Raw genomic sequence first — 70250 nt, 5'->3', positions numbered from 1 at the left:
GCTTGCCTTCTGGATGACGTCATGGACGTCCTCGGCAGTGACAGGCCACCTGTGGGTTGGTCTCAGCTTTAAAGCAGCTGTTCTCCCCTGGCCCCCGCAGCCGTGGTGAGTGTGACAACACCGGGAAGGCCATGCCAGGGCCCTGGACCCAAGTCTCGCCCTAGTGGAGCAGCCACGGGTCTAGACAGCACCAGTTACCAGAGAGAGGCAAGTATTCAAGGGATGCTTCACAAATTATCTTCCTCAGACCCCAACCCCCCCACCCCCACCCCGTGGCCCTGATCCACAGATTCTTGGGGGAGAAACTACGAGTTGACGGCAGGGTGGTGAAGGGCTTTCTTCCAGAAAGAAGAGGAGAGCAGCGGTCTTTTCTTGGCCGTGGCGACTCATGTCAGGTAAAAATCCCTGTCAGTGTCCCCAGTCCAATCTCGGCCCTGGGTTCGCGATTGGAGGAGGAGCCGACTGGAACCGAGGTTCGCGAGGCTGAGCCTGGGGCTGTTTCAGAATGCCAGAGGAGGTGTAGTGGGGCTTGGCATCTGCCAAAGGTGCTGAGCCCACCACCACCAAATTCACCAAGAGGAGGGAAGGAGGGAAAGGCGCCTGGGAAGCGACTCCGCAGCCCGTCACCTGAGTGCTCCTGGAGGGGTGCTCTACCAGCTCAAGTCGTGGGGTCGTCTAGTTCTCGCACGCGCCCGGGGGCGACGCCGAAACCCTACTTGCCGTTTGTCTGGCTCGGAACGTCGCCCCGTCGGAGGTGTCAGAGCTGCAGCCTCTGGAATGCGCGCAGTCCGCCCCACCCCCACCCCCACCCGATTTCCCAAGCCCACTGCCGCCGCCTGGTCTCCCCCTCCACAAGTCCTTCAGATTCCGAATGCCGCCGACCTGTTGCATGCCAAAAAAGTGGCGGAGTTGGATGTTCCAGGCCTCTCCTCCCTGCCTTGGCCATCACCGCCTGCCGCAAGATCTGAGCGCCAGGAGTTCCGGGGCTCTGCCTGCAGACGCCAAGAGAGGCCCAGTGCCGAAAAAGAAAATGTGAGAAGTGCCGGGAGGCACTGGATAACCATCCAGTGCAAAAGGCTCTTCGTATCCGCTGTGATTGCGGCAAAGAATCCCACTAACCCGGGGAGGGAAAAGGAGAGGTGCGGGGATTGCGTCCGAGAGGGAGTTGGGTCCGCCAAAAAAGCGCATCTGGTGCCAACGCGTCCCAGTCTCGCCTTTCACCCTGGCGGAGGGGTGCCTGCACTCCAGGTCCCTACCTTGGGGTTAGAATCTGGCTGCGGAAGGCCTCCAGATCCCCTCCACTGCTAGTCTGAGACCCCAGCTTCAGCACCAGAGGCTGGACAGCGCCCTGGCCCGATTGCGCCTGGGTTCCCGCGCACAGCTCCGCTGCCCTAAGTCGCTCGGATCTCACGCGGAGGCGACCAGGAGGTGAGACAGGGTTCACCGAGAAAGCAAGGGAGGGCCTCCTCTTCTCCATTTCTCCAGGAGTTTGCGGATCAGATGTTAGGAATAAGTTCTATCTCCCTTCCACTAAGAGTAGCTGGAAAGACTTGGTGCCAAATGCCGGCAAGGTATGGAAGAGAAAAGAGGCGCGCCTGTAAGTGGTGAGTTTAGGGGCAAGCAGGAGACTGTGTTCTACCGGGAATCCCAGGCGTCCAAGTCGTGTTGTCTCTGTCGCGTCCCCTCCCCCATTTCCCTCTTTCTCTCCTTCTTCACAATCTCCATACGCCTTAACGCCGGTGAATGAAGGGAGAAGATATTTAAGCCGAGTAAAATCACCTTTTATCAGGGTTGCAATATTTGGGTGTAGATGAAATCTCTCCAAATTGAACATTGAGGTCCGCATTTTTAGCCAAATGAGCCGCATTTTTGTATGAGGAGCTGAAAGACAGTTTTACCAGAAAGGAAAAAGCCGAGGAGGGTAAGACATTATCACAAAAGGGCTAACAGAGGTAGGGGAGGAGGAGGGGGAGAGAGGACCCCCTTCTCCCGCACTAGAGTGTGGTTACCAGGCAACTAGCCCAGCCTTCCGTTGCCTTGGTTACAGTGAGCCAGAGGGGCTTTTGCCATTGATTATCCAAGAGCACCTTTATTCTTAAAAATATCTGCTGGGGGTCTTCTGCCTTTCCTGGTCTGGATGTGAGTCAAGGCGGCTTCCGCAAAATCCCAGGGGTTAAAAGGAAATCTTGAGAGGTGAATTTTTCCTTTTAAGTCAAGGTGTGTGGCAAAGCATCTACCTTTCCACTCCTACAGTCCTTCCCACCCTCTTCCCCACCCCCTTCAGAGAGGTAATCATATCCTACCCTGTCCTCTTCCTGGGATTTACAATTAGGGCTTTTTTTTTTTTTTTTTTTTAATGTGGTCCTTTAGCTGGAAGGGCTGATTTCCCCCAATCCCCTGCACGTTTTTCTGCATTTAAAATGAGAAAGACACATTTGCTCTTCATGGATGAACTGGAGGGAGAAAGGAGACTGTCTAGCAGTGTTCTGGTAGGGAGATAGGTTCTCTCCTTGGTTTGGCAGTGGATCCTCCCTTCCTGAACACTCCTCTCATACTGGAGGGGTTGAATTCTAAATCACCTCCTCCCACAGACCACACAGAAAACAGACAGGCAGAATTGGGATCCCTTAGCAAAAGCCACTAGCATCACCAGCATCTGATTCCTCAAAATTCTCTTCTCTTTTCTTCCTCTTCCACTTTGCCTTCATAATTAGCAAATACGGCACTTCAAGCTTTGAATCCTCTGTTCTTTTCCATTTCTCTTGATTGACAAATATTGATTGCACTTTTTACCTGTCAGACTTCTCAGCCTGTGTTCATTTGTAGTATCTGGGTAGAAAATAATTTTACCCATAAATTTCCAAACTCAGCTGTACCAGTCTCAAAATGATTTAAAAGGAAATCACTAGTAAGTTAATAGAACAACTCGTATTCTGTGCACTATTTCATCTAGAATACTTCTTCAGAGCCATGACCTTTCTCTTTAAAACAGAACCTTGTTTTAAACTGAGCTGTCTCTTGACAACACAGGCATGGAGGAAATCTCTGTTCCAGGCAGTAACCATCATCTTTATCTTTGCTGCCCTGCATCTCAAACACACATATCTTTCCTTTCCTCTTTACCTTCTCCTTCACTCATTGCTAATGTAAAATTTTTAAAATAATCATTATAATTTCAGATTAAGTTAAAGGCCAAAATTACCCTCCGTGGGCTGGCTAGATATAGTTTTGGGACATTTACATTGAAATGCTTTGCCCTCACATGTTACTATAGAAACTTCTTTTTAGTCCATACTAGACAGCTGGTCTGCTTTTCATACTTTTCTTCCTAAAGAATCGCCTTCCTTTATGAATTCTGTGGGGTACCTATCATTGATCACATCAATAATGTTCCATAGCAACAGTAGCTTTTGTATTTAATTATTTTCTTTATGGACAAAGGGTCTTTCCTTTCAGGAAGAGAACTGAGATCTTATTGGCCAGAAAGGAAGAAGCATTCTTTCACTGGTTGGTGTGTATTGCTTTGTTAACCAATGGGAGGATGCCATTTATCCTCTTCTGACTAGCTAAGTGAGCAGGGTAACTAGAAAGATTGAATCTTCCTTAGTTCCACCCAGCAGCAAAGGATGGAACTCAGGGTTCTGAGACCCAGGATCTGCTATGTGCTTTGGCTAATCCAGATTGCATTTGACTGGCAAAGATGAATTTTGCTACCTAGTTATTTGTAGCATACTTGAACACATCTGGATTACACATTATTCTATGAATTTCCTTTTCATTTAAAAATATATTATTATCACCTCTACAAGTCCATGCAGATTATTGGTATCAGCACACCAATGGTCCAGGGATCTTTGTGATTTCCCTTAGAAGTAGGGATTTGATGAAAACTTGCGGGGATGAGGATGGGAAGCTAGAAGAGGGAAGAACTTTATTGCTAATGATACACATATATCTCAGCTTTTGGATTCATTTTGTCCAACTTCAGTGTCCATGGCAGTTTTATTTGTTTTTCTCTTTTAATTCTTCACAACTGCCCTTCTGGCCTGCATTTTCAGTGACAAATGGAAAAGCTGGATGGATGGAAACAATGACCATCTAATTTGGTGTAAGAGAAGACCCATAACTTCCCAGGAAGGCTGTGGCAGGTAGGTGGTAGTGATCCCTGACACTGGAGATTACCCCAGTCCATTGTGGCACCAGAGTCAGGCAGGTCAATTTTTAAATTTCTCCCTCCAGCAAGTAGTCCTCTTTAGGGATGCTGGTATTGGTCTCCACTTCTCTAAAAGGAAGGGGTATCACCGTTCCTTTCCTTCCAAGACAGAAACCATCTGACAACAGCCTGAGAAACTGTAAGGTAAGTACAGACTCCCTTGGTCAGTCTTTTCTTGTTCTTGGCTGAAGGGATTGCTGGGAATGGACAGATGCTTGACCATGACAGTGTTATCAAGAGGCACCTCTTTGAGAGACGCCATCTGTGCCAGGGTTTGAGTAGGACCATGACTAGATAAGAAGCCCTTCAATATTAGGGGTTGTCATGTATATCTTGGATTCTATGGAGCTTAGTCATGCTTAAGGTAGGGGCTCAGCAAATATTTGAACTAAATCCTATAGGCTAATGTTAGGACAAGTCCCTTAACTTGCTTTTTATGACAATGGCAGCTCTAACCCTACACCCTCCCCTGCTCCTCTCTTCCAAAAGCTTCATATTCCCTACCTCTCTTCAGAAAAGATAAATGAAAGCTCATTTAATTGTTACTATGGTTACATGGAGTGGCCACACTGAGGATCCCTATCACCCCTTACTGTCAGAAGGAAAAAGAGAGGAGGGGTTTGAGGATCTTTGTGGAGGAGGAAACCATGGAAACAAGCGTTGCTAAGGGGATGGCTCTAAATTCCAAGGAAAGAAACTAGGTGTGGGGAGAGGGATTTTGTGGGCTCAAGGGCAGGTCATTTTTTTCAGGGTACATATCTCAGATTAGAGCAGACTCCTTCACTTCTTGTATCTTCCTCCAACCCACATACAACCCAGAGTTAAAAACAACTGGGGTCCCTGTCAGGCTCAAGTCCATCTTCATTGGTACTGCAAGGGAAAAACAAATATGACAATGGATTTATTGTATTCACACCTCATAATTATATTCTATCTCTGAACTCTCCCTCTTTGCCAGTTTCAATTACTATGAACCATGCCCTCTGCTAGGCACAGGGATTTAATCATCAGAAAAAGAGTCCCTGGCCTCCTGGTAAGTTGATAGCAGGACAGCCACTTGATGGCTTTGGTGTCAGTGTTGCTCACAGGGTTGCTCACATGTGCTGGACTGGACAGTCCTGCATGGCAGCATCAAGAAGGCGGAGTTAGCATCTTGATGGGGCATGGAGAGAGGAGGTCCCAACAGCCTCCTGGGGAGGGTGACCCCTTCTCTTGCAACCTCACAGAAGAACATCTCAGCGTTCTCTGTGGCCCACCTGTCCACAGGTGACAGCTGGAAGGGGCTGGGCCGCCACACTGGGTGCTGCCAGGCTGCTCCACATCCCTCTAACCTCCAGTTCCTCTGAGCCAACCCTTCCCCACTCTGGGTGGAGGGAACAAGCCCAAGGATGGAGGGTTGAGCTACAGAGGAAGAGTTTGTAATTAAAAAGAGAAAGAATTAAAAGCAGCACCAATAGGGAAGGGTAATTATCCTTCAGCTGCTGCAGAAATGCAATTAGGGCCGCGCTCCCTGAGCCGCCAGGATATTGTGGCTTTGGCTAATTAAGAAGCGGATATGCCCTGCCAGCGCAATTAGAGGCCCACCGGGCAGAGAGGCCCTTGCCTCTCCTCCTTCAGGGCCCAGGCCTGGGGAAATTAAGCCAGGAGCCCACGGCTGGGCCTGGCTGGGGTGGGGGCGGGGCGCAGGGTCAGGGCTCCACCCTCTCCCGGGCCGCAGCGTTTACCCTCTTCCTCTCCTCTCTGTTCTGCTAGGTCCAGTACCCTACCCCTACTTCGTTCTGAGTTGTGGCTCGGTAAGCACTGGGAGGAGTGTCACCCTGGGACTTGACTGTGGACTGGGGGGAGGGGGTGGGAGGGAGGAGGACCTGGTAGAGAGGAGTCGGCAAAACCTGGAGCTCTTCCTTTTTCCTTTCTCCGTGATAGAACAGTACTTCATGATTACTGAAGAAAGGAGAGAAAGGAGCCACCCACCCACCTCCTCCTGTTAAAAATAAGATCCCCTTATCATTCAGAAAGTATGTTCACTATAGAAAATTGAAGACTCGGAAGAAAAGAAAATAAGGCAACAACATTTCCCCCGCCCCCCTGCACCTCCCTCCCCACCAAACCGAGCAAAGGCTCCGCAGAATTCTGGGGTGGGGAGAGGTGGTGGGAGGAGCTGGGCTTGGCAGTGGGGGCAGGGACACAAGTTGGCCTCTGGGGAGTGTTGACCGCTTAGAGGCAGGAGGACCCGAGGACACCGAACACCTGGCAGAATGGGCCATGGACAGCCAGCCCCATCTGGAAGACTAGTGATTTTGTTGTTGTCTCACTGCGCTCAACAACAAGTCCCAGTCTGCCGCATGGTGCCGGCCACTGCAGCCGGGCCAGGCGTCCCGCGTGTCTCTCCTTCCTGCGTTCTTCCTGTGCCTTCTGTCTCCTAGAAGGCACCTCCAGAAACCATTGTTAACACTCCTGAAGAGCACACCTCAGGCAGACTCCTCCAGAAACCAGGATAGACTATAGTGTGGGGGGGGGGGAGTGTGGAGGTGGGAGCAGTGGACAGGGTGGGGCACATGATTGAGAATGCCCCCCAGTTACTCACTGCTCTTCTTCCAACAGCTGTTTTTTTGGCCGGGCTCCCACAGTATACAGTACCTCCCTACCCAGGGCTCCAGAGGAAAGAGCCAGGAGTGTGCAGGCACAAAGGGGCTTGTGCCCAGCACCAGGGTGCCTACCAGGCTTGGTGCCCTGGCAGCCACTGGGAGAATACACCTGACCCTGGCCGTCCTGAACCAGCCTTGTCTACCCCAGGGCAGAGACAGTGGGACTTGTAGGTATAGAACTTCTTGGCCTCAGAAGCTGCTTCTGTGCCACTGAGCCCAGTGGTGTCACCAGGGGAAAACTGGGGTGAGGAGGCCCAGCCCTTCTACCAAGTCATCAAAAGCAGTGATAGATCGAAAAAGCCATTTCCCAGCCTTTTTCCATGCCTCCATGTGGGGGGGCACCTTGCCCATGGACCAAGTCCCAGTGATAAGACCCTCAGTGGGAACAGATTTTTCAAGCAACATGCTCAAATTCCCTCCCAAGTCCTTTCTAAGTATGCTTCTGATAGGGATGGAGTAGGATAGTTACACAGGTAGTTATTTAAGTCCAAGTAGGGGACCATGGATAGAGAGGGAAACCTAGGGGATTTTGGGAGATCACTGTAAGTTAATGATCACTGAAGACATCCATCAGAATGAAGCATGTTTGCTTAACTATAAAACCATAAATAAAAGCATGAGATATGCCTCATGTCATTAAGTGAAAGATAAAACAAGGCCTGCATTCAAGTTCAGCAAGACAATGATCCTTAAGACCAAGCACAGGAATTTAAGGAAAAGATGACATTCCCAAGTAGGAGAGCCTCTTTATACAGAACCCTGAGATGATTTAACATATTTAACATACATTACTACCCTTCTGCTGATTAGAATAAGTACCATCACAGTCCTAGTTTGACCTCATAGGGTTGAATACTCTTATGGGATATGAAAGAGGAGCTAATGATGTAAGCCTGACATCTACTCCTCTACTTGAAGGATAAGGAAGAAGGTGGTCTTTTCCCCTCCCCACTTTCCTTGGATTATAAAACCGTAGCCCACAGAATCCTTGAGACAGAGCTTCTTTGCCTGCCTGGTTGTATCCCTCACAAGCGTCCTATCTTAATAAATCTATTTCTTGCCTATCACTTTGTCTCTTGTGGAATTCCTCTGTGCCGAGACACAAAGAACCTGAATTTCAGTAAGTCTTGACACAAGGTGAATGATTCTAATTAAAAAAAGCCATGGGTTCAAGTCCCAATCTGGCTTCTTGGTGGGTTCAAGTCATAAGAGTTGTTGGTTTCATTTCCACCCTCCTCAAATCCAGAGAAGGAGGAACTCCTGGGGCCCTTGGGCCAGAGAAGGGAAGTTTTGGCCAGCAGCCTCAGGAGGCAAAAAAAACCTGGGAAAGTCTTTTTTTTTGTTTGTTTTGTTTAGGACATTAAAACATCTTACCAATTTAAGTTGAGTTGGGAATTGTACTCCTTTAGGGGACCCTAAATATGCAACCAATTGCTGAGCTCACCCTGCCTCTGCCACTTGGTGGCTGTGTGACCTTTGGCAGGCGTTTAACTTCTCTGAACCAATCAGCCCTTCATTTTCACTCAGAGGCTGTCAGTGTCAGCTGCTCCTTCAGTTCCTCCAACCTGGCTCTCTTCTTCCCCATTTCCTGCCTCTTAAATTTCCTTTACTCCATCCTTGCCTGAAGCCAGTGGGCAGCCAGTCCTATTAGAAATCTCATTCACACTTGAGAAGGCTGCAAATTGGTGTCACTCAGCAGGTGCCTGCCCTTCACTGGAGGAAAGGGTCCTGGATTGGGCAGGAGAGGGCAGTGCTGGGGGGATAGGAGAGAAGGGGAGGGGAGTCAGTGCTCTTCCAGGCAGTTCTCAGTATCCAGAGCTGCTATGGAGATAGACAGGGCAGAGATCCTGCCTCAGTGAAACAAACACCTGGAGAGGTAGTGAGGTGCACTCCTGATTGAGAGATGGACAAGATCACCCACGGTGATATGCAGCAGAACAGAAGAATCGAGGCACGCCCTGAGGGTTGGGAGGGAGTCTTTTTTTTGAACTCCAACCCACCCCAGTTTCAATTCTGGTTGGTTCCTAGCTGTGTAACCTTGAGGCAGTGCCTTAGGATCTCTGGGCCTCAGCTTCCATAATTGTAAAAAGGGATTCCTCCCATCTACCTTGCTAAATTGTTATGATAATTAATCCAAAGTGTCATAATATATAACGGCATATGTAAACACTAACTCGTAATCTCTTGTGCCTCCTCTCTCATAGTTTTTGTCTTCCCTGTTCTGGGGCACCCTCAGGTCCCTTACCCTGAAGTAGGAATGTATATCTATTAGGCTCCATTATCAGGTAGAAGTTTTATCCCGCTTAAATGTTTATCCTTCCCTTCCCCAGATCAGTGTCTTGTCCAGTTCAGGAGGCTCAATATATATTTAAGGAAAAACTGTAGACCAACTCTCCCCCTCCCCCATCCTCCACCCCCACACTTCCCTGATTTATTTATTTATTAGGTCCATACCTGTGGCATATGGAAATTCCCAGGCTAGGGGTCAAATTGGAGCTGCAGCTGCTGGCCTACACCACAGCCACAGCAATGCTACACCTACACCGCAGCTTGCAGCAATGCCGGATCCTTAACCCACTGAAAGGGTACAAGGCTCAAACCTGCATCCTCATGGAGATGAGCTGGGTTCTTAACCCATTGAGCCACAACAAAATTTGCACTTTTCCCAGTTTTAAAAGTGCAGAAACCAAGACTTAGGTCGTATGACTTACCTCAAGTCACTCACCAAAACAGACAGCTTACTACTTCTTAAGGTAACTTTCTAGAAGTCTCAGAGCACAAAACGGCTGGTAATCCAAGGGTCTGGCATCTGGGGTCCCTTAGCTCAACTGCATCATGTTAACACAGCCAGCAGCTTTTCCAAGGATGAGCAGGGAGGCAGCGCTCTCTGCTGGATTCCTTAGTAGCTGCGCCTTAGTGCCCATTCTCAGGCTTGACTGCAAACTAAAATCACCTGGTGAGCTTTAAAAATTACTGTGTTCAGGTCACACTGCAGACTAGTTACATCAGAATTTCAGGGTGTGGCCCAAGTGTCAGTATTTTTAAACCTCCTCAGACGATTCCAATGTTCAGCCAAGACTGAGGAATAACTACAGATTAACTTTATGTGTGAAGAAACTAGTCTAGAATGGAAAAATTAACAGTGGAGAATAAAATATCCCTGTGTAAAATCTTGCCAGTTTTCCATTAAAAAAATTAGTCATGTGAGACTTGGTATGGGTCTGAAAATCCTGGAAAATCTCAGGAGTTGGGAAAAGGTATAAATGTACCATCACTGTCATTGGACCAATCTGTGTCAAGGTAGGTCCAAAGTCACTGTTGGATCAAGAGTGGGAATAATAATAATAATAGAGGGGAAATTTCCTTGAATAAAATGAGTAAATTGTTTACATTGGCTCCCAGATTTGTGTCAGCTTATACCCTCTAACACACTGGATTTTAAACTCGCCTGTGCATGAGGAAGCTGTTAATCAGCTTTTTCAGTTTGTTAAAACACAGATTACTGGGCCCCATCCACCCCTGAATTTCTGAGGCAGTAGGTCCAACAAATTTCCAGGCGACACCTAGGCTGCTGGTTTAGGACCAGCACTTAGGGAACCGCTGCTACAAAAAATGACCAGGTCAATACCCACCTTCATGTCTGTGCCTGGTCCAGCAGTGTGGGAATCCTGTAGCACCCTGAATAGTCCTCAAAGCAGGCATGCAAGGAAGGAAGAATGGTGCTTTGAATGTGGCATAATGATTTTAAGTGCAAAATACATGTCAAGTCCTATGTCTCAAGGATAGACAAGGTGGAGGGGGAAAGAGCAGGGTCCCTAGGGGCAAGGCTTTGGTCATGCCCCAGCTCAAAGGGGTCTGCTATAGAGTAGCCTCGGTCTTATAGAAGGAGATAATTTTACTCCAGGAGTGGGAGAGTGAGGTCCCTAAATGTTGGTGTTGGAGGTACTGCCATTCACAATCAAGATGCCAGTATTGGGTCATCCATATCGCACACTTGTGGAACTTCAAATTTTTTGCTTGATAATATTTTTATCATAAGTATCAGCAGTTACAGAGTGTGTTGTAAATATTATCTTTTTAAAAAATGTGTCTGTAAATGAGTACGATGGAGTCTAAATACCATAGCAGTTTGTTATCAACATTTTTAAAGAACATGGAAAGTACTTTCTTTTTTTTTACTTTACTTTTAATTTTTTTTTTTTTAATACATGGAAAGAAGTTCCCATTGTGGCTCAGCAGTAATGAACCCGACCAGTATATCCACGAAGATATGGATTTGATCTCTGGCCTCACTCAGTGAGTTAAAGATATGGCATTGCTGTGAGCTGTGGTATAGGTTGCAGACCGTGGCTTGGATCTAGCATTGCTGTGGTTGCGGTGTAGACTGGCAGCTGCAGCTCGGATTCGATCCCTAGCCTGGGAACTTCCATATACTGCAGGCGCAGCCCTAAAAACAAACGAACAAAAAAGTACTTGGAAAAACTCTGACAATGTTAAATTTTACCTGAGCCCTGTGCTCCTGGAAAACAGCAACGGTGAAGAAATTCCCCCTATCCTTTCGTGTTCCATAAACAATTTACTGCAAAGAAACACTCCATCCCAAAAGACTGAGATAAGCCTCCTGGACTCCCCCATTATTCACCTTTGAGAGGCTTGGCACACTCCGAATTCTCATTCTTTGCCTTGTTGGTGATTAGCTGAACCGATGGGGCCGCGGATCAGTTGGAATAAAATGCTTGTTAACCAAACATTGGTTAAGCTTCTTTTCTTCCCCAGGTGCCTGAACTGTGGCCATCCTCAGCCAGAGCCAGTTTACAATCTCTCCTTAACCCCTCCAGGGAACAGGCTGGCCTTACGGTAAGACAATCTCCATATCTAATACCCAGTCTACTAATCTAATAGGATCTGGTCACTCCTGCTTCCAAATCCTGTTCTTTCTAGCCCCATTTACTCCTCCCTATAAAAGAAAATCTTTTTTGCCTAACCTTTGGGAGCAAGCAGAACATTTTCACTATTGCAGTAAATCCCCCCCTCCAATCCTTTCAAATAAAGTCTCTCCTTTACTAAATCTGGATTTTTTTGTTTACATTACATGCAACATTCTTTTTTTCTTCTGGAACTTATATTTCCATTCAACTTCTGCCACAGAGTTTTATCCTAGCATAATCTATTTTCATGCTTGGCAATATTTTCTGGAGAACCTGACTATACTGTCACAACATTAACTATATAAATTTGAACTTGTTAACTCTGGAGAAACATTCTGTCACCCCTAAGGTTCTAAGAGTTACTTTTTTTCCTTCTGGATTGAGATCTTGTTGCAATTGTTTGCATTACAAGTGAGCAAATGATAAATATACAGCATTTTATTATATGAGCAATAATCTTTACACATAAAAGTAAATTTTTATTAGAAATAAAAGATAGATTGAGTCAGTTATTTTTCCATGACGTTTATGTATCCAGGGAAGAATCTTTTTTTTTTTTTGCAAGAATGAGAAAGAGTTGAGTCTCCTGTTTTGTTTTTATGGGTATAAGCACTGATACACATTGTTCACATAAAAAGTAGATAAAAATGGAAGGAGGTTTATTCTGGCAATGTCTTTTTTTTTTTTTTTTTTCTTTTTATGGCCTCACCTACAGCATATGGAAGTTCCCAGGCTAGGGGTTGAATGGGAGCTGTAGCTGCCAGCCTACACTACAGTCACAGCAATGCCGGATGCTCAACCCTCTGAGAGAAGTCAGGGATCCAACCCGCATCCTCATGGATACTAGTCGGCTTCGTTTCCTCTGAGCCACGAGGGGAACTCCTGAACTGCTTATTGATGCTCTTCTTATCGCTTACGTTGCACCAAGCTACTTGTTGACCTCCGTTACTGATACAGACATTGAGCAACTAGCACCCCCAGTGATTGCCCTTATTCTGTGTATCCCAATGCCGAGCCTATAGTAGGAACTTATTACTTGTAAGTATTGCAGAAGGGTAAATGAAAAAATAAGCGCTGAAGGACCAAACTTAACTTTTAAACATCTTTCTTCAGTGCCCATCGTGTATAATATTTCACCGAATCCCTTGGATACCTGAGGAGGAAGGGGATTTTATATTGCCATTCTGCAAATGTGGGTGTGTACTCTGGAAGTCATTCTGCCTTTAGTGGCACGGAGCTCGTAGCAGCCCATATCCCGACCCAAGGAACAGAAAAGATTGGGCCTAGAATCACAGATGGGGATGGACACTGGCGACGATGCCTTCTCTGGTTAAAATTCCCCTCGGGGCTGTGCCAGTCTGGGGCACAAACCGCGCCCCTTTAGGAGTCCCCGCCCCTATGAGCCCAAGGCCCAACCTTCAGCAAGCGAAGCTCCCGGCCAATTAGAAGAGGTCATAGGCGGGCACTGCAGTTGAGCGAACCAATAGGCGGGCGGCCGGAGCAGGGCTTGTCTGGGCATGTGGGAGCTGCCGGCTGCGTGGACGCCACGTGCGGGCGTGGGGAGACTCGCGGGGCTTCAGGTGATCTGGGGGTGGGGTACTCTGCTGGGGATCGCGGGGTCGGGTAGGCTGGCGCGCCTTTTCCTCTGAGGCGGGACCCCGCGCTGTGCGTCCGCTCCCCGCCCGCGGCCTGGGACGTCTGGTCGGGCCGACCCTGCTCCCAGGGCTCCCAGGAAGCAGGCCGGGCCTGGGCGCCGTCTGGCCCTCCTCCCGCCCTACTCGGGGGTCTTGGGTCTGAGGGGGCGGCGCTGGGTGAAGGGTTCAGTCTGGTGGGAGTCGGCCTGGCCGCCGCGACCAAGGAGTGACCAGCGCCACAGTCCTTCCGTGGGTGAGGCCGGGCCTCCCACGGGTCACTTCTCGGAGATCGCGGGCCGCTGGGGGGAGGTCGTGCGGGGCTCTCCTCGGACTTCTCTTGTCTCATGTACTTTTTGGTAGCACAGGAGATCTTACCAAGTCAGCTTTTCTCAAATTTGGGCGAGTGTTAGTATCGCGGCGAGGGGGTGGGGCCCGTGCGCTTTAAAATACAGATTCCCGGGCCCCGCTTCCCAAAATGACAGTTAAGAGGGCCCGCGGGTAGGCCTGGAAATCAGCCTGGTAAAAAGACGTCTCGTTTCTGGTAATGAAGTGCTTTGGGAAAGTCCCCAACCGAGTCCAATACCCGGTTTGATAAAGCCTCGTTTTATGTTAAGAGACTGACTTGGTCCAGTTCATATAGCTCGTTAGTGCCAGACCTAACTGGGACTAGAACTGCCTGCCTTCCTGATCAACCAGCAGGTTGGGGGCCCCTAGGCCACTGGCCATTCTGACTTAACAATTCCTTTGGGGCCTTTGCCCAAAGGCCTTTTGGCTGCTGACACAAAGCCCTGGTTCAGGGCAGAAGAGAGCTCTGCCCTCACTGAAAAAAACACTTGTGATTTGAAGGAAACTTTTCCTCAGGCCCCCGAACCTCCCCTGAGGCCCAGGGTAAGAAAGGCCTGGGGTGATGATTAATTGTTGATTTTGACATGTCAGCTAGGCCAGGGCATGTAGAACAGGACTGCTTTCATCTCTTGAAATACAAGGCCATGGAGTCCTTTTTTCTCAGGATCCTTATTTCTGGCTTCTTTGAAACGTCGCCAGCAGGGTCAGGGAGGCCACCTGCTCCCGACCTGCAGGGCCCTTAGCCTGCCCTCCAAGTGGAAGGGCCCTCCTCCCCTACAGGGTTAGTTGCTAGTGGGTCTTCTCCACATTGCTGGGCTGAGGCAAATTGAGGTTCTGTATTGGGCAGCCTTCATCTGTGACTTGTCGATCCCTGTGACTTGTCGATATGAAGTTGATTAATTTAGAGCCCTTTTGAAAAGGAAAAGGCTTCTTGGGGAAGAGATAAGCAAGCAGATGGAGAGTGAGTCAGGATGGGTCACCAAGCTGCCTCCTGGCCCAGGTATCACCAACTAGCAGTTCATCTCCCTCTCATTTCTCTTCATCTTTGCTGCTATTGCTCAGATTCTTATCTTCTATAAGGCAGTTGTTATCCTGTCCCCCTCTGCCTAAAACTCTAGGGAGACTGATGGTTCCTCTCTGCTTCTGGATTAAACCCAAGCTTTTACCCTTCTCCAGGAACAGTTCTCACTGTCCCCATGGCACCTCATACCTCCTGGTTTCCAGTCGCTGCACCAGACCCCTTGCCTTTCCACAGTGGATGTACTTTGCTTCCTAGAATTTGTGTCTACATTTGTCTCTGTCTGGATGCCCTTCCCTTCCTGGGCTGCCTGGTAGACCTTTCTGAAACCCTTCAAAGCGTCCCCTCCACCACTTGGCCTCCTCTAACCCAGCCTCTCTGCTTGTTAAATACCTGTCCTGGTGAGTCAAGCACACGGCCTAGCCTGTCCTTGCATCCTGAGCACACCCTTGTAAGTTGCTGATTACCTCTTTCCCAGCCAGACCGGAGTTCCTTGAAGATAAGGTCATCTGCAGGGCTATAGCCCCTGCACATAGCAGGCCTAGTGTCAGTTCTGTTAACAGACTTGCTCAGAGGGTCTGGTCCATACCACGTCCCGAGCTGGCTGTAGGGGAAGAGAGACAGGCACAGCTCTATCCCTACCTTCAGAGCACTTTGAGGTGGACTGAATTAGCTGTTGACTTTGAAGAGTGTAGGAAATTTCTACTTGTGCTGTCAGAGCACAGAGAAGTGAACTTTGCTTCCTAGCTTGGCTGTAAATGTCTGGCATCAGGGCTACTGTGCCATACTTTAGTGACCTCCCCAGAGGCCTCTGGGGTCCCTCACTTGACCAGCAGAGACCAGTATGAGGGCACCAGCTTAGGGTAGGAAAAGCCACCAGAGTGTGATGCGCTTCCGAGAGCGGGGACAGTAGGTTGAGTGGTGAAAAGTGGAGAGGGGCAATTGCCCCAACCAGGCTCTCCTTGTGCCTTACACCCAGTGGCATCAGGGTGTTGGAGGGCCCCCTCTTCCTTAGTCCTGGGGTACTCCTTTCAGGCCTTTGCCCCAGTCGTGGCCACTGATTCCTCTCCCCTGCACCCGTAGGGCCACGGTTCCACTTTCTTAATCTCTTCAGCCGTTGGCCTGTTCTGCTTCCCCGGCATGCCTCGCACAGCCCTTCACACACTTTCTGCTCCATTCTTGTCTCTGCAGTGAGACTAGATTCTTGGAGCCCAGAGTCCATTTTTGGAACTCTGCCCAGCACTTGCCACAGTTGGGACCCCAGAGGCCTCAGGCTGGCATTAGCCTGTGCAATCCAGAGGGTTGTTCCAGAAGGGCTTCTTGGAGAATGGAGGAAGGTTAGGAAGGAGCAGTGGGGAGGGGGCGGGAGGAAGGTTGGAAAGGGACAGGGAGTCCAGGCCAAGGCAGGTCTGGCTTGGGAAGAGCTGGTTACCAGCCAAGAGCAGGAGTCTCCACCATTCTGGGGGGAAAGGGAGCAGGTACTTATTGAGCCCCTACTGTGTATAATATATGCAGATCCCAGCACATGGATTGTGCCATTTCCTCTTCCCACGGGAAAGCTATTAGGGCCATTTTACATGCAAAGAACCTGAAGCTCAGCTGTTAGCTAACTTATAGAGAGCTGAGTTAGCCCCTGCTCTGCCTACTTCAAAGTCCTGGTTTTCTGGTCTCTTTGGGTGCACTGACTCAGCACAGCAAACAAGATGAAGCTTTCCAGGCTACATTCTTCACCATTCGGAAGATGCCGGGATGCCGGCCTTTTAGCACGGGATTTGCAAACCCATGTGAACATCAAACATTTCTTGCTGCAGTAGTGGGCCACAGCATCTCTTCTCAATGCAACATTCAGGGATGAGAGCTTGTGGGAGGTACCATGAAAATCTGCAGCACTATAGATCAGGGCTTTCCTTTTCTCTTGCTCTCTCTTTTAAGTTGAGCCTGTTTACCAGCACACAAGTGCCTATAGGCTTCAATGATTAAACTACATGTCCAACTATATATATATATATTTTTTTTTTTAACTTTTTTTTTTGGGGGGGTGCTACCCTGTGGCACATGGAGTTCCTGGGCCAGGGATCAGATCCGAACCTCAGTTGCAACCTAAGTGGCAGCTTTGACGATGCCTGTGCTGGGCTGAGGATGGAAACTGCCTCCCAGCACTCCAGAGATGCTGCTAGTTCTGTTGTGCCACAGTGGGAATTCCTCCAACTATTTTTAAATGTTTGTAGACAGTGTTGTGATGAGTGAATTAGAAGGTCATTTACTACATTATGTCATTTTGGTTAACACATACCAAAAACAACTATTGTGGGCTTCCTATGAAATATTTTCTCCAGGTCTGCTGTGGGTCTGTGCCCATACATTTCATAAAATCTCTCGTTTCCTTTAACTGGAACTTCATACATACACACACCATTTCTGTAACCTTTATTTTCCCATAACCATACCTCTCTACAAGTTTCTGATGCCTACAATATTGGAGGTTAGTTACAGCTTGGAGGTTGAGAGCATGGATTCTGGATTCACATCAGCCTGTGCCTATTATTAATTAATTGGGCAAGTTATTTAACCTCTATGCCTCAGTTTTTGTACCTGTAATATGAGGATACTGATACTTTGTTTGAGTTGTTTGGAAGATTGAGTAATTCTGTGTAAAGTACTTAGAACAGTGATTCTGTATGTGCCATTAACTGTGTGAGTGCAATTATTACGAAAATAGGTCTTTGACTCCTTCTGGAATCCTGAGACCAAGGGCTGTGGGGCAGTCTAGCCAGCAACAGGGCACTGCAGGAGGGCGGTCAGGGCTGGCATACTCCTCACTCAGCGCCTCTGCCCTCTCTCTTCTCTCCCCAGGCTGCTGCCCTGTTGGCACATTACCTCCTAGGCCTCCCTTGCCCTGAGGGGTGAGCTGATTGGGATGGTACCCCGGGAAGCTCCTGAGTCCACCCAGTGCCTGTGCCCTTCCCTGGGGAGCTCCAATGCCAAGGATGTGCTTCGGAGGAAGCACAAGAGGAAGAGCCGACAGCACCAGAGGTTCATGGCCCGGAAGGCCTTGCTGCAGGAGCAGGGGCTGCTGAGTGCACCCCCAGAACCAGGATCCTCTCCACTGCCCATGCTCTTGGATGCTCCGCCAGGCACAGAAGCTTCCAGCAGTGTGAGGCAGCGTCCAAAGGCTGAATCTGGAGGTGCCCCCTGCAGCAGAAAGCCCACCCCCAGGGAATCTGCGGGGCCCTTGCCAAGCAAGTGCGTGGCTATCGACTGTGAGATGGTGGGCACGGGCCCCCGGGGGCGGGTGAGTGAGTTGGCCCGCTGCTCCGTGGTGAGTTACTATGGCGATGTCCTCTACGACAAGTACATCCGGCCTGAGATGCCCATCGTGGACTACCGCACTCGCTGGAGCGGCATCACTCGGCAGCACATGCGCAAAGCCATCCCCTTCCAGGTGGCCCAGAAAGAGGTGAGGGCAGGGCTGGGGCTTTGGGTTAGTGTGATGGGCTGCAGCAGTGCTTTGCTACTATAGGTGAGAAGGGACCTTGAGAAAGTTACTTAACTTCTCCAAACAATGGCTTCCTTCACAGAACAGGGTGGATAGAGGGCTTGCCCTAGAGCATGGAAGGAGTGCTGGGGTATTCCTTGTGACAGTGTTTGTGAACAGGTTGTGCTAACTGTAAGATGCAAAGCAGCTTACATGCCACATTTTTTCTTTTGTAAAAGTATTACATATCTGTATAAAATGTGTAGGGCCCATAGTGCTGTCACCTGCGGGTATTAATTTGTTTCGTTTTTGTTTTTTGTTTTTTCATTGTTTTGAAAAAAGTAGTGTTGTGACCACAACCACTAGGAATTCCCAAATGTCCTTGGAACATAGGAAACACTCAGATCTTTCGTGTGTGTGTGTGTGTGTGTGTGTGTGTGTGTCTTTTTAGGGCCGCACCCATGGCATATGGAAGTTCCCAGGCTAGGGATCGAATCCGAGCTGTAGCTGCCAGCCTACAGCAGAGCCACAGCAATGCCAGATCTGAGCCATGTCTGCTACCTACACCATAGCTCACAGCAATGCCGGATCCTTAACCCAGTGAGCGAGGCCAGGGATCGAATTTGTATGCTATGTTTACTGATCGAGTTTGTTACTATTGAGCCACAATGGGGACTCCCTAAGGAAACATTTAGATCTCAATCCACAATCTTGGATCCTTGTCCCCACCTCCCTCTGCAGAGATTCTGATCCCACAGGTCTCTAGGTAGGCCCTGGGACAGCTCTGATGTGTCTATCCCTAAAAACCAACATGCTATGCAACTTGCACGACAAAAACCTCAGAGCTGATGGGAAAAATGGGGTTAGGGACACAATGCTCAAAATAAAAAGCAAGAAATCTAATAATAGTGGCAGCACAGTTTTGCCCAGGGTCACTGGCTAAGAAATGCATAAATAAACCAGTAGTATGGCACTTTGCCTTGAAAAGGCCTGGGGTACTGGGGGAAGTGGATGTCAGGAGGGTGGGCTTGCGCTGTGGGAAGGAGGGAAGGAGTTAACTGGAAGTCAGGAGGTGGGAACACACAGGTGCAGATGGTAGGCAGGTAAGCTGAGCTGGCTGGTAGCTATGGGGGGCGTGGGCACTTTGTGGATTCCCCAGTGGCTCAGCTCAGCTGGGTGTGGTGTTGGCATTCACTTAGTGTTTCCCAAGGGCGAAGTTTGCATTATTCTCAAATCATGTCCTAACATATCAACTATAACCTCCTTGGAACACTTTGTAATTTTTTTCTTTCTTTTTTTTTTTTTTAAGGGCCACACCTGCAGCATATGAAAGTTCCCAGGTTAGGGGTCCAACTGGAGCTACAGCTGCCAGCCCATATCACAGCCACAGCAACACAGGATCCTAGCCAAGTCTGCCACCTACACCACAGTTCATGGCAATGCTGGATCCTTAATGCACTGAGTCAGGCTGGAGATCAAACCCACATCCTCATGGACTTGTTGTTAACCACTGAGCCACAACAGGAACTCCTGCAATTTCAAACCAAGTGTTGTAACAGAACTATGTAACATTTCTGGTTTATTCTTGGGATTAGGTAAATTTAGTGAATATTGATATAAGTCACTTTGTGCCTTTTTCACATAAGGTACAACCTAAGGATTTTTTCTCTTTTATAAATTTTTTCTCTTCTATTTAAAAGATTTTTATTTTATTTTATTTATTTTGTCTTTTTGCCTCTTTCTAGGGCCACTTCCCTTGGCATATGGAGGTTCCCAGGCTAGGGGTCTAATCAGAGCTGTAGCTTACGGCCTACGCCAGAGCCACAGCAATGCGGGATCTGAGCCGCGTCTGCGACCTACACTACAGCTCATGGCAACGCCAGATTCTTAACCCACTGAGCAACCCAGGGATCAAACCTCCAACCTCATGGTTCCTAGTTGGATTCGTTCATCACTGCGCCACAACGGGAACACCTATTTAAAAGATTTTTATAGCCACGTGTGCAGCATATGGAAATTCCCAGGTCAGGATTAAATCCGAGCCCCAGCTGTGACCTACACAGCAGCTGTGGCAATGCTGGATCCTTTAACCCACTGCACTGGGCTGGGGTCGTACTTGTGCTTCTGCAGCAACCTGAGCCATTGCAGTCAGTTTCTTAACCCACTGTGCCATAGCGGGAACTCTGCATTACTTTCAAAAGGTCTAATTTTTCAAGCTGACTGATCAGGAATAGAAGCAGCAGGAAGGCGGGCCTGTGGTGAACCCTCTAGCTCCTAGGTACTTCCCTTGGCCTGCAAGAGCAGGGCTGATTTTGATCTGCCCAGACTCTGAGCCCGTGTGGAGTGTGCTGGATACCATCTCACCATGTGGGGGTGTGTGGGTGTGACTAATGTGGTATGGCCCCTCGCTTCCACTAAAGTCTAAATGCACCATATCCACATGTAGGGAAAGCTGAGTTTAGCGATAAACTACACGGTGGAGGCCTGCGTCCTCCCCAGGGCCTGAAGAGGGCAGAAGGCAGGAGAGGCACACATTGTGCAGAAGGTCAGAGCTGAGCATGAGAGCAGGTTTGGAGGGTGAGAAGTAAGAATCCTGAAGAGAGGGGCAAAGGGGCAGAACCCTGAATATGGGGACTATTCTGTCAATACTAGAAAAGCTGCCATTGATATGGTCTCCATTGTCAGGCAGTTCCGTGACTTTAGCCACTGAGTCTCCACTGATCACCTCTGTGTGCTAAGCTGCCATTGAGTTTCACTAGTCCAGGCAGGCATGGTCCCTGTGTATTAGAGTGAGTGTACAGTGGAGGGCAGCCAGGCAGACTTGAGCTGGGGCTGACTGTGTACTTAGAAAATGTGCTGGGAGTGCCCATCGTGGCTCAGCAGTTAGCAAATCTGACTAGGAACCATGAGGTTGCGGGTTTGATCCCTGGCCTTGCTCAGTGGGTTAAGGATCCGGCATTGCCATGTGCTGTGGTGTAGGTTGCAGACATGGCTCGGATCTCGTGTTGCTGTTGCTGTGGTGTAAGCCAGTGGCTACAGCTCCGATTTGATCCCTGGCCTGAGAACCTCCATATGCCGTGGGAGCAGCCCAAGAAAATGGCAAAAAACCAGAAAAAAAGAAAAAAAGAAAATGTTCTGAATCCCCTGAACGAAAGAACAGCAGGGGTCCTGATAGTGGGGGAGCTGAGACCCCACCAAGAGAAGAGTTGGCGGAAGAGTTGCATGGGGCAGCAAGGCTGGCAAGGTCTTCAGGATGGAGACAGAAGAGCCTGTCCCAGCAGGCAGGAGCGCCTTACCCATCCAAGAGTTCCTTTGATGCTCTCAACCACCCACAAGTGTTCTTGGCAGCTTTCCTGTTTTGCAGGTGTGGGGAGGCTTCAGCAACCCCCGGTTACAGGAAGTGCTGAGTAGATGGTCTGGGTTCAGACTGGATGACTGTGGAGCCCTTGGTCTCCCCTCTGTGCTATATCCCTCCAGAGGGGTCCCTGCACCCACTGCTCCAGGGGTCAGGATGTGCCTCATGCCTTCCTGACCCTGGGGCCTTCCTGACTCCTTCTCTGCTCACAGATCCTCAAGCTCCTGAAGGGCAAGGTGGTGGTGGGGCATGCCCTGCACAATGACTTCCAGGCTCTCAAGTACGTCCACCCTCGGGGCCAGACCCGGGATACCACTTACGTCCCCAACCTCCTCAGCCAGCCTGGCCTCCACACCCGGACCCGGGTCTCTCTTAAGGACCTGGCCCTGCAGCTGCTGCACAAGAAAATCCAGGTGCGTGCTGTGGGCGGGATTGTGGGAGGGAGAGGGCCTGTCCTCTGGGCTAGGCGGGCCATGGACAGGCAGTGCCTCTAGCATCCTAGCTGTTTCCCGCCTCCCCCCGGTCCTGGGGCTTCCTCATGGACACAAATGAAGCCCTCTTTGCTCTCCACATCCTCCTCTAGTGCGTTGTAGCACCAGCCACATCCTCCCAGGTTGCTCTCAGATCTGTCTCCCATCCAGTTCTTGGCTCCGTCCCCGTGTCTGCACATAGAGCCCCATCTCCTGCAACCAAAGGTGGAGTATTTGGTTAGGGGCCGCTGGTGACTCTTGCTCCTGCTGTGCTTCACATTCATTACCTCATCTGCTCCTCAAGCCTGTGAAACAGGGATTTTTACCAGGCTTTCTATCTGAGGACACAGAGAAGCTAGATGGCTTGTGGCATGCCTGGGATTCCAGTGCCCTTCTGTCTAATTGGAGCCCAGACCTTTACTGTGCCAGGCTGACACCCCCATCCTGAGTACTCATGCCTGGGCTTGGACACAGACCCCCGAGCACTGGGCCTCCCGCTGGGTCTACAGGTGGTGATTTGTGGGCTCTCATCCGCAGGTGGGCCAGCACGGGCACTCATCCGTGGAAGATGCTGTGACGGCCATGGAGCTCTACCGGCTGGTGGAAGTACAGTGGGAACAGCAGGAGGCCAGCAGCCCCCGGAGCCACCCTGAGGACAGAGAACCTGACAGCAGCACGGACATGGAGCAGTATATGGAGGACCAGTACTGGCCTGAAGACCTGGCCCCAGGCACCAGCAGCGGATCAGGGGAGGCGCAGGGCAGAAGGGAGTGAGGGAGAAGAGGCTCCCGTGGGGAGGAGGCCCAGGGGAACACTAGAGGCTTCAGCCAGCAGTGCCCAGGGTCTGAGGAGCTGGGACGACCTGTCCTCTTGAGCTCTGCCTTCAGAGGCACAGCCTTTTCCCCCTGACTTCTGTGGTTTTGCTAATGGCACTTGATTGACACCAAGTAAATCTCAGGTGGGTGGGCTGCTAGAGTCCAGCAGGTGTAGAGAATATGCCAGCAGATAGCACCAGGCTGCCACTGGCCTTCCCCACCCCATGCTGCGCTCTCCCTCTCTGGGGGTGGTGGATGGGGTGTCAGTAGCCAGGAGTTCACTTGTCTCAACTCTGACCTGGGGTAAAGCTCTCTTCCCATCTTCCCATCTACCTCTGCCTCCAGAGTCACTTTCAGGTTCAGAGTAAATACACCCTGAATCTGTAGAGTTGAGGCCACTCAAGGGACATTTCCTTTCTCAGCTGGAGCTCTGGCTGCAGCTGTTGCAGGAACTGCTAGGCTACAGAGGAATAGCAGAGCCAACAGGCTTGTGGGGAGCTGGGCCCTCCCATGCTGCTACCAGAAGTCAGCAGACACTAATCTGGGAGGAGGGAAAGCACATGAGCTTTGGATGGAGACTAGCATATTTATTTTGACCCAAATCAGGCGTTCTTCCTGCCCACCCAGCACTAAGCTCTCTTAACAAAAATCTGAGAAACAGGACAGCAGTGTGAGTTCTGGGACCCCTGTGCAGAATTGCCCACAAGGACTATTATTTATTGAGAGCAAGGCCACAGGTCTGTAAGAGAGCAGAATATGTGCCCACTGGTGCTGGGTGGGCAGTGAGGGCTGTACAGCTGTGCCTTCCTGCACAGTGGGTGCCCCCATTCATTGGCGGTTGGCTTTTCTCCAAATTTCTAAAATGATTCTGTTGGTATTTCATCCCTCACCCCTCTTTCCATGTTTCCTATGGGACAGTTTTGGGGTGTTGGGGTAACCAAGAGCTCAGGTAACACAGGACCTTTGAGCCCCATCTTGCTACTTAATAGCTTTGAGACTTGGGCAAGTATGTGACTCCACCCTGGAGTCTCTTCCCTCATGTGTAAGATGGGGGTAACAGTACAACCTGCCTCAGAGGGTTGGTAGAGGTGAAGCCCTGAGTGCTTAGCATGGCGCCTGGCACATGGTGAGCTGAGGTCAGCGCAAGCTGCTGGTTTTGTTTAAGGATCAGTATCATCCTCTTCTGGGTAACACCTGAGCATGCCCATGGGTCGTGTGGCTCTGATCCAGACAGAACTGTCCTCATGGCTGTCCCAGGAGGTGTGGCATGGCCCAGAGAGGACAAAACCTGGGTTCCCTGTTCTGTGAGCAAAGTGGCAGGGTCAGGAAAGGAGGGACACTTTCTGAGACCACACAGCTATCAACTCAGGGCTGCAGATTGTTCTGGGAGCTGGCTGAGTCACTCACTGACCATTGCTGGCCTGGCACCAGGACTTTGTCCTGATTCCTTAAAAGTCTGGCTGATGCTACGCTCACAGCTAAACGGTAGCTTCAGTTCTTTGGTCTGTGGGTTGAGGGAGGATGGAGCTGTTAGCACTGGGGAAATGTAATGGGGTTAAAGTCAGCTTTGTTGTAAAATCCTTCTGGAATAAAACTCAATTGGGAAAGTAGATGAAGTGGCCTTTTCTTTGAATTCTCCATCTAGGGTGAGAGGGTGGCTTGATGAAGGATTTGGGGGGCACAAGGGGATTGAGTCTTGCTGAGTGCTGTCACTTTTGAGGTGCACAGCTTTCACAATGCTTTGGGATGTGGCAAGAAAATATTAGAGCTACAGACTTTATATATATATATATAATATGTTATATATATAAAATATATATATTATATATAAAAACATGTTATATATATAATATGTTATATATATAAAACATGATATATATATATATATTTATTTTTTATTTATTTATTTTTTTTTTGGCTGTGCCTGTGGCATGTGGAAGTTCCCTAGCCAGGGATGACCAGGGCTGCTACAGTGACAGCAATGGATCCTTAACCTATTGTGCCACAAGGCAACTCCCTATTTCTTAAAAATTTTATAACTGTCCTATTATCGAGCACAGGTTTATTAAGCTTGTTTCTTTTTGAAGCTATGTACCCCCTTTTATCTTAACCTTTTTTTTTTTAGTTTAAAATATACAACGTAAAATTGACCGTCTTAACTATTTTTAAGTGCAAAGATGAATATATTCACATTGTAGTGGAGCCCATCTCCAGAACTCTTTTATCATGAAAAACTGAAGCTCTAAACTCAATAAACAATGACCCCTCATTCTCTCCTCCCTTCAGCTCTTGGCAACTACTGTTCTACTTTCAGTTTTTATGAATTTGACTAGGCGCCTCATGTAAACAGGATCCTATTGTATTTACCATTTTATATCTGACTTATTTCACATAATGTCCTCAGGGTTCATCTCTGTTGTGGTATGTGTCAGAATTTTCTTCCATTTTAAGGCGAAATAATATTCACTTGGTTGTACATGCTGCATTTTGTTTATCCATCCATCAACAGACACTTGGATTACTTCCCCTCCTGGTTATTGTAAGTATTCCTGTATCTCTCTAGGACCCTCCCTTCAATTCTTTTGGGTATACACCCAGAAGTGATTTCACTGGATCATGGTATTTCTGTTTAATATTTTGAGGAAATCGCTATACTCTTACACAGTGGCAGTGCCATTTTACATTCCTATCAACCGTGCGCAATGGTTCCAGTTTCTCTGTATCCTTACCAGCACTTGTTATTTGTGGTCCTTTTGATAATAGCCATTCTGACATGTGAGAGGTGATACCTTGTCATGATTCTGATTTGCCTACCTTTTTCTGATGATTAATGTTGAGCATCTTTTTCACACGTCTATTGGTTTATGTCTCGTTTTGTTTTTTTGGCTGTGGCGAGCAGTGGCTTGATGTGGGACCTCAGTTCCCAGACTAGGGATTAAACCTGGGCTGCAGTGGTGAAAGTGCAGAATCCTAACCACTAGACCACAAGGGACCTCCTGTATTTACTTTAAAATCATTCATTTTATGTTTTATGCTCACTTTTTATGTGTTTTAAAAAGTGTATTCCGGAGTTCCCGTCATGACGCAGTGGTTAACGAATCCTACTAGGAACCATGAGGTTCCTTAACCCACTGAACGGTCCCTGGCCTCGTTCAGTGGGTTAAGGATCTGGTGTTGCCATGAGCTGTGGTGTAGGTTTCGGGCACGGCTCGGATCCCGAGTTGCTGTGGCTCTGGCGTAGGCCAGTGGCTACAGCTCCGATTGGACCCCTAGCCTGGGAACCTCCATAAGCCGTGGGAGCAGCCCTAGAAAAGGCAAAAAGACAGAAAAAAAAAAAAGTATTCCATTAACAGTGAAACATGTTTTAAATTGAACCGCATGAAATTGCTGATATTTGAGATGGTTTCATCTGTGGTATATCATTTTGAAATTCACGTACACATTTAGGGGTATGTGACCAGCTGAGTTGGCGACAGTTGAACTGGGTTTCCAAGGGCAGGTTGCCTGTAGGGAAAGGTACCTGCCCCACTTTATGAGTCATCTACTCAGCCTGTTCCCTGTGCTGGGGTTCAGAGAGGGCACACAGTGGCAGCCTTTTTACCTGCTCCAGGCCTAAGAGGTAGGCCACCTAGCAGGATGTGTGTCTTGTAAGGCTGAGAGATTTTCCCTGAGGGACTCATTTTCCTGCTGTCCTCTGACTCAATGAGATTTGGCTGGAGTGATTCCCGTTAAGCCTGGGAAGTATCACACCACTAGGAAACCCCAGCTCATCCCCCCTGACTAGCCTCAGGGGTTCTTCTCCTAGGCTGTAACTCACCAGTACCTGTGTCCAACCTTGGAGCACATGACATCTGAAAGCACTCAGGGTGATCTAGACAGGGTTCTAAGCGCTGGGGGTCCCCCCTACCCAGGCCCCCGCAGTGAACCAAACAAGTGCAAGGGGGACCAGTAAGTGAATAGGAAAATGGGTGGTATTTTCTACAAGTGTTAATTCCTGCAGAGGACACTCAGAAAGGGGATAGGAGGTGCAGTTTTAAATAGAAGCAAGGAAAGGGAGAAAACTGGATAGATTACCTGGAGGAAGTGCTTTCTAGACTGGGGACAGCAAACTTCCAGGCCCTGGGGACAGAGAAAGCACACAGGAAGGAGGTGAGAAGGGGGTGTTGGTGAAAGCATGGGAGAGAGGCTGACCTTTTTTTTTTTTTTTTTTTTTTTGTCTTTTTAGGGCCACACCCTCAGCATATGGAGGTTTCCCAGGCTAGGGGTCTAATCAGAGCTATAGCCTCTGGCCTATGCCAGAGGCACAGCAACGCTGAATCCGAGCCGAGTCTTTGACCTACACGACAGCTCACGGCAACGCCGGATCCTTAACCCACTGAGTGAGGCCCAGGATCAAACCTGCAACCCCATGGTTCCTAGTCAGATTCGTTTCCACTGAGCCACGATGGGAATTCCCAAGGCTGACTTTTATAAGCACCACTGTCCCTCTCCAACCGAAGGTTCAGACCTGATCTCACCCCTGTAGCTCTGGGCCCCAGCACACGGTGAATTAAGGATGATTGCTCTTGCCTGAAGAAGGCAGGGGGACCCTCTTAAGGGCTGGGAGGAGTCACTATGTGAATATCAGAAGGCCGAGAATTCAGGTCACAACCTAAAAAAGAGGCTCAGATTGATAGTGGTGCAAGATGAGGTTGGAAAGGCAGGTGGGACAAATATAAGAGGGTCTGGGGGACTGTGAGGGAGGGAAGGTTTTTTTTTTGGTGTGTGGGTGTTTTTTTTTTTTTTTTAGACAACAGGAAATCACTGTAGGTTCTTGAGCAAAGTGCTGTGACAGGCAGTGCAAGACATTAGCTATTGGGAAACTTAATCTGGTAAGATTTGAAAGACAATTTAGAGCAGGGCATGAGGTGGGGAGACCTCAGAGCTGACTGGGGCAGGTGAGGACGGGGGTAAGATGTGCCCAGAAAAGGAGAAATGCAGAGAAGACTTAAATATGCAGCTTTGGAGTTGACCACAGAACAGGCTCAGGACCCGTGAGGAAAAGAATCACAGAAGCAGAGATATGTTCTGAGTCCTGGGGAGGCCAGAGGAGGGAAGGGGGTGAAGCCTGCAGCAGGGATGTTGATGTGGGCCAATCACCAGAGGGTGGGCAGAGTCCTGCAGGGATTGTTGAAACAGAAACTGCCAATTGCATCTTTGGGGGGTTACTTTTTCAACATTCGTTCATTAAAGTAACAGGAATTTTGCTTCACCTCCCCCTAAATCAGGGTAACAATCCTTTATGCCTCTGAGAAAGAAAAAAAAAAATCCCCATATAATCTGAATTCAAGAAAAAGTTGCTCGTTCCTAATAGTAACCAAAAAAACCTTCTTACTCAAATTTGAACCAGTTGAAGAAGAAACAGGAACAATGCCTTATCCTTTAAACATATTTCAGTATCTGGCTTTATTTTTGCAGTTTGTTAAATGAAGGTGGAGGTCACTTGGTGAAAACACCAAGAATCTGGGGAAGTTCCTTTCCACGCTACAAATCTTTAGGACAACTGAGGACAATCAGGTTCGACTCTCAAAGCTTGTTCTGTATGGATCTGGGATTGAAGGCAAGATGGGGAGCTTTCAGGAATTCCCTTTGTGGCTCAGCAGTTAATGAACCCGACTAGGATCCATGATGATGAGGGTTCAATACCTGGCCTTGCTCAGTGGGTTAAGGATCCAGCATTGCTGTGAGCTGTGCTATAGGTCACAGACACAGCTCGGATCCTGTGTTGCTGTGGCTGTGGTATAGGCCAGCAGCTGTAGTTCCAATCCGACCCTGGCCTGGGAACTTCCATATGCTGTGGATGCAGTCCTAAAAACCAAAAAAAAAAAAAAAAAAAAAAAGAATGGGGGGCTTTCAACTCACCACAAATAGCTGATGGACGACATCCTTGTTGAAGATGATTTAGGACTAGCAGTTAAGGATCTGGCACTGTCATTGCAGTGGTGAGGATTTGATCCCTGGCCTGGGAACTTCTGCATGCTGTGGGCGCAGCCAAAAGGAAAACAAAACCTGATTCAGTTGTAACTCATTCATTTATTCAATAAATGTTGAGTGCTCCCTAAGGGGTCAGGCATTGTTATAAGGGGTCAGAGTTGTAGCCTGGGAGAGTGTAGCTTCTAGGAAAGATCGCTGGGCTGGTAGGGGCTCCTGCTTCTCCTTGTCTTCAGTGTTGGCCCAGCCAGAGGCAGAGCCCACCAAGGGCAGAAGGTTGCCATTTCTGAGGCCACCCCTAAACGAATGGAGGCTCCCTTACTGCCTCCTTGCCCTTGCTGGGTCAGCAGTGGGGGTTAGCCCCGCTCAAACCCCAACCTCTAACCCTTCCCCATTCATAGCCTCGGCGTCACAAGAGCCAGGTCTCTCTGCCCCCATAAAACGCTTCACAGAGTGTCAGATTGGTGGTGGCCCCGGAAGTTGGATGTTCCCTGGGCTCCAGTCCTGGGGATTGTTTATTTTCCGGGTGGAGGGCAAGAGAGGAGGGACAAATGTTGCAATCATCTCCATCCACATCGGCTATGTCATCTGAGGAGGGGGTGGGCTTGAGTGATCAGGTGGAGGGCAGGGGCAAAAGTGGGACACCCAGACAGAGGCTGCCAGCCTCATCAGAGCTGACTCAGGCCAATGGGCACCCCACCTGCGGCAGCCCTAGGAGATGGAGCAGCCCGGCCCACATGGCCCGGCCTCCCGCCCCTGACTTGACTTGATAACGAACCAGAAACTGAAACAGGGTCAGGATTCCCGGCTTGAAGTCAGAGATGAGTCACTGCTCAGAGCAGCTGCAATAGCTGAGAAGAGGCACCATAGAGGCAGGCAGGTGAGAATGGGAGACAGGATGGTGGGCTCAAGGTATTTCTCTGGGGTAGTGGCCCATGGAGGTGGTAGGAGGGGGCCTCCTGGACCTGAGGCTGCCAGACAGGACCAGAGAGAGGCCCTAGGACCGCCAGACTGAAGAAGCCAGTTGGGGTGGCAAGAGGCCAACTTCCTCCTGTGCCAGATGGTATTTGTGACAAAGGGCAGGGCAGAGGGTGTGGACTGGCTGGGAAGTGGCTGAGGACGCCTGGGGCCTCGGCTGGCCCTTGAGTGATGCTCCTCCTGCACCCCCCTCTCCAGCGCATCTGAGGGTCCCCGGTGGAACATGGCAAGAGGCATGGATGTGGTGGCCATGGACTGTGAGATGGTGGGGCTGGGGCCCTTCCGGGAGAGCGGCTTGGCTCGCTGCAGCCTTGTGGACTTCCATGGCACCGTGCTCTATGACAAGTTCATCCGGCCTGAGGGCGAGATCACTGACTACAGAACCCCAGTCAGCGGAATCACAGCTCGGAACATGGAGGGGGCCACCCCGTTCGCCGTGGCCAGGCTGGAGGTAAGTGAAGGGCCATATGCCAGCCAGGCCAGCAGGGCTATGGATAACACACACACACACACACACACACACACACACACACCACCACACACACACACACACGAGGGCAGAAGGTACTTCCCGGGTACCTTCCCCGGTTGTCTGATTTGTGAGCCCAGTCATGTAAGATTTCCTGTCACCCCTGCACCAGGCATAAGAAACCTGTTGCCATGTCTGAGAAGTCTTCCTGCCATCAGACACCTTTAGACACACACCTGGGAGCAGGCCCCAGGGCATCTGGTTCACCTTGCTGGTCTTGTGATGGGGACACTGTGTCCTGCCTGATGTTCCTTGAACATTGATTTAGGAGCTAGATTCCTCCTTTCCTCCATGCTGGCTGCCTCTGGGGACCCTGCAGAGAAATGGGGGATGGGTCTGGGTGGAGGCCCTCACTGACTGGGCCCTTGGTAGGGGGCCCTTCTGGTCCTGGGAACAGGCCAGAGTCACCTGACCCCAGGGAGGGCTTTCTCCCAGACCCATGGCAGGCCACCTGCTCATAGAGGTTGGCACGTCACTCCAAGGTCCCCTACCCTCTTGCCCTCCGGCTTGTTGTGACATGTTCTCCAGTCTACTTTCTGTTTCTCTGAATCAGTAGATGAAAAAGAAACTTAACCACTCTGAAAGTGGCACCTTAGTCATTTCTGGGAAGTTGAACTCATTGTGAGGAAGTTCTTAGAGAACAAAGACAGCTGAAGTTCACCTCAGTCCCCCACACTGTGCACACATCAGGCTCCGGGCGCTGGCGATAAGGCCATAACAATAGCCACTGTTTTCTGAGCACTGGCTACTCACTGGACGCTCTTCTGAGCGCCATCTACAAAACAGCCCGCCGGGAGCTGTTAGTGCAGTGATAAGGGGGCCAGGTTTGAATCCTGGCTTTGTTCCTCCTCCCCTAAGTTACTTTAGGCAATTTCCTCACCCATTTCCTGGAAAGGAAAATGGGGTCATCACAGGAGTAGTCTCATAGCGTGGTTGTGAGGATTGAGAAGGGGCTGGAGAGAGTACCTATGTTAAGTACTCAAAAACTGTTAGCTGTTAGGAGTCTTTCCTTGTTGTCCCCATATTATAGATGAGGAAACTGAGGCTCTCTTGAACTAAATATTGGCTTGCAAGGTACCACAGAGTGAGTGGCTTAAACAGCAGAAGTATCTTGTCTCATGTTCTGGAGGCTGGAAGTCTCAGACCAAGGAGGACTGGTTCATTCTGAGGGCTGCAAGGGAAAACCTCTTCTGTGTCCTTCTCATAGCTTCTGATGATTTGCTAGCCATCTTTGGTATTCCTTGGCTTAGAATCCCAACTTATGCCTTCCTGCTCACTCGGCATTCTTCCTGAGTGCATGTCTCTATACCCAAATCTGCACCCATCCCCAACACACCTGTGGGATTTTTTTGGCTGTGCCTGTGGCATGTGGAAGATCCCAGGCCAAGGGTAAACCCCACACCACAGCAGTGACCCAAGCCAAGCAGTGACAACACGGGATCCTTAACACATTGCATCACAAGAGATATCCCTCCCCTTTTTATAAGGACCTGGTCATATTGGTTAAAGAGCCACCATACCCCAGTATAATCTCATCCTAACAATAACATCTGCAGTGACCCTTTTTCCATAAGCCACATTTTGAGGGAGCTGGAGTTCATTTCAAACAAATGAATTTGAAAAAGAACAAAATTTAATTCATAACTAAGTAATTCACACAAGTTCAGATAACCAGAATGTGGAAGAGCTGGTCAGGATTAGAAACTCAGGCTAAAAATCTCTAGAGCTGTGTGTCCATTAGGGAGCCACCCTTCCCATGTGACTGGTAAGTGCCTGAAAAGTGACTGGTCTGGACTGAGTTGTGCTGTAAGTGTAAAATGCACACCTAATTTCAAAGATTTGTATAAAAAAAGAACCATAAAGTATCTCAATAATTTCTAAATACAGGTTAAATGTTGAAAGGAGAGTATTTTTGATATATTGGGTTCAATAAAACATATTAAAACAAATTTCACCTATTTCTTTTTATTTATTTATTTTTTTTGGCTGTTCCTGTGGCATGAGGAAGTTCCCGGGCCAGGGATGGAAGCCACACCACAGCAGTAACCAGAGCCACAGCAGGAACAACATCACATCCTTAACCCACTGAGTCACCAGGGAACTCCACTTTTTACCTTTTTAAATATGGCCGTTGATGATTTAAAATTATACATGTGGCTCACATTCTATTTCTTTCTATTAGACAGCACTGATCTCGAGGTACTAAGAGGACACTAAAGAGCCCTGAGGAGGGGACACAGTATGTCAGGGTGCTTCTGGAAAGATTCCATGAAGCTGGTGCTATTTGCCAAAGGGGTGGGAAGAGTCTGTGCATGCAGCTCAACTGGCCATAGAGAGTCATGGAAGATTCCTGAGTGAGAGCACGGCAGGATCTAAGCCACTGTAGAGAAAGCCTGAACAGGGGTGCTGGGGAGGATGGATAGGGGTGAAGGAGACGGCTGCAGAAGGAAGAGTCTGAGCCCCCTGGGAGCAGTTATGAGGGCCTCAGTCATCAGTAGCACCCAGAGATTGGAAAGGAGGAGACATTAGGACAGAGGAGGACCAAGAAGATGTGGGTCTGTTCAGGTGCCGATGGGAGGCCCAGGGACACTGCGTGGAGCTGCCCACACTCAGATCCCCACTGAGCAGTCAGGTGGGCAGCATGGCCCCATCCCTTCTCCTCCTCCCCACCTTCCTCCCCATCCCTGTGGCAGAAAGAGCAGGAGAGAAGAGGCAGCAGAGAAATGCAATTCCCTGGGCACCCTCAGACATGGCCTGGGAGTCAGGACACCTTGATCCTTATCCAGATTTGGTGCAGAAATACTTAAGTTTCTCATATGGAGATTGTGCCAGGCCCTTCCAGAGCTGCACATAACAGCTGTTCCAGGAGGGAGGCAGGAATCTGAAGACCAGGCAGCTCTTTGGAACCACATCTGAGGTTCATGTTGCCTGCTCTATCACTTCCTGGTTTGTATGACCTTTGGCAAGTTCTTGACCCTTTCTGAGCTTCGCTTTTCTCCTCCCTCTTCACACAGGTTGGGTGTAGTGATGTGGCCTGCAGCCCAAAAACGCTGTGCCTGATGCACGGCTGATGGTCACTCCATGTGCCTGTGGAGAGATCAGGGCAGAAACCCATATCATATATCCTGTCATCTCTCCAGCTCCCCTTGAAAACGGTGAGCCCAGCTAATCTCAGAAACTCCCCCAGACCTGGCTCAGATCACTGCCCCCCCACCCCGTGTCCAAATATCTCCATGGCTCCCTATTGTCTGAGGGCCACCTGGTCAATGCTAGTGGTGTTCCAAACCCCACCTACCTACCTTTCCTGCCTTCTCTCTCAGCTCAGCCCCAACCCTGCTCCCTCCCATCCCCCATCCCTTCCCCTAGAGATACTGCCATTCTGGCCCAGGCTAGAGGAGTCCTATGTGATGTTCTTCCCCAGTCCTCACTCTTCCCACCCAACCCTACCCCCCTTGGGGGGGGGGGTCGGTCTCATCCTCCTTGCTGTAGCCCACACTTTAAAGCTTGCCTGGCCACGCACAGGAGTCTCTCTGGCTCCACAGCTCCTGCCATATACTTTACCTGCCCCAGGTTGGATGTTGTGCTTTGAACACACCAGGTGTCCTGAGAATATCTGTGGGATTGGAGTTGAATTAATTTTCACAATACAGGAGTTTAAGCAGTTGCATGGAACAAAATTTCCTCTGCCCTCATGTTGGCTTTTGCTGTCAAAGCCCAGGGGGAAGGGAGCAAGCACAGTCTCTAGACTTGACTGGATGTGGGTCCAGTCCCAGCTCTGCTACTTGATTGCCCTGTCCCCTCTGGCTTGTTCCTAACCCTCTTTGTGGCCCTCAGTAGGATCCTCTGTAACAGAGGGGTGATGAAATAGCACAGGGGTATCCGGCATGCGGTCCAGGCACTTTTGAGGCACTTTGCATACATTATTGCTTTTAACTCCCCACCACAACTTTGGGAGGTCGTTAAGTAGTGTCATCACCCTATTTTATAGATAAGCAAACTGAGAAACAGGCTGAGCAAAGTGTCCAAGGAAGGGGAAGAGCAGAGACTCAAATTCCAGCCCCAGTTCTTGCTCTGTGAGGTTCCAATCCTGTGGTCAAAGTGTGTAAATGCACGCTGTGAATGCTAAGTGACTGGTATACTAAGGGCAGTGTCGGTACAGCATGGCAGTGACTGTGGTATGACATATTCACTGTCATTTGTTTTCTTGAATGAGGCACTGAGGCAGCTTGACCCTACTCATCACACAGTGTTTTAATCCCAAAGACCAGGCTCATCACACAGTGTTTTAATCCCAGGACCAGGGGCCCCAAAATGTTCTGGGGCAGAAGACTGCCAGGCATTTATCAGATCCCATAAAGCCAAAGCAACACCTCACAAGTGAGGCTAGGCTCACCACTCACCCACCTGTCCCTCCCTCCCAAGGGAGCAGTGAGTGGGCCTGGTTAGCAGTAAACTGTGGACCAGACCATAGAAGCCAGGAGGGCTCTGAGGAGCCCCTGAGAACCCCGGAGTCCACCCAGGAGCTGTGCTGCCATAAGGCACTGAGGTTTTGAGTGGGCTCCTCTTTTTTTTTTTTTTTGTAATGTGATTCTATTGCTTTTATAATGCGAGGTAATTGCCTTGTTATCTTCTGACACCTGTAGGTTTGACTGTCATGAGAGTGGTGGTTCTCAAGGCACTGTGATTTTGCCCCCAAGGGGACATTGAGCCATATCTGGAGATATTTTTGGCTGTCCAAAGTGAGGTAGGGAGGCTGCTACAAACATCCAGTGGGTAGAAGCCAGGGATGGCACTGAACATCTGACAATGCACAGGACAGACACACACACCAAAGAAGTATCCAGCTGCAAATGTTAATAGTGCTGAGCTTGAGAACCCTGGCCTACAGAGAGCCCCACAAATCAGACTGTCTGCACAGAAGGGAAGCTGTGAAGAGACCGAGGTCCAGAGAGAGGCAGTGACTTGCTAAGGACACATAGCAAACTGAGCTACAACCCAGCACTCAGATTCAGGGCTCTCACTTGACAGGTTAATGCTTTTTAAATGAATTTTTTGACCTAATGATAGTTGTTAATAGCTTGTCACTCACTTTTGTAAGTAAAGCTGTTTTAATGCTGATCTGGTGTGGTGAATACCATCCACATCATGACAGATTGGGGAACGATAATGACGCTGATCTTGTTTGGCATTGTGGTTTAGGTGGGAAACAGACAAAAAGGAGGCCACAGCAGCTTGTGAACAGGGAGCAGTTTCAGCTATACTGGTGTAGTAGCCCTTGCCCAGGTCCCAGTGTCCTACTGGGGCTCAGCCACCTGGCAGGTTTCTCTGGGGCTCAGCCAGATGGTGGAGGACGACCTTGTCAACCAGGTTCACCCCAGGGTGAGCAGCCTCGTGGGAAGAAGACATGAACAGGGAGCAGGGGGGAGTCCCTTATAATCAGTCCCCTGGCTGCCAGGAATGAACGAATGGACAGGTGAACTAATGGGCAGGTGGAAGGATGGAAACATGATGGAAGCAGCAAGCTCTGCAGGCTGGGCAAGTGCTGGTGCACAGATTTCCAGACTCAGCAGATGGGAAGAATATCCTAGAATGTTTGCTAACACCGCTCCCCTGGCCATGTTGATGCAGTCTGTCTGGAGTAGGGCCTTGCCCTCTGGATTTTTAACAGGAGCTCTAGGTGATTATTTATTTATTCTTTTTAGGGCCGCACCCACAGCATATGGAAGTTCCTAGGCTAGGGACTGAATCATAGCTACAGCTGCCGGCCTACGCCACAGCCACAGCAACACGGGATCTGAGCGTGTCTGTGACCTACACCACAGCTCGTGGCAGTGCCGGGTCCTTAACCCACAGAGCAGGGCCAGGGATTGAACCCATGTCCTCATAGATACTAGTTGGGTTTCTTACCCCTGAGCCATAATGGGAACTCTTCCAGGTGATTTTTTTGATCAGGCCCCTCTGAGAAATACTTGGACTAGAGGGGAAACACACTGGAAAGAGAATGGGGGCAGACACGTGTACCAGGGCCTGTGACTCCCCTACATGTGACATGGGTACACACCACTCTGCACCTCCCTTTTCTTGTTGCTAAGATGGTATGATAATCTCCACGTTATAGGAGCCAGATTCAAAAAGTTTTCACTGAGAGCTATCATGGGCCCAGCAGTGCTCTCCACTCTGAAATTAATAATGCTAATGTAGCCCCTAGGTTCTCAGTAGGTGCTAATAATAACCCTAATAATAGTGACAGGGTCAGGCATATCCAGACACTGCATCTCAGCTATCAACTCACCAGCTGTGTGACCTGGGCAAGTCTCTTACCCTTTCTGACCCACAGCCCCCTCCACCATAAAAAGAAACTAAGAATATTCTTGTTGAGAAACCTTATGATGAGGTGAGGAAAGCACCTGGCACAGTTCCAGGCAATGAGACCAGATCGATGAATGTTCCTTTCCTCCGCCCACTCCAGTTCTTTCCAGGAGTCTGAGCCTCCATCCCCTGCATTTGACACGCCTCTCTCATGACACTGATTCAGGGCAGACTGCAGGTCACACAGCCCCAAGGCCCTGCCAGCTGACACCTCCACCGTGCCCCAGGCTCCCTCTCAGCCCTGCCTTAGAAAGTCCATGGAGCTTCACCGCCCCAGGCCAGCACCTTACAAATGGGGAAGCCCAGAGATGGTCTTTGACCCGCCTGAGATCACACAGCAAGTCCCAGTGGCCTTTCCCTATCTGGTGCCCAGCATCTTTGTCCTAAGGAGCTGTTATCTCTCTGCCAAATGGACTGTTCTCTTCCCCCAACTTCTTCCTTCCTTCTGCCTGTCCTATTTTCTCTCTTGATGTGTCTTGCGGTCCTAAATGTAGGCCCCCGCCCCCAAAACCTTGGGCTCAGGAAGTGATGAACTTCCCAGGAATCTACCTCATGATTCATGGGACGGGCCATGGCTGCTTGGGGATGGCAGACAGTTCCCTCAGGGATTTGTGTGAACTGGATCTGAGCCAACTCTGAGGCAGGGAAAACAGGCCACATTGTTCAGAAACATAGAAGATGTCAGCAGGAAAATGTGCGTGACCACCTCTGCCCAACACGGCCCCATCCCCCACGCCTGAGTCTCTGCCCCTCCCCTGTGTGCTGCACCGAGCCCTTTCCTCCATGGAAGGTTCCCCTCGAGCTGCTTCTCTGAAGTTGTGTGCCTTTACCATTCAGGGTGACTCCCAGACCAGGAGCATCTGCACACCTGTCGGACACGCAGAGTCCGGCATTTGAATCCAGATTTTGGTGTGATTCACCAGGTGACTCCTAAGCCCAAGCGTGACAAGCACTAGTGTCTCTCAGGATGGCCTAGCTTCATTCTTCGAGTGTGCTTTCCCCAGTCCCTAAGCTGTGTGGGGGCTCTGTCCAGAGGGGGCCCCAAAAAAACCAAGGTCACGGTGGGGCAGGCTGGTGCCATTGCCTGTTGATGGTGGATAGACAGACCCTGTCTCTAGGGCTCTTGGAGCCTTGGCCTCCACTTCTGCAAAGGGGTGGCAGATCAAAGGCCCCACATGATGTCCCGGGAGCCCACTAGAAGCAGAAGCAAGATGCCAGAGGGTCCTTTTCGGGGCATAGAGGAAGATATGGAGGGTGCAAAAGAAGAGTCCATGGTGGGCCTGAGGCAGCCATGAGCCACCTGCAGCCGGCCTGGTACAGCTTGCCCCAAGGTCCCCCTTCCATCTTCCCCAATGGCAGCCAGGGGGAAGGAAAGGTGGCCAGAGATTGAGGCTCTGGGCTGGGGCACTCTAGGGGTCACACTTCACAGCTTGGCAGTTGGGCTAGCTCTTTCTTCATAAGATGGTGGGGACAAGTAGGCACCACAGCCAGCCTGCTGGCTTTGGGGGCTGGCTCTGCCAATGATTAGCTGTGTGACTGTCCCATTTATCTAATGGTGCTCAGCAAGTCACCCCAAAACCTAGTGCTTCAAACAATGTCAATATTTATGTCACTCACGCATCTGTAATCTGGGCAGCGCTTGGCAGACAGGGGCAGCTGGTCGGCTGAGGCATTGGCAGGCTGGGGATTGGGATCACCAGCTGGTTTGCTTGCCCACCTGTCCTGAGGCTGCTGCTGGGGCTCCTTGTACACACCTCACCACCCCAGGGTGGTATCCCCAGCAGGTTGGCTTCAGGGTGACTCAGGGGTCCAAGGACACTGGCTCCATACAGAAGTCAGAAGTCACACAGCCTATCCCATATTTAAGGTGAGGGGGATTAGACTCCATCTTTTCTGAGAGGAGCAGTAAGGAATCTGCAAATTTGTTTTAGAATCATCAGAGTCACCTTGAGGAAATTACTCCACTTCCTGGTGCTTCAGTTTGCAAAATTTAAACATAGCACCCCTCTCCCTGCATTGCTTTATGAATTTTCTGTGGCTGCTGTAGCAAAAACTATAGACTCAGTGGTTTAAAATAACCCAAATTTATCATTTCGCAGCTCTGTGGTTCAGAAGTCCGAGTGGGTCTCACGTGCTGAGGCCAAGGTGTCGGCAGAGGGCATTCCTTTCTACAACCTCTGGAGGAGGGTCTGTTTCCTGCCCTTTCCAGCTTCAATGGCGGCTCCTGTTCCTGCCTCATGGCCCCATCCTCCACCTCCTCAGCCACAGACCTCTCTGACATCCACATACAAGGACCTTTGGGATTATGCTGGGTCCACCTGGACAATCCAGAAACTCTATTTTAAGGCCATCTGATTAGCAAACTAAAGTTCACCTGTAACTTTAATTTCATGTAATGTGTTCACAGGTCCTGGGCATTAGGGCTTGGGCATCTTTGGGAGGTCATCATTCTGCTTGCCAGGTAGGGTTGTTGAAAGGATTAAACCATACAATGTATGTGACTCATCTGATGGGTGTCTGGCCCATGGATTGGGCCAGTAAGTGCTGGCCACTGCTCTTATACATGGAAACCATGGAAGGAGTTAAGATGAGCCTTCCTTGCAGAACTAAGCTGTTGAAGTTGAGCAGAGCCTGGACCAGTTCCCTCATTTTATCGATGGATATATATGTTCAAAGCCCAGAGAGGGATGGTGATTTGCTCAAAGTCACACAGCAAGTCAAGGAAGGGCTGCTCCCTGCCTTGATGCACTAAGTTTTGCCCCAGACCCACCTGGAGGCCCCTGGGTGAGGTGTGGGGCACCTGTCTTCCTGGCCAGATCCTGCAGCTCCTGAAAGGCAAGCTGGTGGTGGGTCATGACCTGAAGCACGACTTCAAGGCGCTGAAGGAGAACATGAGCAACTATACCATCTACGACACCGCCCAGGATAGGCTGCTGTGGCGCGAGGCTGACCTGCACTACTGCCGACGCGTTTCCCTCCGCCTGCTGAGCCAGCGCCTGCTCGGGCTGCGCATCCAGGTGAGGATGCCCTGTTCCCAGGCTGGGGCTGGACCTCCGGCTCCAGGGGTCCTGGCCTTCCCCCTGGAACCCGAAACTCCCCCCAGGGGCCTGAGAACCAATATTTGGCTCCAAAGATGCGCGATCTCCCCGTGATCCTGAGAGGTTGTGTGCTGTGAGAGGAGCAGGGTTTTCACCATAACGAGCAGGGAATGTATTTGAGAGCTGACCTGGGAAGTCCGGAAGGGAAGGCACCCAGGCAGGGCGATTTTGTTTTTATTTTTTGCTTTTTAGGGCTGAACGCACGGCATATGGAAGTTCCCAGGCTAGGGGTTGAATCGGAGCTACAGCTGCCGGCTTACACCATAGCCACAGCAATGCCAGATCCCAGCCGTGACTGTGACCTACACCACAGCTCATGGCAACTCCGGATCCTTAACCCTCTGAGTGAGGAAGTCAGGGATCGAACCCGCATCCTCATGGATCCTAGTTGGGTTCGTTAACTGCTGAGCCACGATGGGAACTCCAAGGTGATTTTGTTTTTATAGTCATGTCAGTTTCCCTGTGGATAATCGAAGCTTAATCCCCCTGCTGAGCTCTGGGAAATGGTGTAAGCCCAGGCCTCAGATTTATCCAGGGAGATGCAGTATTTACACATGACTTCCACCAGCAGCAGCTGCTGCTGCTCCTGGGGCTCTAATTCCTCAGCACTTGCAGCTACAAGCTGGCCACTGGGAACTGCGCCTGCATGTGGGCTCTTCCATGTCAAAGGATTGTTATGAAGCACCTGTTCTGGGCCAGGCTGGACCAGAGGCTGAGGACATGAGGTGAATGAGGCCCTGCCCATCCCTGGGAAAATCCTGGTTGAAGCGAGGGTGGCCCACGACCTGACTGCCGGCACACCTGTGAGGTGTGTCTGATAGAGGAGAGAGCAGGGATGAAGGATGAGTGGCAGGCAGGAGACCAGGGCTGAGTGGAGTTTGAAGAGTGTGTCTTAGTGGAGGAGGGAAGGAGAGGGGGTGCAGGGGAGGGGAGGGCCGGAACCCCAGCCTGAGGAATGAGGCGTGGCTTGGCTGGGGAGCAGGAATGTATAGGAGGCAGGGGATAGGCCTGAGTTTGGGCCCCTCTGTTAGGCTTGTGGCACCAGGGGTCTAGGCCAGAGTGTCAGCACCTTGACTCACTGAAGAACCCTGTTCTCAATGTGCTGAACCAGGAGCACCTTAGAAACAGTTTTGTACATGTTCCTCAGTGCCCTGGGGTCCCCGTGAGAACCCCTCTGGGTCTGAGGGCAAGTCTGCAGCGACCACCCCCTCCACCCTGACTCTAAGCACCTAAAGGACACAGCTTGGCTCAGGTAGCTGGGTTTTGTGCCTGGCCACGCCTGGGCCTAGTGCTAATGGGTGAAGCCAGGCTTGCTTCAGCCACCTGCTGAGTCCAGGGCATTAGAGGCTTCGGGGGGGGGGGGGGGGGGGGACTCACCCAATGACCCCTTCAGGGTCCTGGAAAGCAGGGTGTGAACAGGCCCAGGCCACATGGGGCACCTGGATTTAGCCCCACCCCAAGTCCCCACCCTATACCTGTGTCTGCAGGACAGTGTGTTGGGACACAACTCGGTGGAAGATGCCAGGGCAACAATGGAACTTTACCGACTCTCCAGAAGAATTCGAGAACAATGAGGGCTGCCTGTCAGGTGCACCCTCCCCAAGGACTAGAGGACTTCATCTCTTCAAGACAAAAACTCCCTTACTTTTGGAAAATGCATTTTTAACAGTAAAATTTCTCTATATTTTCTCTACGTCCTTGGATCCTTCTCTTGTCATTTTCTTTCTTCTCTCTAGCGGACAGCATCCAGCACTGAGAGAGCAATGGACACTTGAGCTGCAATGGGGGCAAGTGTCAATTTCCTTAATACCTTTAATTCTGTGAGTCTAAGAAAAAGTCCCTGTGACTTAATTAATACTCCTTCTGCTTTCCTTTTCCAGCTACTTTTATGCCTGGGAGAGTGGCATTATTTCCTGGGGGTAGCGCCCAGCTCAGATGGGTAGCATCTCTTTTTTTTTTTTTTTTTTTTTTTTTGTCTTTTTGCCATTTCTTGGGCTGCTCCCGCAGCATATGGAGGTTCCCAGGCTAGGGGTAGAATCGGAGCTGTAGCCGCTGGCCTATGCCAGAGCCACAGCAACTCGGGATCCAAGCCGTGTCTGCAACCTACACCACAGCTCATGGCAACACCGGATCCTCAACCCACTGAGCAAGGCCAGGGATCGAACCTGCAACCTCATGGTTCCTAGTCAGATTCATTAACCACTGAGCCAAGACTGGAACTCTGGTAGCATCTCATTTTGAAATTGGTGTCACAGCACTGGTAAGCTTCAAGGCAAAGGGACAAGGGATGTGATGGTCACTACACCTGGTGGCCTCCAGCAAGTCCTCCTACCTCTTATTAGTAAAACAAGAAAGCAAAGGTAGTGGACTCTGGAGTCTAAAGGATCTAGGTTGGAATCCTGGTTCTGCCATTTGGTAGCTGTGTGACCTACGGCAAGTTACTTAACCTCTCTGTGCTTCAGTTTCTCCATCTGGAAAACAGAGAATTGTAACAATTCACAGTGTTCTTGTGAGATGTTACATACAAAGCATCCAGCACCATGCCTGTCATAGCTCAAACAGCCACCAAATGTCCATCACTGGTGATTGTTCTCTGCACCACCTGCTGATCTAAGAGAGCAGCTGTCCTCTACTGCAGGGCCCCACCTCTGAAGGAAGGGCAAGCAGAATACATGTGAAGGGTCCTAACCAGAGCAGTGATTGTGCATCACAGTCAGCTGCAAAGTTGTTCTTTGAATCTGTACTTGGGTCTGGCTTCACTCCCCTGAAGATTCCTTGGGGTAGAGGACTGGGGGCAGGGCAGGTACCTGTTAGTATTTTGACCTTCACAGGAAAATTTGATGCCTAAGACTTTGGAATTGCCTGAGGAGCTTTTTCAGCATCCCCAGTACCTAAGCATAGTCTCCTCATGTTGGACCAGACTTCAGCATCCCTGGAGGCTGCTGAGCCCCATCCTAGAGTTTCTGATTCAACAGGTCTGGGGTGGTACCCAAGAATTCTCCACAAGTTCCCCGTTGATGTTCTGCTGCTGGCCCAGGGACCATGCTTTGAGAAGCACTGCCTGAGCATCAGGCAATTGTGATATTCAGTCAAGGTTGAGCCACTGGCCTAAGGGTTGAGAACCACCAGGGGGGTTTCTCGCCCCTGCATCTCCCTTGGCTTCCTGTTCATGCAGAGAGGGGGCCACAGCCCTGTAGGACATGTCCTCAATAGCCCACTTCATGGATGAGGGGCTGGAGGTGAGGTTAAGAATCCAAGGGATGGAGTTTCTGTTGTGGCGCAGCGGAAACGAATCTGACTAGGAACCATGAGGTTGCAGGTTTTATCCGTGGCCCTGCTTTGTGGGTCAAGGATCCAGCATTGCCATGAGCTGTGGTGTAGGTCTCAGGTGTGGCTAGGATCCTTCGCTACTGTGGCTGTGGGGTAGGCCAGCGGCTACAGCTTCGCTTTGACTCCTGGTCTGGGAACCTCCATATGCCATGGGTGCAGCCCTAAAAAGACAAAACAAATGAAAAAAGAATCCATGGGATTCAGATACCAGGCCTATCTGACCCCAAATTGTAGTGCTTTTCACTCAGAGGGATTTACACTGGCGATGCCTCCCATTTGCACCATTGACCCCTGGGAACCTGGTCTGCTATGGCGAAGAGGTGCAGCTTGACCTCTCAAGGTTCTCTCCTGCCCCTGGGGGCAGTTTCAGGGTTGTGACTTCTGCTGCTGTGATTTTTACGAACACTAGAAGCTGCTATGTGGACTGATGTTTAGCTGTGACTGGCCACTAGGTGGAGCCCTTGAGCCATCTCTCCCCCAGGCTCCATTGCAAGCAGATCCAGCCTGAGGGACACTGGCATGAGGTGCAAGGGTCTGGGTGTATGAAAAGGTTAGGGGGCTGCTCCAGGGACCCTCTAAGCTGCCTTCACTCAGCTATTGAGCTGGGCCATGGAGGGGGCTGGGGCAGTGGTGTAGCCTGGACTGGAATGTGACTCAGGCTCTCTGACTCCCAGTCCAAGGTTCTTTCCAGGGCTTCAGAATTCCTGGACAGAAGAGGGACTATTCCCAAGGGGAATCTCTAACTCACCTTGGTGCTTCCAATTCTGTGATTTGGATGCCCCCAGGGGAGAGAAAAGCCTTCCCTGGTAGGCACTGAGGTGAGGGTCAGGACCCAGAGGGCAGCGGGTGCTGTGGGCCTCAGGCCCACTCCTGGGCTCCCTGACTCCTGTGCAGCCAGCTTCTCAGTGGAGAAAGCACAGTCAGTGGGAATACAGAAGTGGAATATTCTAGAGACACCACCAGCTTCAGGCAGCAGACCTGGCTTAAGTGTCTCCCTCCTATGAGCTCAGAGTCCCTACCAACAAAGGACTGAGATGGGGAGGAGAGCTCATTAGACAGGTGCCCAGCAATGGGCTGAGGGGTGGGGAGGGACCCATGAACAGCATCATCAAGACTGATCCTAATAAAAATGAAGAGCTGATCCTTTGCCCCTCTAGCCTCCTGACCTACCTGGGTCCCGACACACCTGGAGTTGATGCCTGCAAATGTTGGGTTTACTCACCAAGGCTGTGAAGTTTGGAGGCAGGAAGGTGATGTTAGTTGAGTGGCTGCTTGTGAGTAGTTCTGTGCTCTGTGTTTTACACATGTCATCTTACACAGTCCTCCAGTAACCCTGCCTGGCTAGGTTTCTTTCTCATTTTATCTTTAGGAAGCCAAGCATGGCTCCTGAGGGTTATAGGTGAGGGGGTTAAGGTTAGGGTTAGGTTTAAGCAAAACCTGCCCTCATACATTTTTAAAAATTAGAAAATTTTTTTTTGCCTTTTAGGCCCACACCTGTGGCATATGGAAGTTCCCAGACTAGGGGTCGATTTGGAGCTGCAGCTGCTGGCCTACACAGCAGCCACAGCAATGCCAGATCTGAGCCAGGTCTGCAACCTGTGCCGAAGTTCACAGCAATGCTGGATCCTTAACCCACTGAGCTAGGCTAGGGATCAGATCCACATCCTTGTGGATACTAGTCAGGTTCTTACCCCCTGAGCCACAACGGGAACTCCTCTCATACATTCTTCCTACATTTCTACGTTAGTTAGATTCTTTATTACTTTCTCTATTTCACCCTATGACACTCCCATAACCTAAATAGCTAAATTTGAATATATTATGATTTATTTATTGGGTTGTAAAAATCAATGGGTTTAGACTAATGCATAGTGGCAGGTATCATCCATCACTAAAATATCACATGGACTACTTCCCATAACCTGTTTATCATCTCTGATTTACCTGTTCTGGAATGTCATATAAATGGAATCATACAGTGTGTAGCCTTCTCCAACTGAATTCCTTCACTTAGCAATATACATGTAAGATTCATCCATGTTTTTCCATGAGTCGATGGTTTATTCCTTTCTATTTTTGAATAGTATTGTATTGCACATATATGGGAGAAAAAATAATTTTTTTGCTATCCTAGGTTCTTGATTGATTACCACCCCCATAATAAAAGACATACATAATCATACAGAGAAATAGATACAGTATCTTTCTAATATTTTAGTCATGAGTCAGTAAAACTAATAAAAAATTATCTGTTTCTATAAGATTGTAGACTCTGAATTGTGTTTCTGGCAGATAGAACAAAAAAGATTACTTGCCTAGTGAGAGTTAAAGTTTTTTACTAATATTTGTGGAGAAGATTTTTAAGATTTGCCCTGATATGTCATCTTATGAAGGCTGTGGACTAAATTCTGGACAGAGGAATTTTTGAAATACCACGTGTCCATCTTGGTGTTTTGTTTTATTTTTGGGCTGCTGGCATGGCATGTGGAAGTTCCCAGTCCAGGGATCAAACCTTCACCGTAGGAGGTTGCTATTGTGACTCAGCAGTAATGAACCCAACTAGTGTCCATGAAGATTTGGGTTCAATGGCTGGCGTCTTTCAGTGGGTCAAGGATCCAGCATTGCCATGAGCTTTGGTGTAGCTTGCAGACAGGGCTTGAATCTGGCATAGCTCTGGCTGTGGCATAGGCCTGCAGCTGTAGCTCTGATTTGACCCCTAGCCTGGGAACTTCCAAATGCTGCAGGTGTGGCCCTAAAAAGCAAAAACAAACAAACACCTTGTGCCACAGCAGCAACCTGAGCCAAGCAAGGTTAATGCCAGACCCTTAACATGCTAGGCCACCAGGGGACTCCCATCTTATGTTCTTTTTTTTTTTTAGGGCCTCACCCTCGGCATATGGAGGTTCCCAGGCCAGGGGTCGAACTGAAGCTGTAGCCGCTGGCCTACATCACAGCCACAGCAACCTGGGATCCAAGCCGTGTCTGCCACCTACACCACAGCTCACAGCAACTCTGGATCCTTAACCCGCTGAGCGAGGCCAGGGATCGAACCTGCGCCCTCATGGATACTAGTCAGACTCATTTCCACTGAGCCATTACGGGAACTCCTTGCTTTTGTTTTTAACAGATTTTACTGGCGTATGGTTGACTTAAAAGTTGTGTTAGTTTCAGGTGTACAGAAACTAAATCAGTTATACATATACATATATCCATTCTTTTTCAGATTCTTTTCCCATATATGTTATTACACAGTATTGAGTAAGTTACCCTGTGATATACAGTAGGTAACAAGACCTATCTTAACTATTTGATTTGATTTTTTCTTTTCTGGCCACTCCATAGCACATGGAGTTCCTGGGCCAGGGATCATACCCAAGCCGGAACTCTTGACCAATGCTCCAGCTTCGGCAATGCTGGATCCTTAACCCACTGTGCCAGGCTGGGGATAGAGCCTGCATCCTAGAACTGCAGAGATAACCTGATCCTGTTGTGTCACAGTGGGAACTCCTACCTATTTTATAGTTAGTGGTGTGTATTTGTCAATCCCAACCCCCTAATTTATCCCTCTTACCCACATTTCCCCTTTGATAACCATAAATTTGGTTTCAAAATAAAGCTAAACTGAACTTCCCATTGTGGCTTAGCGGTAATCAATCTGACTAGTATCCATGAGGTATGTGGGTTGGATTTCTAGCCTCACTCAAGGGATCTGGTGTTGCCATTAAAAAAAAAAAAAAAAAAAAAAGATAAAGCCAATCTGAGTGGATAGGGTATCCATTTTGTCCACAATTAGCATTTTTCAGTCTCAGGTAATGATTTTAGTGAACAAAGTTACTTTCAATGGCTGGTCATGCTAAGGAAGAAAGCTTAGCATTTGCGTGTGTTTGGGTGTGGGGGGAGGTGTTAATTGTACTTATCAGGTGAAGAGATAATTGTACTTATCAGGTGAAGAGATAAATGTCTCCTGCTTTTTAGGGCTGCACCTGCAGCATATGGAGGTTCCCAGGCTAGGAGTTGAATTGGCGCTGCAGCTGCCAGCCTAAGCCACAGCCTAGCAATGCCTGATCTGAGCCATGTCTGTGATCTACACCACAGCTCGAGGCAACGCCAGATCCTTAACCCATTGAGCAAGGCCAAAGATCAAACCCACATCGTTATGGATACTAGTCGAGTTCTTGATCTGCTAAGCCACAACAGGAAATCCAATGTCTCATGTTTTATGACAGGAAGCAAAAAGCACAATTAGAAGCAAAGCATTCCCAAGTCAATGTTATTTCCTTGGATGTTTCCTTGGATGTTCACATTTAAAGACGGTTCAGAGCACCTGGAGGACACAGCTCTTCCTGTGAAAGGCCTGAGAAACGATGTAAACCATCTAAAGAAGAACTTCTGGGGCGTATTTCCTACTATCAGTGGGGTAGGGCAATTCCTACTGAAGTTCTTTTTTTGTTTTTTTTGAATGTAGGACAGTTCTTTTTCCAACGCTCAGATATTAGAAGAAAGTTGAGGCTTTGATAAGAAGGATAGATAGTCTTTGAATTACTCCTAGAGCCACATTTCTGGTTTTGTATAGATTAATAAAGAAAGGATGGTGGTTTTAAATTCTTCAAAGAATTGCCTCTCCTACTCAGTGATAACTTCAATAGACTGACCTGCCCATCCAACTTCACTGTCTTGGATTTGCTCCTTCCTATCAAGGAGAAGATTTCCAACTTAGATGTAAACAGAAGATTCCTATGTGCAGATTTAGGGCTTCGTGCCTTCGGGGTGTTTTCCTAGATCCTTCTACAGAGGCTCCACGTGTTTTCTTCCTCTCCGAGCTCATAGTTCCATCTTAGCCCAGGTGGGGTCATAGCAGAGAGGGCCTCACAAAGAGCTCTTCTCAGGGCCTGCGTATCAGCCTTCAATTGGGCCATGTTCTGAAAATTAGCAGGAGGTCCTGGCAAAGGATCTGGCCACTTGCAATGTTGGTGGAGATATTTCTCCAGAGGACCATCTAGAAGAAGGTATGGGCACGATGTGTGTGTATGGTGTACATGGATTTTAATTTTTGATCTAAATCCATTTTCTGTCCTTTTGTTTAATTAAGGTAGTGAGCTTCAGCTCAGCCATGTCTTTCAGCTCAGCTCCTTTGTCTTTCTTTTGATTTGATCATCTGAGAAGTTTTAATAGGATCTTTGTTTTCAGGTGAGGACCTTAAAAAAAATCCTTGCAAATATTGTCTTATAAGGTGTTTGGCCAGGACAACCTGTAAATTCTCCTGGCAGTATTGAGCCCTTTTTTTCCTACCAGGGGGTCTCCAAAGGTATACCTATTTCAAATGTAACTCAACCCAGTAAGCCATTTTATAGTTTAACCACGGACAAAAATGTATCAATAAAGAGGGTGAAAAACGAGCAGCCCCGTGATCCAGAGTCATTCCCTAAGACAGCCAAAAGAGATAAGGATTAGAAGAACAGGAGAAAAGGTTTACTTCTCCACACCCAGGTGCCAAACAAAAAAGGAACTAATATGTTAAATGGTGAACAGTAATGGCTTATAAACCTAACTTAATAGGGGAAAGGGAGAGGCTTCTGTGGGAAATACAGGAAGGTTTCCGCAGGAAAGACAAACAGGTTCTTTGGAAGGGACACGAGAAAATGTGTGATCATTTTTATCTGTATAGGTATGAGTGATCTTTGCATCTTCAGGGTCATGAAAGGGATTTAGAGTAGGTTTAATCTTGGTCTCTTTCCTGGGAATAGAAGCCATCCCAAAGAGGGAATTTACAGCTGTGGTCACGTCTCAGAGGTTTCAGCTTGTATTTAGATGAAGGGCACTCCTAGAAGGCTTTTTTTCTCCTGCATCTGTTGAATCTCAAGCATCTTCAGCTTCAGTTGTCTTTATACGAACCCATGAGGCTCTGCCTGGCTCTCCATACCGCCAGCTTTGTTCTTTTTTAAGATTACTTCGTATACTCTGAGACCCTTGTATTTTCCACATGAATTTTAGGTTGGTGGTTAATTTCTGCAAAATACCACCTGGTATTTTGGTAGGGATTCTTTGCATCTTTAGATCTATTCATGGAGTATGGTCATCTTAAGAGCATTTAACCCTCTGATCCGTGAATATGAGATTGATTTCCTTGAATACAGGTCTTTCTTAATTTCTTTCAACAAGCTACTGTTGTTCTCAGTGTAAACATTTTGTACACCTCCTTCCTTATCTTTACTGGATGCCAATTCAGAACATACACAACCTCCTGGAGAAACTTGCTCCAACCCTGCCATGTCCTGCCAACTAGCTGGCCAGGAACTGAGACACCAAAAAAGTTTAATTCTTTACTTGATTCTTAATTCCTTCAGAATTCATTACTTTACTATAATGTTGTTTACTGTCCTTGTAAGAAATCTTTTAAAAATTAAAACAGGAGTTCCCATTGTGGCACAGCAGAAACGAATCCGACTAGGAAACATGAAGTTTGGGGTTCAATCTCTGGCCTTGCTTAGTGGGTTAAGGATCCTGTGTTGCTGTGGCTGTGGCTGTAGCTGGCAGCTGTCACTCTGATTGGACCCCTAGCTTGGGAACCTCCATATGCTGCTGGTGCGGCCCTAAAAAGCAAAAAAAAAAAAAAAAAAAAAAAAAAAAAGTTAAAACAAAATAAAATATACTTTAATTACTCCCCAGATGAGTGATGATTGGATCACACTTGACATGTGATTTTAACCTTTTTAGAATTATTAAAGTAATATACATACCTTATAAGAAATTGAAATATCCCTTAAGGAGCAGAGGTTTGCCAGTCCCACCCACAGAGGTGACTGTTATTGAGGCAGGAGGTAGATGGGCTCCAGGATAGACATTTGTAGCTAGTCTCTTACTTGCACTTTTTTGGCCTTTTTTGAGCCACACACATGGCATATGGAATTCTCCAGGCTAGGGGTCGAATCATTGCTGTAGTTGCCAGCCTACACCACAGACACAGCAACATGGGATCTGAGCTGCGTCTGTGACCTACACCAGAGCTCACGGCAATGCCAGATCCTTAATCCACTGAGCGAGGCCAGGGATGAAACCTGCATCCTCATGGATACTAGTTAACCACAGAGCCACAGCAGGAACTCCTTTATTTGCACTTCTTGAGACAGGAGATAGGTGGGCTCCAGGATGAACATTTACAACCAGCCACCTATCTATATTTCAAGATAGAAATAACAAGCCTAAGGCAAATAACTGGTACTTGTCTTCTGTGAACTGTTAAACAATGGTAATGACAGGCTCAAGAGGGGGCTGAGCCCTGCTTGGACAGAACACAGAGGTCACATACGCCCCATCCTCAGGATCAGGGAGACTCCAACTACACATGCGCAGAGAGACCCCTCTGAGCCATAATAGGTCTGGATAACCTTCCCACCATGCTCTGCTTTGGAATCCAACTTCCCAAAAGACACACACACACAGATCAGGGAGGGCCCTAGATCTGATCAGGTGTGGAGATGCCTTCTCCTTTGGGTGTGCATTATTGCTTTACTTCTGCCTTAGATAAATAGACTAATACTCTGTATTTCTGTGCTCTCCCACACATTGTACTATGTTTCTAACAATAAACTTTGTACCTATTTTTACAGTCTTTAGCTCCTTGAAACAGTCTTGCTTTCAACAGGGGGCAAGTATCAGGGCAATTCTGTTTTCAGCCTCTAGCTAGTCTTAGTGGCTACGATTCCTGGTTTTCATCCAGGCTACCCAGGTTCAACTACTGAGCAGAGAATTAAGCTCTCACTTTTAGCCATCATTCAGTACTGCCTCTCCAAAATCAGGGTCAGGTGGAAAAAGCAAGAGGTACCCATGGGGCCTCTCTCCTGCAGCACAGTGACCAGCATCCATCTATAGACCTTGTCCCTCTGGATGAGCAGGGGTGGGGGGCTCAAGCACCTGCAGCATCTCCTGCTTCTTACCTTGGTCTCAGAGAGACAGCAGTAAGTGATGACATGGTGCTGGATCTTAACTCTCTGTGTAGGTTGAACCTGAGAACCTGGGCAAAAACCAGGAATCCCAACCACTAGACCAGCTAAAGCCTAAAAGCAGAATTACCATGATTCTTGCTTCCTATCAAAAGCAAGAATGTTTTAAGGAGGCAAAGTCTGTAAAAACAAGTACAAGGCTTATTGTGAGGGACACAGCACAACACATGGGAGAGCACAGAGATTAGTCTATTTATTTAAGGCAGAAGCAAAGCAGTAACACACACCCAAAGGAGTGTGATTTAAATCACTTATATGGGACAGTTCTTCTGGGCCTTTGTTTTCGTTTGGCCAATTATCTTGATTTATCTTTCACACCTGATCAGACCCAGGGCCCTCCCTGATCTGTGTGTGCATGTTTTGGCAAGGATGGATTCCAGAGCAAAGGGTTATGGGGTGGCTAAGAGGACTTGTTATGGCCAGGACCCCCTCCCTTTTTAACCCCTAGGAGTCTTTCTGCATGTATGGAATTGGGGAGGTCTCCTTGACCCCAGGAGTGATTGATGTGGTCATCTTATCTTTCTACCCCAGCAGAACTCAGCTCCTGCCATTAACTTTCTCCTTGACATGAAAGGAGAAACAAGGCTCAATTTACACAGCCTAACAGGTCCCAGTTGTTCTCAGCCCAGGGCCAGGGCTCGTCTACCTCCTACCTCAATCTCATCCCAACACTGCCCACATGGGAATGGGGGAAGGAGGTGGCATGGTTCATGCTAAGCAATTTTGTGCTGTGAAGAGAGGATGCTTGTTCAAGCACCCCTCCCAGTGCATGGGGCTCACAAGTGTGGGCCCCTCCAAGGATATGGAACACACCTGGGAATGTTCCTAGCAGCCCCCGGGGCTCACGTGGGCAGGCCCCTCCTAGGATATGGGGCTCATGTGGGCTACTACCCAGCAGCCTCTTGGGCTCATGAGGGCAGGGTCCTCCCAGTATATGGAGTTTACCTGGGCAGGCTCCCAGCAGCCCCCGTGGCTCACGTGGGCAGGCCCCTCCCAGGCAAGTGGCCCATTGGGCAGGCACCCCATCAGTGCTCAGCACACAGGACCCATGCACAGAGCCCTCGCTGCAGGCCACCTCCAACCCACCTGTTGGTCAGAGCTGACCCTGAGCACCTCAGAGCAGGATCTGAACTAACAAACAGCAGCTCCTGGACAGGTCTATGCCCCTGGGCATCACTCTGTGTGGCCTCCCTCCACTGGGTTTTCCTGAGGCTTCCACTGCGCCAGGGTAGCGGGCCCCTTTCTGCACCCACCTCCCCTCCTCTCCCTGACTCCTGGTTTCCTCTCATGAGGTGAGGGTCTTCTTGAAATTGTCCACCACTCGTGGGCCACTAAAAATGATTAGAATACAAGCCAGAGCTGTAGCCCCATGTCTATCCCGACCCTTAGGAACCTACACTAGTTCCTTGGACCTGGCCCATGTAGCAAGGCCCTTTTTCTGCAACCATGAGCCCATGATGGGTGAGGAATAGCTGACCTGGGCAGCTTGCCCCGGCTGGCCAGCCCTTCCCAGGTGTGCTGGGTTGAGGTCTGTATAAATAGTTCCCCGGGGCAGCAAGAGCACTTGCAGCTGTACCTGACACTATACTTCTTGGCTCGTCAGTAACCACAGGGCTGTGCTGGTGGAAGGGAGTGAGGGGCTATGGCTTTGCAGGTGGCTGGTCTGAGTGGGCCTCTGCTTGGACCTTCTGTAGGAGTTGCTGAGCCACCACCTGCTAAGGAAGAGGATGTGTCACCTGCACCTGCCATTGGAAGTTCTCCTCAGGCAGAGGTGAGGAAGCTAGAAAAAAGGCAAGGGGGGCACAGACAAGAAGGGTAACTCAGGCAGATGGAAAGCTTCCGGAAGAGCCCCCAGGCCAGGACAATCCCGCATGGCCTGCAGATGCCAACTCGGCAAGCCTGCTGTCACTGGGGTGGCTCCAAGTCCTCTCCTCCAGCCTTTAAAGTCTCTGCAAATGTTCAGGTGATTTACCTGGAAGGGTGGCTAAGATTCAGGGTCAGTGGCCTGGGGGTCAGCTAACATTTAGTCAGAGACCCCCTCTACATGGTCCATCAGCTTTCCAATGAGGACACTCCTTGCGTGTGTGTGTGGGGTGGGGAGGGGGCTGGTGGCTGCATGGGAGAAAATTCCCCACCTCTGACCAACTTCAGAATTGTTTATCAGTATAGCGGGTCTCCTTATTGGGTTTTCATTTGTGTAACTGGTAGGTTCTTAATTAGCAGTGTAAAGGCCCTCAGTCAGGGTAGATATACTTAAACTACATATCCAAATGTAAGAACCTGGGCAGCACCCTTAGGGATGGGCTTCAGATGTAACACCTCAACATTCTGGTGCCCAGCCACTGCTTGGGATTTCTGAGGGGTTCCATAATCCAGCCTCTATCTACCTTTAGTGAGTCCCAAGTTTCCAGGATTCTACAGAGCCGAGTCTGTGTGGCTGCTCTGTGGCTTCTCTAACAAATGACTACAAGCTGGATGTTTTAAAACAACAGGAATCCAACCTCTCCCAGTCCTGGAGACCAGACATCTGAGACCAAGGTGTCAAGGGCTGAGGTCCCTCCAGAGGCTCCAGGGGAGGGTCCTTCCCGCCTCTTACAGCTTCTGGGGGCTCCAGACAGCCCCAGGCTTGTGGCTATCTCCCGATATCTGTGCCTCATCTTCACATGGCTTCTCCTCTGTGTCTCCCCTCTTTTTTCTCATATCAGGACTCTGAGTGGATTTAGGGTAGGGCCACCCTAACCCGGATGACCTCATCTTGAGAGGCTCAACTATTATCTGCAAAGGTATGGTCCTATTCATCTGTTCTGGGAGACACACTTTTGGGGCCACCATTCAACCCATTTTCTTTTCTTTCTTGTTTGTTTGTTTGTTTTTGGTTTTGGTTTTTAGGGCCACACTTACAGCATATGGAAGTTCCCAGGCTAGGGGCAAATTGGAGCTACAGCTGTTGGCCTACACCATAGCCATAGCAATGCGGGATCTGAGCCACATCTGCAACCTACACCACCGCTCACAACAACGCCGAACCCTTAACCCACTGAGGGAGGCCAGGGATGGAACCCGCATCCTCATGGATACTAGTCAGATTCGTTTCTGCTGCTCCACAAAGGGAATACCCCAACCCATTTTCTGCGTATAAAATAACCCTCATTCTAGGAGTTGACCAAGGTCCCATATAGGTGGGCACAGACAGCAGCCATGTGACCGGGGGTGGGGGGTGGGGGGGCAGCGGCGAGGGAGTCTGGGGCAAAGGAGGACCCTGGAATCACCTGGAAAGGATCAAGGCCTGGCTTCTTCATCAGAAGATGAGCTCTTCCACAACAGGTCGTGAGAATGGCCACTCTGCCTTATCCATAGAGAGGGACCTAGTGCCAAGTCCGGAAGTGGTTACCTTGCTAGCTCCTCTGGAAGTTCACCAGCAACAGCATAGCTGGTAACTACAGGCTTGGAGGAATCACTTTCTGGCATGTGATGATGGCACTGTCCCTTTAGGCTCATCAAGACTAGAACAGGAAGGTTTGAAGGAGAAGAGCTGGGGAGAGTATGAAGCTTGTTGTCGAGGAAACCAAGCAGGTGTGTCAAGGAAACTTCCCCTTTAAGCTGAAGGCAGAGCTTGGGGAGCTGAACTCCAAGGATCTTTTAAAGGGGCTGCCCTGAAGCACTGTGAGCTGAGTGGTGGTCTCAGCACAGGCTGTGGTTTGAGAAAAGTGTCATGGAATGAAGTTTTACCTCTGTTACAGGTGGGGAGGATTATGTAAAGCTCTCCCACTTTTAGGGCAAAGGATTGTTACTGGCATAAAAAGTCCTCCCTCCTCCCGCGCCACCCCCAAATATGCTGAAGCTCAAGATGTCTCTGTCCGCTTCATGGGAGAGTCCAGGGCAGGTGGCTGTTGGGGTCCAGGGTCTGTCCACCTTGTTTATCCTCTCTGTTTCAGGGTGGAGGACTCCAACCAGGAGGGATGGGGTGACCATGTGGTCACCATGCTCTCTGTCCCAGGATGCAGGCTGGCCAAGGCCCTCACCACCACCATGTCCCCTTGATAACAGGAGACACTGTGCCCCAGCTGCAGGGGGTGGGCAGGCTGGGAGGTGCAGGGCAGCTTTGAGCAGGAAAAGGGTATCCGGTTGTGGTGGGACCTGGGCAGCTCTGCTACAGCAGAGTCACCAGGACACTAGCACACAGCTTGTGGGTCTTGTGAAATGTAATGGTATGTGGGCACAAGCTCTCCGATGATTGTGATTGTGGAAAGACTGTAGGAGGTTTCCTGCAGTAGGTTAAGCTAATTCTCTCAGTGGAGGTGGTGAAGCCAAAGATCTGCAGTTCAGAGCGAGGGGGGCGTCCATACAGGACAAGACCATCTCACGTGAGTGTGGATCAGGCATGTGTAACCTGAGTGCAGTTTTGTGAATGCCTAAACTCTATTCTGTGCTCTTCTTGGAGACCCTCTCCTCAGCTCCTGAAACTCACCTACCGGGCAAGGGAGCATGGGCCCTCTCCAGTCTGAGACCTGATTTACCCTGAGCAACAAATGCCACAGACCAAGTGGCTTAAACAACAGACTCATCTCCCAGTCAAGGTGTCTGCAGGCTGGTTTCTCCTGAGGCTGCTCTCCTTTGTGTGTAGACAGCCATCTTTTCCCCATGTCCTCATGTGATCTCACTTGTGCCTGTGTCCTAGTCCCTTCTGGTAGGACATCAGCCTTATTTGATTAGGATCCACACTAGTGACCTCATCTTAAGCTGATACCTCTTGGAAAACCCCATCTCCAAATATACTCACCTCTTGGGTTCCTGAGGGTTAGGGGATTCCCTTGAAGGGCCAGGGGATGGGTATGCCACCCAGGGACAGGCCACTCATGCAGGTCTAGTCAGGGACGGCACAGGACCTTAGTTAGGGACACTTAGGTCTAGTTAGATACAGTGCAAGAGACAGGTCCAGGCCTTAGTTATGGAAAGTTGAGGCCTTTACTTAGACACAGCAGAGGGCATTCTATAGGGACACTTAGGTCTAGTTATGGACAGTGCAAGATCTTATTAGGGAAAGGCCAGGGCTTTAGTTGGGAAACACCAAGGCCTTATTAAGGGAGAGCTCAGGGCCTTAGTTTGGAATGTTGCCCTGCCTTAATTATGTACAGCCAGGGCTTTAGTTAAGGAGAGTGCCGTGGCTTTGGCAGTGACAATGCAGGGTCTTAGGGCAAGCACAGGGCCATAGCTAGGGACACTTAGGTCTCATTAGAGATAGCACAGGGCCTAATTCTAGTTAAGGACGGTGTAAGGTCTTAGGGGGAGGTCAGGACCACAGTTAGGAACAGAACAAGCCTTTATTTTTATTATCATTATTATTATTTTTTGTCTTGTTCCAAGGCTAGGGGTCCATTCGGAGCTGTAGCCACTGGCCTATGCCAGAGCCGCAGCAACAAGGGATCCAAGCCACATCTGCGACCTACATTACAGCTCACGGCAACACCAGATCCTTAGCCCACTGAACGAGGCCAGGGATTGAACCCGTAACCTCATGGTTCCTAGTCGGATTCGTTAACCACTGGGCCATGATGGGAACTCCTCAGAATAGGCCTTTAAATAGGGATAACATAGGTCTAGTTAGTGATAGCACAGGGCCATAGTTAGGGACACTTAAGTCTTGTTAGGGACAGTACAGGCCCTTAGGAACAGTTCTAGTTAGGAAAAGTGTAAGGTCTTAGGGAGAGGTCAGGGCCATAGTTAGGAAGAGAGCAGACCTTTAGATAGGGGTAGCATAAATCTAGTTAGGGACAGCACAGAGATTTAGTTACAACTCAGGGCATTACTAGGGACACTTAAGTGTAGTTGGGAGAGTGCAAGGCTTTAGTTAGAGACCATTCTGGCCCTCTGTTAGGGACAATGCAGGGGCTGGTGGTCACAAATGGAGGGTGGAAGTGCAGTGGTATTTTAGTAGGCAGGCTGTGCTCATCTCTGTGCCCTGTCTCTCAAGATTTCTCCCCAAAAACACTTTTTCCCTTTCCACCTGAGCCTCTTCTTTCTGTCCCCAACCTGTGTTATGAGGATCTGACCTAAAGCCATGTCTTGTGAATTAAGGCAGAGTGACTAATTCAAAGCTGGCTTTCATGGAGTTCCTCTGTGGCTCAGTGGGTTAAGGATCCAGGGTTGTCACTGCAGCAGCTGAGGTTATTGCTGTGGCGCATTTTCGATCCCTGGCCCAGGGACTTCCACATGCCACAGCATGGCCAAAAAAACAAACATGCAAACACGAAAACAGGGGGGGAAGGGCAGCTGAGTGTTTTAATGTACTGAGGTGGTGGGGTAGGTTGGGGTGAGCGCCCTGGGAGCTTTTAAGAGAGAAATTCCGCCCCCTCCCCCCGCCCTGTAGGGCATTTCATTTTGCTTAGAGGGAGAGGAGGAAGGAAATCCAGCTAACAAGTGCCCAAGGCCAGTGCAGCCCCAGGTTTCTACTGAGGGAGGAGACAGGAGGAAGAGCAGAGAGCTGATGTTAGAGCTGATGGCCACCAGATGGCGCCAGAGCACCAGTGGAGCCACTCAGCCCCTCACTGGCAGCACCTCCAGGCTCAGAGATGGCGTAGATGATGGGTTGGTGGAACCCCCAGGACATGCTCAGAATACCTGGATTGGTTACGGTGCCTCTGAACCTCTGGTCCAAATTGTCTCACCTCACAGAGGGGACGCATAGGTGCCTTCAGCATCTGATGGGACTTCCAGCCATGTCAAGCGTCCCTGTAGCCAGACAGTCTGACAGTCCTTCTGGGGTCTGCCCTTTGATTCTCCAGAGGCAGGACTCTAGGTCCAGAAACATCTGGCTTGGCTCTTGTCCTCGCAGTTTTCAAGCTTTAGGTTTATGTAGGCTTTGGCATCTGGAAAAACGATCTGGTGGTGGTACTTTGGTGGGCGGGCTGTGCTCACCCCTGTGACCATTCTCTCGAGGGTTCTCTCCAAAGACCTTTCCTATTCCATTGGAGCTTCTTCTTTCTGACCTTGACCCCTGATGGGGGAAGCTGACCTAAAGCCAAGTCACATGAATTGAGGAGGGGGCTGATTGTTTTAAGGCAGTCTTGTGACATACAGTGTTTTGTCTTAAAATAGTGGGGTGGGTATGGAGGGGTGCATGCCCTGGGAGACCATGAGAGAAAAATGCCTCCTCTGTATGGCCTTTCACTGTGTTCAGTAAGAGAGGAGGAAGGAAGGAAGCCTGGCAACTATCCCCCTGGGGCAGGGGAGGGAGGCAAGAGAAAGGGCTGAGAGTTGTTGTTAGAACAGACGGCCGCTAGAGGGCAGCAGAGGGCGGGTAGAACACACCAGCAGCTCCCTGTACAAAGAGGCTCAGATGTGGTTGGCAGAACCGCAATGAGGTCCCAAGAGAGAAGGCGCCGGTTACAGTGTGCCTCTTAACCTTATAGCCCAAATTGCCTGACTATATGGGGACATGGGTGTGCCATCAGCATTTGATGGTGATACTTCCAGCCTGGTCTTGTAGCACAGTGGCCAGACAGTTGGAGAGCCTATCTGGGATCTTAGTGTCCTTTGTTTCTGACATGGCCAGATTCTGGACCAGGAATACCTGCCTTAAATCTTGGGCTTACAGATCTCTTGAATCAGGCTTGTGTGGGGTTTTTGGCATCTGGGAAGTAGGGATGGTTGTTGTGAATGGAGTGTGTAAAAGCAGTGGGCGGGCTGTGCTCAACTGTGAACACTTTCCTTTTGAAGTTATCCCCAAAGATCCTTCTTTTTCCATCTGAGCCTCTTCCTTCTTCCTTTGACCCTGCTGGGGGGCAGGGGGGAACCTCACCTAGAGCTAGGTCATGTGAATTAAGGGGTACTGATTGATTTCAGGTAGTGGGGTGGGGTAGGAAAGGGTGAGTGCCCTATAAGGCATGGAGAGAGAAGCTCCCCCCTCTGTAGGGAACTTGATTTCACTTCCAGGGAGGGGAGGACAAATAGGGCTGACAGGTGTCCAAGGCCAGTGCAGAACCTGGAGCTTGTGAAGGAGGCAAAAGAGGCTGAGAGTTGGTGTTACAGGGGGTGGCTTATACAGGGCTCTGGGACACAAGCACAGCCCATCTATAACACCCTGGCCACACCCCCAGGCTCATAGATGGGACTGGAGATTGTCAGAACCCCCAAGTCATGCGCAGTGATGAAGAGATAGTTCCTGGATGCCTCTGACTCTCTGGCCCAAATTGCCTCACCTCACACAGAGGGTTTATAGTTCTGAATTAAGCATCTGATTGGGTACTTCCAGCCTGGTCAGGTGGTTTAGTGGCCAGTTTGACAGTCTTTCAGGTTCTGACTGACCTTTGACATTTCAGAGGCAGGACTCTAGACCCAGAAATTCCGAGATCAAATCTTGGGCATGCAGTTTTGTAGAATCAGGCTTGAGTGGGGTTTGGCATCTGGGGAGCTGGGCTGGTGGTGTGAATGGAATGTGTTAGCTGTGTACTTTAGTGGGTGGGCTGTGTCCATTCTTGTGAACTCTGTTTTAAAGTTCCTTTTCCTTTTTCCATCTGAGCCTCTCTCTGTCTTTTGTTGTTCTTTTTGGACTTTTTAGGGCTGCCTCTTTGGCATATGTTAGTTCCCAGGCTAGGGGTTGAATTGGAGCTGCAGCTGCTGGCCTACGCCAGCCACAGCCACACCAAATCTGAGCTGTATCTGGGAACTACATCTCCGCTAACGGCAATGCTAGATCCTTAACCCACTGAGCGAGGCCAAGGATTGAGTCCGCATCCTCATGTATACTAGTCAGGTTCTTAACTTACGGAGGTACGATGGGAACTCCCCATCTGAGCTTCTTGCTCCCGACACTGACCCTGATCAAAGAAGTTGACCTAAAACTAGGTCCTGTGATTTCAGGGGGTCTGATCAATTTAAAGCCCACCATGTGACTTAAAGTGGCTTCTGCTGATTGGCCTAAAGAAATGGTGTCGGATAGGGAAGGGTGAGTGCCCTGGGAGACTTTGACAGAGAAATGCCCCCAGCCCCATAAGGCTCTGGATTGTGCTTAGAGGGAGAGGGGGAACAACATCAGGGTGTCAGCTGCTCCAGTCCAGTGCCTCCCCCAGGTGTGGGCAGGAAGGCAGGAGGGGCTCTAAGTTGTTTGAGGGGGCTGCCGCTAGAGGATGTTGCAGTGTCAGCAGAGCCCACCTGCTGCTTTCTGGAGGCTCAGAATTGGGAATGGACATGGGGTGGGCAGAATCCCAAGATTGTGCCCAGAGAAAAGGGTTTGGTACCAGATGGCCTCTGGCCCAAATTGCTTCACTTCATACAAGGGACATAGTCCTGCCTTCAGATATATGGGTGGCTTCCAGCCTGGTTGGGCGGCCCATTGGCCAGGATGTCTGGGGTCTGAGTGCCCTTTGGTTGTCTAGAGGCAGGACTGTGAACCCAGAGACACCAAGCTTAAATCCCGGAGTGTTGTTTTCTAGAATCAGGCCTCTGTGAGGTTCGGCATCTGGAAAGCTGGGCCAGTGGTCGTGGACGGAATGTGTCAAAGCAGTGGTATTTCAGTGGGTGGGTGATGCTCATCTCTGCCCTTTCTCTCAAAATTTCTCCCCAGCTGCTTTTTTTCCTTCCATCTGAACCTCATCCTCCTCTACCCAACCCCTGTTAGGGGGAAACTACCTAAACCTGGTGATAGAAATAAAGGGTAAGAGTTACTGATTTAAACATTGGTCTCAGGGATGAAGGGTGCTGATAGATTTAAAGCCTGCTCATGTGAACTAAAAAGCAGGGCAAGGGAGTTCTCTGATGGCCTAACAGGTTAAGGCTCCTGCATTCTCACTGCTGTGGCTCTGGTCACTGCTGTGTGGTGCAGGTTCGATTCTTGGTCCAGGAACTTCCGCATACTGCCTGTGTGGCAAAAAAGAAAAAAAAAAAAAAAAAAAGAGCGAGAACCTGAAATAAATGTTGCGACTCTCATTTAAAAAAAAAAAAAGGGAGTTCCCATCGTGGCACAGTGGAAATAAATCCAACTAGGAATCATGAGGTGGCGGGTTGGATCCCTGGCCTCACTCGGTGGGTTAAGGATCTGGCGTTGCTGTGAGCTGTGGTGTAGGTCATAGACACAGCTCAGATCTGGCACTGCTGTGGCTCTGGTGTAGGCTGGCAGCTACAGCTCCAATTGGACCCCTAGCCTGGGAACCTACATGTGCCACAGGTGTGGCCCTAGAAAAAACAAAAGACAATAATAATAATTAAAAAAAAAAAGGCAGCATTGCTTGAGTGATGTCTGGTGGTGTGAGTGCCCTGGCTGACTGAGAAAGTCATGCCCCTGTCTGTAGGGCATTTTATTGGGCTTCTATTAGAGCATTGGCTGAAACCGAGTAATAGCTGCTTCCATGAGCTGTCTCACAGCAGGAGGCCCTGAGAAGGAACTGGGTGCTGCCCTGAAGACTGAGGATTTGGGAGGGCCCAGTAGGAAGGAGGAGACGACCAACCTCCCAGGATCCTTGGTGCTGGAATCCATCTTGGCTGAGAAGTACGCAAGCGCCACCGAAAATAACCCCCATTCCCGTACAACTAGAGATTCTGAGCCACGTGGCAGAGCAGTTCTCCTGGGTTCCTTCCACCAAGGGGCCCTTTCCCAATAAAGTCTCTTGCTCTGTTGGCACAGGTATCTCCTGGGACAATTCATTTCCAAGTGTTAGACAAGAGCCCACACTCGGGCCCTGGAATGGGTCCCCCTTCCTGTAACAGCTGGTGGCTCTGGTGAGGCACCTTCTTCACTACAACTGACATCCTGATCACTCGGGGACCAGCTTGCCCACCCACGGGCCAGACCCAGTGGCCACTACCAGGACGCTTTTGTCTCTGGTCTCCTCCTGATGTAGACGACTGGCCAGAGTGCTCTGACCAGGTAAGGGACAAGAAGCATTGTTGACCTTGTCCTCTTTCCTCTCCCTTTTCTCTTTCCAAGCCCTACCTATCTTACCCTCCCCCACCCCTTTTTTTCCTTTTTTGGCCTCCCCATAGCATATGGGGCTCCTGGGCCAGGGATCAGATTTGAACTGCATCTGCAACCTAAGCTACAGCTGTGGCAACGCTAGATCCTTAGCCCACTGGGCCAGACCAGAGGTTGAACCTGCATCCTAGGGCTGCAGAGATGCTGCCGATCCCATTGCGATATGGTGGGAACTCCATCCTGTGGAAAGTAACATGTCTTTTCTATCAAAGGAAATCTTGTTTACTCCATTTTGCTCTGGTTTCGGCTCAGATGCCTTCCTTCAACTCCCTCCTCCTCACTCTTCTCCCAGCAACAGTTTGTTTCAATTAGCCAACCGAGAAGAGTATGTGCCCTAACCTGACCAATGGGAAGGGGACAGGTATACCACCTGCATTAGGTGTAAATAGGGAGGGTCTCCCTCTTGCATGTACGTGCTTTTTGAGTAGCCGTGCCCCTTCTGCAGAAGTAAAGAGCCTTGTCAAGATCTCCCTGTGTTCGTGTGTCTCACTTTCCAACACTGATGATCATTTTAATTCTCCAGTGATCCTCCTTTCTTTCTTCTAGATGCACGAGCCTGGGGGGATGGCCTCAGTTTTCTGAGGGCTGTAAGGCTATCACCTCTGGTAGCAGAGAACTCGGATTCTGAATTCTCTATTGTGTTTCTGGTTGGGCCGAGTTCCTGCCCCCCTTTCTGAAGCCCAGGGAAAAGTCCTGTAACTCCTGGCCATCTGCAGGTGGTGGGAGATGTCCATCAGGCCACCCCTTTTTTCCCTCCTCTCCTCTAGGTTTGGCCTCTTTTCTTTCTTTCTTTCTTTTTTTTTTTTTTTTTTTTTTTGGTCAAAAAGATCTGTCATATATTTTATTTATTTTTTAATTTAAATTTTTAAAAAAAGTTATTTCCCCAATACGGGAGTTCCCATCGTGGCTCAGTGGTTAATGAATCTGACTAGGAACCATGAGATTGCAGGTTCAATCCCTGACCTTGCTCAGTGGGTTAAGGATCCAGCATTGCCCTGAGCTGTGGTGTAGGTTGCAGACTCCTGCATTGCTGTGGCTCTGGTGTAGGCCTGCGGCTACAGCTCTGATTCGACCCCTAGCCTGGGAACCTCTATATGCCATGGGAGTGGCCCAAGAAAATGGCAAAAAGACAACAACAACAACAACAACAAGAAAGTTATTTCCCCAATACAGTTTTTTTTTTTTTTTTTTTACTGTACAGCAAGGTGACCCAGTTACACATACATGTATAGATTCTTTTTTCTCACATTATCATGCTCCATCATAAGTGACTAGACAAAGTTCCCAGTGCTATACAGCAGGAGCTCATTGCTTATCCATTGCAAAGGCGATAGTTTGCATCTATTAACCCCAAGGTTCCAATCCACCCTCAATCTGGCCTCTTTTCCTCCCTTTGAAACCTTTGAAAACCCAAGATAGTTCACTTACTCTTTGTTAGTACTGAAACTGAGCAAGGCCATGTGGGACTCCTAGGAACAAGCCTTTCGGTGTCCCCAATTTCTTGTTTTTAGGGAATAAGCTTCAGCCTCCAAGACCTTTCCTGAGTTCCACAGGGCAGGTTCAAGCAGTTGCTAATCAGGGAAGGGAGGGGATGCGGAGACGGCGGAGACCAGGGAGGAGCCCTCAAGAAACAATAGTGCAGCCTCAGGCAGGATCCTGGTTCCTTTTGAAGGAATATACATAACAATATCTTCAAGCTTTTCTGCTGAGCTAAAACCCCCAGCAAAGGACAACCAGAGAGGAGGACCACCAAAATCAGTCCTGGGGCCACTAAACAGCAGCTTTGAATAAGAATGAAAGCTTGCCTCTACTCCATCCTTATCTGTGGCCCTATTTTCTACCCCCCACACTATAAAACCACCTCCTATTCTCTCCCCAAGGCCAGCACAGTCTTCAGGGCGGTAGCGCTGTGACCTTCTTTGCCTGGCAAAACAATAAAGCTAATTTTCTTATGCTTCACCCCAAACTCTGTCTCTGTGTGCCTTTGAGTAGCCATACCCTGCTGCAGAAGTAAAGAGCACTGGCTGATTTTCGGCAACTGTACTCTGATCTGAAGTTCCGTGTCTCTGCAGTTTAATGAGAGACTGCAATATTGTATTTAAGGAGTGTCTGACTAGGACAGCCTTTCCTGTGTGTTTTGCACCTTAGGTTCTGTGTTGTCTTTGAGATGACAGTTCTGCCTTGTGAAATGGGAAATTGTAGTTCTGTTCCCCTGTGTTGCCCTCTTGGATGAATTCTGCCTGACAGGGTAGATTTTAGTTATGAGCCTAAGACTGAGAAAAAGATGCTTTAACACTGTAGGGCCACAATATTTTTAGACTCCAGAGAAAACTGGTTTAGGTGAAACTCTTGAAAATTCCCAAACTGCTTCTTTTTGCATATACAGTAAGAAAAAGCAAGCTTGATAAAACGTCTTTTCAGAATCCTGACCTTGAGGGAACAAATCCTTTAAGAGAACTTGCTTTTCTCACCCTGTGCCTTGAGACCTGGGCTCTCAGGATTGCTTGTCTAGGTCACCTCTAATTCCTGGGACTGAAGGGAGGGGGGGAAAAAAAAAAAAAAAGACTTTTATAAACAAGTGAGTTCTATATTGTAATACCTGATTCGTGACTATGTTTAGAAAATGAAGCTTTGAGATTTCTGGTTGTGTGTGTCTATGTATCTGTGTGCATTAGGTATATGTCCTTACTTTTGGATGGTATTATCCAAATTAATTTGTCAATGGGCTCTACTTAACTGACTTAAAAATTAAGTGCTTATATATATTCTCAAATGTTGAAGGTAACTGGACAGAATTAATTTTAGGTTCATGTGAACTGGGAAATATTCAGTGTTAATATCTGTTTTTTTTTTTTGTCTCTCTGTCTTTTTAGGGCCACACCTGAGACATAAAGGAGGTTCCCAGGCTAGGGGTACAATCGGAGCTGTAGCCCCCAGCCTACACCAGAGCCACAGCCCGCGGGATCCGAGCCGAGTCTGAGATCTATACCACAGCTCATGGCAATGCCGGATCCTTAACCCACTGAGTGAGGCCAGGGATCAAAACCGCATCCTCACAGAGACTACATCAGGTCCTCAACCTGCTGAGTCACAATGGGAATTCAATGCATAAATCTTTTATAAGTAAATTAAATGTAAATAAGCTTTTGGGTGAACTCTTTATGACTAATTAAAACATAATAATAAGTCTACTTGGAGATGTTCTTGGTAGAACAGCAAAATAAGGATCTGGCATTCAGAGTTCTCATTGTGCCTCAGCATGTTAAGAACCTGACATAATGAATATGAGGGTGCAGTTTGATCCCTGACCTCGCTTATGGTACAACAATCTGGTGTTGCTGTGGTTGTGGTGTAACCCAATAGCTGCAGCTTCTATTCAACCCCTAGCCTGGGAACTTCCCAAAGGTATGGCCTGAAAGAAAAAAAAAAAAAAAAGGAAAATTCTACTTGAGGGTGACTTCTGCAGATCATTTTATTTTATTTTATTTTATTTTATTTTATTTTATTTTATTTTTTGGCCTTTTTAGGGCTGCACCTGTGGCATATGGAATTGTAATGCCAGATCTGAGCCTCGTCTCTGACCTACACCGTGGACCACAAACACTGGATCCTTAACCCACTGAGCGAGGCCATGGATCGAAATTGCAACCTCATGTTTCCAAGTCGGATTTGTTTCCACTGCGCCACTACGGGAACTCCGAGTTGTGTTAAAGTAAGTTAAATGATGGATGCTTAATGAATATCTAGATCAATTAAGATAGGATAATATACTGAAACTAGTTACTAAACATTGGCTTCATTTTACAGAAACTAAAGGTATTTAAAACTATGAATATGTTTGCCATGCTGAGATATTTTCAATAAGAATATACTTTCTTCTTTTTTTTTTAAAAAAGAAATGATTGATATTTATGTTTACCTAACTACAGAGTGCTGATACAGAAGACAGTTCATGGTTGCTTAAAGAAAGTAGGATGTGTGTTTTTAGTAAAGAAAGTATGAGGAATGGAATTGCATTTTATTAAGGAAAAGGAAATAAATCTGTCTCACAGCTTGTTTTGGATAGAAAAAACAAGGGACAGGCTAATACGGATGCTAAGAGTGATGGAAGGGCTGTGCGAGGTGGACACTGAGAAATGAGTTTTGTACATGGTTGGGACTAAATTTAGGTTATGTTGATTTTAAAAGTAAGCTGGTGCAAAACTTGACTTCGAATTTTCGCTCTGTCAAGAGAATAAAATGCTCTTGGAGTGCTGCTTTTGATAACAGATTGTGTGAAGTTCCTCACCTTTAAGTGATCTGTATTTGCTTATGAGATCTCTTGTAACTGCTTAAGGAAAAAGTATTATCCACAGTGACCTATGATCTTATTTGTCCAAGTGTTTTGAAACCTTTAGACTTCCCAAATAGCACATTTTAATTAATTATGGCTCAGTCGGTCCAGAACCTGCCTAATAGCCGTGAGGATGTGGGTTTTAACCCTGGCCTTGCTCAGTGAGTTAAGGATCTGGCTTTGTCACAAGCTGTGGTGTAGGCCACAGATGCTGGTTGGATCTGACGTCACTGTGACTGGTGTAAGCCGGCAGCTGTAGCTCCAAGTCAACCCTAGTCTGGAAACTTCCATATGCTGCAGTTGTAGCCCTAAAAAGACCAAAAAAAAAAAAAAAAAAAAAAAAAAAATTAACTAGGATTATTTAGTTTGTTAAATTACATGGAGAGCATTATTACAAGAGGAATAAACCTACTCAGACTGTAATCTGAGTTGGCTTATTCCTCTTGTAAAAATGCTTAGATTATACTATAAGTTGAAGTGTGATTTTAAATTTTCTCATTTATGCAGTTACTGGTCTTTGATGCTATGGCAAAACAGACTCATCAAGAAGAGTCACGGGGTGGGGAGGGTTCCCTTAGTGGCACAGGAGGTTAACCCAGCATAGTGTCTGTGAGGATGCAGTTTCAGTCGTTGACCTTGCTCAGTGGTTAAGGATCTAGCATTGCTATGGCTGTAATGTAGGCAAAAAGCTGAAGCTCCAGTTCAATGCATAGCAGACTTGCAAAAGGAAAAGATACACCCTTAAAAAAAAAGGAAGAAAAATCATAGGAACTTTATGGAAACTGTCACAATAGTTTTCATATCAAGATGATGATTATGGGAGGATTCCAGCACATAATGACTTAAAACAAGAAGTTTTCCTGCTCACAGGAACATATATAAGGTTTCCAGAGGTTTTATTCTCTCACAGGAGGATTGACACCTGAGATCTGGTATGGGGTGGTGTCTGGTGCAGTAGGTGTCCTGGCTGATTTGTGGTGGTCCTACTCCAAACAGTCCTGCATTTCAGTTCCCTGAGAGCAAAAGGAAGAGGGCAATCACACTGACAAGTGGCCCAGGCCAGGGCAGACCAGGCTCCTACTGCAGAAGGCAGAGCTTTGAAGGGCTGAGAGTTGCTGTTGGAGCACAGACAGCACCAGAGAGCCAGCATAGCCCCTCTGCAACTCCCTGGCCACCTCTGGAGGTTCCAAAGGGCGATGGAGGTGGATGGATGGAACCTCAAGGAGGTGCCCAGACCCTTGTGTATGTATTTATGGTGCCTGTGAACCCATGGCCCAATTTGCCTCAACTCAGGGGACATGGTTCTGCCCTCACATGAATAATTCAGTGCTTATCTGTAGGGGTGGAAAGGTGATTTGAGAGTATGACAGTTTGGGCTCTGAGTGTCCTTTGCTGATTTGTAGGCAGAAATCTTATTCCAGAGATACCTGGCTTAAAATTTGGACCTGTAGGGTTTTTTTTTTTGTTTTTGTTTTTTTGTTTTTTCTTTTCAGGGCCACACCTGAGGCATATGGAGATTCCCAGGCTAGGGGTCCAATCAGATCTGTAGCCGCCAGCCTACACGACAGCCACAGCCACGCCAGATCAGAGCCGTGCCTGCAACGCACACCAAAGCTCATAGCTACACTGGATCCTTAACCCACTGAGTGAGGCCAGGGATCGAACCTGCATCCTCATGGATACTAGTCAGATTCTTTCCACAGAGCTAAAATGGGAATTCCGCCTTGCTGTTTTTAGAATCAGGATGATGACTGGTAGTTTGGCTTTTGAAAAGCTGTTCTTCTGGTGGTGAATGCAATGCGTTACTGAGGTATCATTTTTGGGGGTGTGCTATGTTCATTGCTGGGTTCTTTATCTTCAGATATGTCCACACCCTCCTCCTTCCCTCTCCACCTGATCATCTCCACTCTCTGGGGGACACCAATCCACAGGAACAGAGCTAGAATCAGGTAAAGTAAATAACAGTTGGCTTGTGCACCATTTCAAGCTGAGTCCCAAGGATGAAGCCTGCTGATCCAATGTCTGGTCTTGTGACTAAAGATGCAGGGTGTCTGAAGTGAAAAAGTGGGGTTGTTTTGGGTGGGGTGAGGGCCCTCACCAACTTTGAGGTCCCCGTACCCCACCTGACCTGCCTTCCCATTTGCTGAGAGCGAGAGGAGGAAGGCAATCACGCAGGCAAGTGGCCCAGGCCAGTGCAGACCAGGCTTCTGCTGTGGGAGGCAGAGGAAGGGCTGACAGTTGCTGTTGGAGCCCATGTCCGCCAGATGGCGTGAGAGCGCCAGCACAGCCCCTTTGCAGCTCCCTGGCTGCCTCTGCAAGCCCAGGGAAATGGTGGGAGATGGAATGTGGGAAGTCAAGGGGGTTCCCAGGAACTTGCATTTGGGTCCTTGGGGCCCATTACCTGTGGCCCAATGTGCTTTAGGGAAAGGACAAGGTTCTACCATCACAGCTATTGTTCAAACTCTGCATGATCATAAGACCCATTGGCCAGAGATTTTTGTTAGGCTGTCTAGGGCCTGAGTGCCCTTTGCTTGTTTGGAGGAACAGCAGGGGCCCAGAAATGCCTGGCTTGAATCTTGGGCATGCAGTGTTTGTTCAGTTTTTTTTTTTTTTTTTTTTTTTCTCATTTTTGTCTGCCATGTGGCTATGGAGTTTCCAGGACAGAAATCATTTCTGAGCTGCAGCTGGGCCCTAAGCCATAGCTGGGCCAATCCAGTATCCTTATCCCACTGTGCCAGACCCAGGATGGAACCTGCATCCCTCCCACAGCTCCCATGATACTGCCAATGCCATTGTATCACAGTGGGAAGTGCATTGGTTGTGGGGTTTTTTTGGTAAATATTTAGATATTTGCTATTTTCTTTTTCTTTTTTATTTTATTTTTTTTTTTGTATTTTCCCACTGTACAGCAAGGGGGTCAGGTTATCCTTACATGTATACATTGCAGTTACAGTTTTTCCCCCACCCTTTCTTCTGTTGCAACATGAGTATCTAGACATAGTTCTCAATGCTATTCAGCAGGATCTCCTTGTAAATCTATTCTAGGTTGTGTCTGATAAGCCCAAGCTCCTGATCCCTCCCACTCCCTCCCCCTCCCATCAGGCAACCACAAGTCTCTTCTCCAAGTCCATGATTTTCTTTTCTGAGGAGATGTTCATTTGTGCTGGATATTAGATTCCAGTTATAAGTGATATCATATGGTATTTGCCTTTGTCTTTCTGGCTCATTTCACTCAGTATGAGATTATCTAGTTCCATCCATGTTGCTGCAAATGGTATTATGTCATTCTTTTTTATGGCTGAGTAGTATTCCATTGTGTATATATACCACATCTTCTGAATCCAATCATCTGTGGATGGACATTTGGGTTGTTTCCATGTCCTGGCTATTGTGAATAGTGCTGCAATGAACATGCGGGTGCATGTGTCTCTTTTAAGTAGAGTTTTGTCCGGATAGATGCCCAAGAGTGGGATTGCAGGGTCATATGGAAGTTCTATGTATAGATTTCTAAGGTATCTCCAAACTGTTCTCCATAGTGGCTGTACCAGTTGACATTCCCACCAACAGTGCAGGAGGGTTCCCTTTTCTCCATAGCCCCTCCAGCACTTGTTATTTGTGGATTTATTAATGATGGCCATTCTGACTGGTGTGAGGTGGTATCTCATGGTAGTTTTGATTTGCATTTCTCTTATAATCAGCGATGTTGAGCATTTTTTCATGTGTTTGTTGGCCATCTATATATCTTCTTTGGAGAAATGTCTATTCAGGTCTTTTGCCCA

The 70250-nt window shown here is 48.8% G+C and overlaps 2 protein-coding genes and 1 non-coding gene across 6 annotated transcripts; all 3 read left to right on the top strand.

The window, feature by feature from the left end:
* MIR7-1 (microRNA 7-1) lies at positions 6485-6568 on the top strand. The gene has a single exon (NR_128409.1). It is a non-coding gene; the product is annotated as a microRNA 7-1 (primary transcript).
* On the top strand, positions 13249-24508 carry AEN (apoptosis enhancing nuclease). Its single transcript, XM_003121858.4, has 4 exons — positions 13249-13366; positions 17637-18240; positions 21826-22026; positions 22621-24508. The coding sequence occupies exons 2-4, from the start codon at positions 17701-17703 to the stop codon at positions 22855-22857; spliced, it is 978 nt and encodes a 325-aa protein (XP_003121906.1). The 5' UTR covers positions 13249-13366; positions 17637-17700; the 3' UTR covers positions 22858-24508.
* On the top strand, positions 29532-69280 carry ISG20 (interferon stimulated exonuclease gene 20). Of its 4 annotated transcripts, none has more exons than XR_002335558.1 (7): positions 29532-29748; positions 30045-30297; positions 39561-39761; positions 52867-52943; positions 53878-53955; positions 61791-62033; positions 68333-69280. XR_002335558.1 is itself a non-coding variant. In XM_021062570.1 (6 exons), exons 2-5 carry the CDS (start codon positions 30070-30072, stop codon positions 53909-53911), a joined length of 540 nt encoding a protein of 179 aa, XP_020918229.1. In that variant the 5' UTR covers positions 29532-29748; positions 30045-30069; the 3' UTR covers positions 53912-53955; positions 61791-62117. The 4 variants fall into 4 exon arrangements, 2 of the variants coding, with proteins under 2 accessions (XP_020918229.1, XP_005660087.2); XR_002335557.1 differs by lacking the exon at positions 68333-69280 and adding an exon at positions 65666-65693; XM_021062570.1 differs by lacking the exon at positions 68333-69280 and having other exon boundaries at positions 61791-62117.

This window comes from Sus scrofa, chromosome 1, assembly GCF_000003025.6.
Source record: "Sus scrofa isolate TJ Tabasco breed Duroc chromosome 1, Sscrofa11.1, whole genome shotgun sequence".
NCBI classification, from domain to species: domain Eukaryota; kingdom Metazoa; phylum Chordata; class Mammalia; order Artiodactyla; family Suidae; genus Sus; species Sus scrofa.
Note: the sequence above shows the minus strand (reverse complement) of the source record. Positions and strands in the feature narration are given on the sequence as shown.

Coding starts and splice junctions, on each gene's coding strand:
- ISG20 (XM_021062570.1), top strand. CDS start 30,070: ATGGCAAGAGGCATGGATGTGGTGGCCATGGACTGTGAGATGGTGGGG. Junction 30,298..39,560: donor TCGCCGTGGCCAGGCTGGAG/GTAAGTGAAGGG, acceptor CTTCCTGGCCAG/ATCCTGCAGCTCCTGAAAGG. Junction 39,762..52,866: donor TGCTCGGGCTGCGCATCCAG/GTGAGGATGCCC, acceptor GACCTTCTGTAG/GAGTTGCTGAGCCACCACCT.
- AEN (XM_003121858.4), top strand. CDS start 17,701: ATGGTACCCCGGGAAGCTCCTGAGTCCACCCAGTGCCTGTGCCCTTCC. Junction 18,241..21,825: donor TCCAGGTGGCCCAGAAAGAG/GTGAGGGCAGGG, acceptor CTCTGCTCACAG/ATCCTCAAGCTCCTGAAGGG. Junction 22,027..22,620: donor TGCTGCACAAGAAAATCCAG/GTGCGTGCTGTG, acceptor TCTCATCCGCAG/GTGGGCCAGCACGGGCACTC.